The sequence below is a fragment of the Solanum dulcamara genome, chromosome 4, assembly GCF_947179165.1.
Source record: "Solanum dulcamara chromosome 4, daSolDulc1.2, whole genome shotgun sequence".
NCBI lineage: Eukaryota > Viridiplantae > Streptophyta > Magnoliopsida > Solanales > Solanaceae > Solanum > Solanum dulcamara.
The window spans coordinates 22,608,495-22,680,583 of record NC_077240.1 but is presented as its reverse complement, the minus strand read 5'-3'; the positions used below and the strand labels follow the sequence as shown (position 1 = coordinate 22,680,583).

General features: G+C 33.7%; 4 protein-coding genes and 1 pseudogene across 14 annotated transcripts; 1 reads left to right on the top strand and 4 right to left on the bottom strand.

Moving 5' to 3' along the window:
* Positions 1-1,025: 1,025 nt before the first annotated feature.
* Positions 1,026-10,350, bottom strand: LOC129886968 (nuclear transcription factor Y subunit A-7-like). Of its 2 annotated transcripts, none has more exons than XM_055961888.1 (6): positions 10,102-10,350; positions 8,344-8,572; positions 5,613-5,719; positions 5,398-5,460; positions 4,717-4,881; positions 1,026-1,813 (listed from the first exon to the last, which is right to left on the bottom strand). In XM_055961888.1, exons 2-6 carry the CDS (start codon positions 8,543-8,545, stop codon positions 1,439-1,441), a joined length of 912 nt encoding a protein of 303 aa, XP_055817863.1. In that variant the 5' UTR covers positions 8,546-8,572; positions 10,102-10,350; the 3' UTR covers positions 1,026-1,438. The 2 variants fall into 2 exon arrangements, with proteins under 2 accessions (XP_055817863.1, XP_055817864.1); XM_055961889.1 differs by having other exon boundaries at positions 8,344-8,512; positions 10,102-10,335.
* A 9,861-nt stretch (positions 10,351-20,211) lies between these two features.
* LOC129886964 (mediator of RNA polymerase II transcription subunit 27-like) lies at positions 20,212-49,185 on the bottom strand. Of its 5 annotated transcripts, XM_055961879.1 has the most exons (5): positions 27,438-27,538; positions 27,090-27,201; positions 25,619-25,797; positions 21,910-23,039; positions 20,212-21,789 (listed from the first exon to the last, which is right to left on the bottom strand). In XM_055961879.1, the coding sequence occupies exon 5, from the start codon at positions 21,724-21,726 to the stop codon at positions 20,479-20,481; it is 1,248 nt and encodes a 415-aa protein (XP_055817854.1). In that variant the 5' UTR covers positions 21,727-21,789; positions 21,910-23,039; positions 25,619-25,797; positions 27,090-27,201; positions 27,438-27,538; the 3' UTR covers positions 20,212-20,478. The 5 variants fall into 5 exon arrangements, with proteins under 5 accessions (XP_055817854.1, XP_055817853.1, XP_055817852.1 ...); XM_055961878.1 differs by lacking the exon at positions 21,910-23,039; XM_055961877.1 differs by lacking the exon at positions 25,619-25,797.
* Positions 42,168-50,933, bottom strand: LOC129886965 (mediator of RNA polymerase II transcription subunit 27-like). Of its 5 annotated transcripts, none has more exons than XM_055961883.1 (3): positions 50,544-50,932; positions 47,661-47,839; positions 42,168-43,859 (listed from the first exon to the last, which is right to left on the bottom strand). In XM_055961883.1, the coding sequence occupies exon 3, from the start codon at positions 43,794-43,796 to the stop codon at positions 42,549-42,551; it is 1,248 nt and encodes a 415-aa protein (XP_055817858.1). In that variant the 5' UTR covers positions 43,797-43,859; positions 47,661-47,839; positions 50,544-50,932; the 3' UTR covers positions 42,168-42,548. The 5 variants fall into 5 exon arrangements, with proteins under 5 accessions (XP_055817858.1, XP_055817859.1, XP_055817860.1 ...); XM_055961884.1 differs by lacking the exon at positions 50,544-50,932 and adding an exon at positions 49,131-49,186; XM_055961885.1 differs by lacking the exon at positions 47,661-47,839 and having other exon boundaries at positions 50,544-50,933.
* Positions 50,934-56,844: 5,911 nt separating this feature from the next.
* On the top strand, positions 56,845-58,920 carry LOC129886967 (mediator of RNA polymerase II transcription subunit 27-like; annotated as a pseudogene). Its single transcript, XR_008766275.1, has 2 exons — positions 56,845-57,228; positions 57,349-58,920. The product of XR_008766275.1 is annotated as a mediator of RNA polymerase II transcription subunit 27-like (transcript).
* A 6,584-nt stretch (positions 58,921-65,504) lies between these two features.
* LOC129884108 (zinc finger BED domain-containing protein RICESLEEPER 1-like) lies at positions 65,505-67,546 on the bottom strand. Its single transcript, XM_055958467.1, has 5 exons — positions 66,956-67,546; positions 66,302-66,841; positions 66,175-66,250; positions 65,639-66,054; positions 65,505-65,567 (listed from the first exon to the last, which is right to left on the bottom strand). Exons 1-5 carry the CDS (start codon positions 67,544-67,546, stop codon positions 65,505-65,507), a joined length of 1,686 nt encoding a protein of 561 aa, XP_055814442.1.
* Between the last annotated feature and the right edge of the window lie 4,543 nt (positions 67,547-72,089).

Here is a 72,089-nt window from a genome sequence, read left to right as displayed (position 1 = left end):
TCTTTTTACCCCACACAATGTACACCCGCGTATTCTAAATCCCACTTGTGGGATTACACTAGTACGTTATTATTGTTATATAATAAAAATAAAATATTATAAGACAACCATTACATTAAGCTCTGCCATTGAGCCATATAATAATGGGACAATTTTAAATATATACAATAAACTAATTAGTTTATAACAAATATAATCATGTTTTATTTACATAAAAATAGCCAAAAATCATAAAAAAAATATACGGTGACTATACAATATATCTTGTCAAAAGTCATAGAAAGTATACATTGACTATACAATATAGATTACTTATACATGAGATATACACTGAATATACATTAAGATACATTCTATACATAAAATATACACTGAGTATACATGAATAAACATCGAATGGCCCTTTTTTGATAATTAAAATGACCGAATGGTCATCTACTGTAATTATCCCTACAATAAATCGTGCTAAAAAAATATTTCTATTATTTATTTTATTATGTCATCGGGTAATAAAATTTTATGTTAATAAAAGGTGGATCTTATTTTATTTTTAATTTTAATTTTTAATATACTTTAAGAATATTAGACAAATATTAATCTGAATTTTCTTCTCTGCAGTTGAAGTTTAACTACTTGAGCAGACTTTAATTCTTTTTGCACAAACAATTGCAAAATTACTCATTTTTCATCATAGCAACATTTGGCATGTGCAAGATAATTTTATTTCTATCCATAAAAGACTACACAAGTAATTGAGAAAAGAAATCACCTACATGACTAATGACTTGTTTTCTTCTAACTATATATATATATATATGAGAAGGTAATACAAATGGTGGAATACATTATCCTAAAATTAATTAATACCCCTAAACAAATGCACAATAAAACAATCTTACATTTTATCCCGAGATTATTATCTCTCGTCCCTCGCATGAAACGACCCCTTAAGAGTAATAGATAAAATGACATAATCATTCAGTGATGAAAAAGTGTTCAATGGTCGAGAGGATTGCAGATCCTCATTGGAAAATCAAGCAAACAGCAGAAAAGCAACTTCATAGTATGTCAGTTTTACAAACCCATCCAACAAATAGCCACACACATTCAAGATGCTGCAGTATTTTGTAGTATCAGATTCCAAACTGCTTCTAGTCCTACATTCGACATATATTTTTCTTTATTTACATAAAGGGTGAGGGGAAAGACAAATAAATGGCGAATTTGTAGCATCTCGCCATATGATCTTTTCTTCCTCATCACCGCTCATATAGTACAAGTAACCAAGCCAAGAATGAATTGCCTGAGCATAGCCCCATGCCACAGTGAAGTTACCTCGCATGTACGTTCAGCATTGCCTGCATGAACGATGCAAGAATTGGACCCATGTCATGAGAAAATGCTGGGCTGACCCCTCCATCAAGTGGAGAGTAGCTTCTTAATTGCTGGATGCTGCCCCCCGAGAAGCCTGATTGACCAGCAGGCTCCAGCTTCCACGACCGTAGTGGCCATTCCCTTGCTCACTTCCAGTGCTCTGGGCAAAATATACAGATGAACCATGGCCATTGCCAGTTGAGAAACTGTGGCTGTGTCCTTTGTGCATATCTTGAACTGTAGGTCCTTCCTTTCCCCCTTGATCAGAACTCACGGAACCTGACGAGTTGCCAGAGTGAGTTGGAATGGTTGCCCCATATTTTTTAGTCTCCTCTCGTGTACAGTCCATGTCATTCAGCTTTTTAGTATTCAGAAAACGGCCTCCAGATCCCCTAGCCCTTCTCATAGCGTGTTGATGCCGAGATTCATGCAAATAGGGCTAACAAATACAAACAAAACAATGTAAGTTTAATCAACAATCCTTCCACAAAACAAGTGACGACATATCATAGGAACTACACGCCAAATGCAGCAATCTGCATACAGAATTGTTGATCTAATGTTATTCTCAGTGTATATAAGAGAGTAGTGCTAATAATAGCCACCTTTTGCACAGCATCAGAAGGACTTTCACACATACAAGTTATTTCTGCACTTGATAAGGGTAAACCAAGTCAAGAATACATCTTAATTCCTCCTCTCACAGTATATGAAAAAACTATAAGAATGATACTGATCCTTTTGTAGAGAAAATCTTGGAGACTTTTGCCCGCTGATATTGAATTCAATAAAGCAAGATATAACAAATCAGAACACAAAAATTTGCCTTTAGAAGACCCTATTACTACATTTATAAATCATACAGAGAACTGAAGTCTGACACCTGAAAACATAGCAAACCTGAGGCAACATAACATATAAATCTCGAACTCTGTGTGTGTCGCTGCTAATTGTGTCAGAGTAATTTACAAGTCTAGGTTGACCTTCCAAGGGAAACGAAAAAAAGGCATATAACAAGTAGTGCTTATCTGGCATGCTTGAAGTATGTCAAGCACATACTGGATGGTTAAACAATGAAGGAACAATATTACTCCGACACGATTGACAATGTGTTGTTGGCTATGGGGTCATGACAAACACAGAAACCTTAAGAAATCCCCATGCTACATAGCAAAATTATAAACAAAAATCATTAGAAACGGAACATGGAACTGATTTTAGAAGTACTAGAAAAGAGCATAGAATACGTCAACAGCCAGTTAAATTTGTCAAGTAAATCTCATTTAGACACTCGAACTACGACCTATTCCAATTGAGCACCTAAACATATGATAAAATGTTCCTATTAGACACTTCAAGCTCAAATTTTGGAGAAGTTGCTGCGTGTATTGTCAAGCTCAAATTTTGGAAAAGTTACCTGCATGTATTCTCAAGTGTTTATTACATAGATAAGTTAATCACTTAAATAAATCACCTCCTTTGATTATATGCTTTAGCCTCAACAAGACAAAAAACCTTAGGCATGTTGCAATTGAGGTTGATGTGTATAATTAAAGAAGGTGACGTATTTTATGTGGTTAACTTAACTACCTAATAGACGCTTGAAAATGCATGCAAAAATATTCATAAAATTTGAACCGAAAGTGTCTTAATAGGAAACACTTCATCATAGTGCTCAACTGGAACAAACTGTAGCTTGAGTGTCTAAATGAAATTTGTTGGCAACTTTAAGGAGATGTCGATGTATTAAGCCTTGTTAATATTAAGCAGAGCTTAGAGTCGCACACTGATGTGGTTATGGAAGGTAGCTATATATTGAAAGCTTGTCACAAGTCCTGAGAAGACTTAATATGTTATCTATCTCTGCCCTTCTTTCTTCTTTTTCTACGTTGTCTGCACCGACGTCATAAAATATGGGACAACTAACATAATCAAGGAAGCTATTCTACATAAAACTGACAGAACCCAGTTAGACATTGTTCTAAATAGATGATTGTTCGATAATGTAAATTAACATAATTAGTTCTGCAAGAGTTCCAGTAATCTCTCTCATTTCGTTAACAGAATTAGTTCTGCAAGAGTTCCGGAAATCTCTCTCATTTAGTCTCCCTTCCTTAGTTACCTTGTAGAACATCAGTTGGAAAAGATATTGTAAAATGTACAGAACAGAGCTCCCTCAACCACACACTAAATCACCAGATATTCTAGCACCACATGTTTCCATTAAGGTTTATCATCAAATTTGCCTTATTATAAAGGCTAATATCATTCACATTCACAGGGTAAACCCGACCTTGAAACTAACTGAGCTCTTCAAATGGAACCAAAAGGCAGGATAACTTTAACACTATAAAAGCATCCGCATTTCAATTCTACTTCCAATGATACAAGGAAAACAAAGTTATAGAAGCTTCACTCCATATGATATGAGCTGAAACTAATAAAGCTAGAAGAGTCTCTATGCAGGAAAACAAGGTGCTTATCTCTAACATGAATATTCATGATTGTCCGAAAAAACACAAATTCATAGTATAAACCAGCATCTTTATCATATGTTCTAAAGCAGATAGCACATTTACATATAACGTAAGCAACCCATTTCATCATAACTTGACTAGTTTTGCGCAACCCTCCTTTTATCTGGGTTTTGAACCAGCAATGTAAGCTTTAGACCGACAATCTCTTAAACTCCATGTGAATTTAGCCAAGAGTTCAAACCAAAAAAATATGATTATAGTGAAGAAGAAAACACAATGAAAACAAAAGAGCTGTATAGGTGATACTAACCGGCGGTATTATGACAGAGTTGCACTGGGACACTTACATTAGGCCCACGTTCTGCCAGTAATCTTTTTCCTTTGTCTACGGGTTTGTATTGTATGTCAGTGTCGGTAGAGAACCTCTAGTTTTAAGAGGAAAAAACTTGATTCGTCTTACAAGACAAAATACTAGGTAATGAAATGAAAAGGGTCCAAATAAAGTGAAATGGACACTAAAGATTCCTATAGAAAACCCTAACTGTTCATGATTGAGGCATAGTAGTTCTTACTGCTATTAGTGACCCATTTCAAGCTTTACATTCCTAATAGAGCCTCATCTTCTTAGCATTAGACTGCATTACTTAGTTAGCATTAACTGTTCAACTTTTCAAAAGAGACTGGAACAATATTAGTTACTAAGCCAATTATGAAGCAATATTAGGCATGTCTTCTGATTATAACTTCATACATTTACTAATACCAATAATCAAGTGATATGAAGAATATGTCCAAAATAAGATAATTCAACTCCTCATTAGGAAAAAAAGATTGGGGGTAAAGCGCTTCCCTATACTGATTATACCTTTCTCGCTTTAATGGCTTTCCTTTCAAGCTCTGCTTTAGCTCTTATCTGTCTTCGCCTTAAAATTCCATGGTACTGTTTTGCATTCACGTAGACCGGCTCCTCTTCCATGTCAAGAAGCAAAGGCATTCGAGCATGATGAATTTCAAATAAGTGAGGATGTACCTGACAACAGACGACATTTTTAGGTAATGTTTTGCTTTAACTATAATTTGCCTTCAGATATAGCTGCAATTCAGGTGTGGAATATTACAGAGTTAGCAGTGCAGAAGCTAAAAGCTAAAGGCTAATACCATGTACAAATGCATACAACTCCGCCGCTCAATGAGGGTGAGAATTAAATGCAATTTACTATATACAAACATAGCATTGAGTTACAACCAAACAAGTCTCTTGAATAAACGTAACCATTTGATAACAACAAAACATGATTAGCAGATACACATGGCAGCGGTCCATTACTAACATATCCCCTCACATCCAGAAAAAAATAAAAACAAAGCACTCATTTCTACTTGACAAAGATACTGTTCCTTCTCACTAGTATAAACAACAAAGTGAGAGAACACAAACATAACACTAGCACTGACTACATAAACAAACAAGAAAGAGCAGAATTCAAAATTGATGGCATATAACTATCGGTATCTGCAAAAAGACGCTAGAGAGATTTGTTCTTACAGGTGCCCCATAAGTCATCATTCCCCCATACTGCATATCTGGATATGGATATGACGCCAACATCTGCAACAATACGTTACTGCATAAATCTTTCAAAATGTAGTAGACAGCCAATCAAAGAAGGGAACCGTCAATTTGACTTCAACTAATGACAAGCAGCCAGATGTAATTGTGTGCATCAGTTATGGACAGAGAGGGAAGACGAAATAACTTACAGCTGAATGACCTGTGAGTTCCTTCTGCTGCTCGGCCATGATGGCAGAAGTTGCGGGTGAAAAATGATTGAGGTGCTGCTTGTATTGCTCGTTATTTCCATCTGATCCTGAAAATATAAATCAAATCACTGATAAAATGCCACACGCAAATCAAGGTTTGGAAAAAGTAAAAGCAAGATAAACATTGTTAGTACGTGGAGTCATAAGAAACAATAAATAGGTAAATAAAGGCAAAGAGATAAACATTGAGAGACAGAGTATGGGTAAATAAATAAAGGTTCAGATTGAATAGAATCGAAAGGAATTCACAGAAGAGAGGCAAGACCTTACACCACATTTGGCAGTGTATAAGATACTTCATGACATTTATTGGCAATCAATCACCTATACCTCAATCTCAAACTAGTTGAGGTCAACTATACAAATCCTCTGTACCCATATTGCTCTATTTAGACCTATTTGATTCCACTACCAAATAGTTCATCAGTAGGAGTTCCCTAAATCCACTGGGTATCTAGGGGGGGCTCCGGGTTCACGTGAACCTATGCTCCCCTCTCTAGATTATGTATAGTAATGTTATATTTTTGCAAAAATACTTAAAATATATATGTGTGTGTGGACCTAAACTTAAAAGTATCATATAATGCAATGGTTATTAGGTACAACTCTCTAAGTGAGGTAAGGAGTTCAAATCTTATGTCTATCTTGTCTTCTTTTCTAGAATTGGGTGCACTCCTCTTAAGTGGTTATTGGTGTCACTTCTTGTATTTTTATTTTTATTTTTCATTCTTTCTTTATTTGGTTTATTCTTTCAAAATTTCCAAATCTGACACATTAACATTCATATTTTTCTTTTGTCACCTCAATATTTTATATAGTCAAATCAAATGTGTAGCTATGGTATATGCAAAGATTGTACATGTTATTTGGTGGAAAAAAATTAAAGGATTTTTTAGAAGGTTGCCATAGAAGAGGATTTCCCCACACCCCACTTAGGTGGGATTACACTGGGTGTGTTGTTGTTGTTGTAGCATAGAAGGGATTGCATTGCCAGGAGTGTTCTATTGTTATTTGATGCTTGTTCTGTTGTAGTTTCATGTATTTCTCTGTACCATATTGGTACTTTATAACTAGAACTTGACCTTATTGGAAAATTACCAAGAGTGTCGCTTGTATTTACAATGTCAGAAACTAGGATTTTGTTAGTGTCATGTCCTTTTTAGTTTCTTGCTTCATTGAGTGATAGGTTTCTTAGCTTATTTGTACTCCTATACCTTGTCTGTAGAAATAGAAGAAATCCTCCCTAGGAAGTGTGCTTCATGTATTTCTCAGGTAAGGGCATAGAGATTTGGCTTGTTAGTAGTCCCCTTTTTTGGATAGTGGGTTGTCTTAGCTGCAGATTTCTCTTGTATATCCTACTTTGGTGATGATAACATTGTTTAATTACCAAAGAAAAAAAAGGCAAAGTCTTAAACATTCAGTATTCAAATCTAAATACATCATCTCAATATTCAGATGTCTATTCAAATTAAGACATCTTAATCTTAAAAAGCAAACGCCCCTAAGTCCCCATACTAGTTGGAACTGTTGCTGTGAGGAAAATTACTCTTGATCTGGTGGTAGTAACTGATGCTGTTTGCAGCACAAGTGAATGGCCTTACATAAGTTCTTTTTTTCATAAATAAGGAAAAAAAACTAAACAAGTTCTTGTTTTTATATAAATAAGAAGAAAGAAAAAACCTACACAAGTTTTCTCGAACAAAATCCCCCTTGTGCCTAAATTTGAACCTCTCTACTCAGTTTGACAGCTCAAGTAGAACCCTCATTTGACTTCCATTTACAAACAAGTTATGCAAACATTACAATTGTTCAAAGTCATAACTGAACTTCCGCTCCAATCTCCTCTTCTTCTTGTTTTGATAACTGAGAAATCCTCGATGCCAGGGGCACACGATTCAAAACTCAATGGGTAATGGTGCACTCCTCTACACTTCTCTGATTAAATACTAGGCATATGTTTGCAGTACGATTCAACCCCATAACACATCATCCATTGCGCTCTTACCACTAGAGTAAAGTTCTAGAGGGAATCAAGGTCTCAAGAATATCAACCCTTAATTGCATTTGTTGGGACCAAAGTCATGTCCAGAACCCCTCATAGAGTTGCACAAAGTCAGTTGGTTTCTTAGCAGGGGGGAAATGTCATCCACTAAGTTGTTTAGGACCTCATCATCTCTATGGCTATCCCATAGCAATTCTATTAGGTCTATCACCATTTACATAAAACTCAGACTGCTTACGAGACTATTGGTTCAGCACCATAAGATTACCAAGTTAGTTCTGAAACGAAAACATTCAGGCAAAGCACAATTTATAGAAACTCGACTAATTGTTTCTTTATTCACTATCATAATATCTGGACTACAGAAAAATATAAGAATATGTAAAGAGGTGGACAATAGTTGCAGAAACACACTCGAGTTCGACCAGTTCTAGCTCAAGCTGCAAGTAATCAGCTAAATTTGGTCGCATCACATAGATTTCTGTTCTTCATTATCAAAATAACGTACATTTCAGTGAAAAGAAGACTTCATTTCTAGTTTGGTAACTTGTTTTCACCCTTTTTCTGGAATTATCATCAGAAGCCAGCAGTGTTATTAATACATAAATAGATACAGGTAGAAACTAAGGGATGAAACATTCACGTTGTTGTATGTAATGTGGAAAATACCAGATTCCATGGCTAGAGCCTTTGTTTCTTTTCCCTCATTGCCACCTTCAGATTTCCCCTGGGTAACGGCATTCTCACTTGGCAAAGGCATAGTATTATCACCATAACCCTGCCACCATGGTTGCATTTGGGTAGTTGATTGTGAGGTAATTCGCAGCCCAGTCTCCAGCTGCCGTCCATCATGTTTAGCAATAGTAGGCATATTAGACTTTCCCCAAGTAATTACGATCTACTCAAAAAATTACAGTATAGACTGTTAGTAGGAACAGTTGATATCTCACAAAGCTGAATAATAGAAGTAATCCAACTTGGACAGACATCAAAACTCATCTTTTGGTGTCATGCTGAGTTAAAGACAAATATCTCAAGCAACTACATGCTATTTGAAACTTTGTCAACCAACTACGTTCAGGTACTTGCTTTTCTTAAAGATTTTTACAACGTGAACAAAGTGTTGAAGCATTTGCCAATTCTGGATATGATTTATCTCGGACTAATGCATTATCAAGTATGCACCAATGCATAAAGAAGGTTCTCTAGGACTGCATCCCCAATAAACAAGTTTTGCCATTTTTTTCACCTTAAACTTGTACATTGTCCACAGCTTCCATATCCTGCTATAAACCCATAAAGGGAACTGGAACGTATACTGAGCTGTGGTCTAATGACATGAGAAGAGAAGATTACTTCTTTTATATCTAGACCATCACATACATCATTTTTCTCTTTTAATAAGATTTACTCCTGGGTAAGAGGGCAAATAGAGCTTTTCTCGTTCGTAAGGAATACGGCTTCGGAGATCCAATAAAATGGAATTCCCCTTATGTGACATCTGAATCCTCCTTGCCTTTTTTTTAAGCAACTAGTTTTTCAAGTGAGCAGCTTGGTAGGCAAGCTATCTACTGCATTGTAAGTGAATGGTATTAGTTAAGTGGAATCAAGATGACAAACTGCACAATCCCAGGGGAACCAGATAATGCAGATAAGGCATCAGAAAAGCTAAAAGCACATATCAGATCCACAAATAGGAAAGCTCATCTTTTTTCTTTTTATCCTTTGGTTCCAGAGTATTTCTGGTAGTTATCACTTATCGGCTTCGAGGTTTCAATCATGTCATATATTGTATTTTCGAACTACGGTCCATTAACAGATTTTAGAGAGGTTAAGAAAGGATCTCATTACTATACCTGTAATTAGAAATCAGTTACAATTACCACACCTCAAACAAATGATGATACACAAGCAAAAAATGAATGTATCTAACTCAGTGAAGCTGAGACATCACCAAAGCAATGCAGATTTACAACTTAAACGCAGAACTTCCCAGCACAAAACAAAGATTTACATGATCCCTACAATTCCTCAACTCAAATGTTCCAGCACTCATTGGTTTAACATTAACCCTTACTAAGCATTAGAATACACCACTAAAATTACCAAGAAAAAAAAAAACCAATAGTCAAACAAACACCAAGAATGCATAAACCAACCATTTTGCTCAAAAACCAAACAACCAGACACATCCAATTTCCATAAACCAGACTTCCCCTAATCATACTTCTTCCATACAAAATTCAAACTTTTTACACATCAGACCTTAAAAAGGCAAGAACTTTACCAATACCAAGATTGGTCAGACAAAAGATCCAGCACCAATTAAAAAGTGACCCAATTTAGAAACCCCAATTGGGTATTTCAAGAAAATATGGGAATTTGAAATTTGAAAATTGAAAACTACAACACAAAATAGAAACTTGCCTTTCTTTTTCTGAGGATGACAGCAGTTCAAGAAAAACTCACAAATTTAGCTTGTGTCTATTACATATACATACATATGCTTAAGCTAAAACAGGAAAATTCTTTACTAAAGATTCTCAAGATTATACATGCATCTAAATATGGAAGTAGATATTTATGCCTAATTAATTTTATTTATTGTAAAAGTGGTGGGAGTGGGGAAGGTGAGGGATTTCCTTGTGCTCTTCTTTGTGGGGTTTTTGTATTTGGAATTTTATGTATTGGTCACGCCAAAGTCGCTCTCCCTGTCTCTGTTAAGGAAAAACTTTTTTATAGGAGTAGCTAATCCTTGATTATTAACATTTTAATTATGTCGTTGTGTGATTAAATGACTAGAATGCCCTTGAGGATAAACTGAAATACCTAACACCCCTTTTTTGGAATTTATTGGACTGGTTATTATTTTTTGGAAAATAGAAAAGGTATTTAAGGACCACTTACCAAACTTGAGGTTGAGGTAAAGTAATTCATGCTTTTTTTTCTTTGGTTGTAATGATAATTATGCTTCTTTATTTTTTCTAGCTAAATTTGCATAAGAATCCAACTCAAAGCTCTTTTTCAAATAACAAAAAAAGTTAGGATTTTCATAGTGATATTTGATTACAATAATATTGTACTCGATAAAATTCTATAAGTGTAATTTAAGAAGGATAGAATATACGCATATCATACCTCTATTTAGTGGAGGTAAAAAGTTATTTTCAAAGGATCTTTGACTCGAATTCAAAGATATGAAAAAGAGAAAACGATAGTGATATGTTTTTATTTGATTCACGATGAAAAAGAAAATGCACACAATAATAACTCAACGTAATAAGAAAATAATAATTTTTTGCTAAATTATATCAAGTAAAGGTTAAGATGGATGCAATGAAAGCTAAATTTTATTATTTTGTAATTCAATTTATGAAATTTGATATTGAGGATTATGGATGCAATGAAAGCTAAATTTTAAAACGGAAAAGGGTCAAAAATACCTTTGAACTATAGGAAAAGATTTTAAAATATCCTTCATCCATCTTTTGATCTAAAAATATCCTTATACTCATCTTTTTGGTCCAAAAATACCCTTTCATCCACCTTTTTAACTAACTTTAACCCCTTGAAACTAGCAACCCTCTTTTTATTTTTTATTTTTTAAAAGTATTTATCATGTGTCATTTTCTTATTGGATGAAATAAAAATACCACCTCCACTAATTTTTTTCATAACTTATCTAAGCCAAAAAATAATATACTTCTTCAAGACCCCATTTTTTTTTAAATAAATCTAATAGTTTTTTATTGCTATAGCTTTTTCTTCTTATTTTTTTTATAAAGTTTGTTTTGGGATCATAAAGAGGGCTATTGTTTTGATTTGGATAAATTATGGGAAAAAATATTTTAAAAATACTTTTTTTATTTGCTGTAGTTTTTTTAAAATTTTTTAGCTTTTTATGGTCATCAAGCTTTGTCTATTGTTTTGGTTTGGATAAATTATGAAAAAAAAAAAAAAAACTTATTTAAAAAATCTTTTAGTTATACGTATTATTACAAGGTAGTTTTACAATAACTATCTAAAAACCTATCTTGTAATAGAAAAAAATTATTTATTTATTTTTAACTATCTTGTAATAACTAATTTATTTTAAAATATTTTTTTACTATCTTGTAATAACTAAAAAATAATTTAGTTATACGTATAACTAAAAAAAATTGGTTATTTTATTTATACGTATTGTAAAAAAATTAATATTATTAAACAGTAAAGAAAAATCAAGTCAAGAACTAAAAAAATATCTAGTCTTTTTTTCTGGTTGACCGGATAAAAAAAATCATAGTCTTGTTTATTAATGTAGCTTTTTAAAAAAAATGGAGGGGGGAGGGGGGGTCTTGAAGAGGTGTATTATTTTTGGCTTAGATAAATTATGAAAATAATTTAGTGGAGGTGGAATTGTTATTTCATCGAATAAGAAAATGACACATGATAAATACTTGTAAAAAAATAAAAAAATAAAAAAATGGTTGTTAATTTCAAGGGATAAAGTTAGCCAAAAAGGCGAATGAAAGGGTATTTTTAGACAAAAAAGGTGAATAGAAGTGTATTTTTAAACCAAAAGGTGAATAAAAGATATTTTAAAACTTTTTTCTATAGTTTAGAAATATTTTTGGCCCTTTTTCCGTTTTAAAATTTTGTAATTCAATTTATGAAATTTGATATTAAGGATTTTAATTCAATGAGGAATGATGATTTAATTTACTTCAAAGATAACGTAAACAAGATATTTTTTTAAAAATTTAGACACGACTCATATGTAATAACTTCTATTAATATTTGGTGGTTTCCATTGAAAAAAATTTCTTCAGTTTAAATATAATTGAGGCATTTTTAAACTTTTCATTTTTCACGTTCAATTTTCTTTTGTTAACAAGCAAATATTTATTTATTTTTACAATTTTAAAATCATTCTATTATAAAAAAAAAATAAAAAAAAAATAGAAAGAATAAGGAGATTCCAAGACGTCTTTTTCTCTTCTTTTTTTTTCCATATATGATACTTCCCTAATAAAATTGTCAACGGAACGTGTTTGTGACTTTTGAGTGCATCACTTATCTTGCAAATATAAATTAAGATTATTTCGAACCATTTTTTTCGTTCTTGAAAAAGTCAAAATCCACTTATGAATAATTAGTATAAGATAGACCAATAGAATCATACTTTCCATAAAACATATTACTCCAAATAGAATCTATGTACTTCGTTTATTAAATAAATATTTACGAATCTATTACAAGGTGAAAAAAAAATTGATTAAGAAAAACACTCTTCCTTTTTTTACCATTTTTGTTTTAACTTGTATTATCCATTAGCCGCCCTCCAATATAAAATTTGTCCACTAAAATCTAAAATGACAGTCATAAACAATCACGAGAAAGCAAAAAATAGGTGATTTTTTTTTTAAAGAGTTCGATTCCTCGTCTGATTATTTCCTTCTCTATTTTCTCTTTTTCTACCTCTAACATTTTAATTAAAATAATAGATGGCTATGAAGAAGCGTTCCTTTTATATTTTTCATGGCGTATGTAATATTTATATCGAAGCTTTAATTACATTTGAATTTGTGCAGTATAAAAATTCATTAAAAAACAAACATTTTTTAATATGATTTTTTTTATATATTTAAGAAGTGTTGAATCTTTATTTATACCAAAAGACTCAAAATTATCCAATGCTTTGTAGTGATCATGTCTATTTATTTTGGCACCCTTTTTTTTTTCCCTTTCAAAAGTGCACGTTGACATTTACTACATATTATATCATGTTATAAAATTAAAATAGCAAATCACATGCTCCCTCAATTCCCACTATATTCATAAAACACTTTTACTGTTTAATTTGGAAGTTAAACTTTAATTTGAATTATTTAGATAACATTTTTTTCCATTATATATTATCCATTAGCCGGCCTCCATAAATTTTTTATTTCTCCACCAAAATTATTATCATAAAACTACAAGGATAAAAGAAGAGATAATTAGATGACTACAAGTCACAATAAAGATGTGTGCACTTTATGTCTCCAATAAATATAATAGCTTTTGTATTTACTCATCTATCTAAAGAAATATACTTTGCTACACTTTATTCGAAAGTACTGCATGTTCCCTCAAACGCACTATCACTTTCATAGCATGTACTGTAGTTAGGTTTTGAAATAGTGTCCAAAAATTATTTCTTCAGAATTTTATTTTTTTTAAAAAAATATGTTGAAAAAATTAATAATCCTTTAATTTTATTTATATTATTATGTTATTCATCCTATGTCTCGTGTTCTTTGAGTTAAGGGTCTATCTTGTGTACAATTTATCCTTTTTATATCGTACTTTATAAGATTTTATTGGATATAATATTATTATTGTTGATTGTGTGTCTAGTGTCCAAATTAAAAAGAGTAAGTATGTACAACATATATTACTCGAGAAATAAATTGACCAATTCCAAAAGCTCGGATCGAATCGATATTGATATACCAATTCGATCCGAGCTCTCTTATTGAGCATTGAGCATTCTCAATATTATGCCTTTAAGAGGACTCGAACCTTCATGCTCTATAGCACGAGATTTTGAGTCTCGCGTGTCTACCATTTCGCCACCAAGACATCTTGAAAGTGAACCGTATTCCATGAATATGATATCTCCATGAATCTAGAAACTTTTGCTTGCATTATATTATTTGGTCTACCTGAATTTCAAAAAATAAATAAAAATCTTTCAATATCAATAGGTTGATTGTTTCGCTCATGTATCTTCCCAAAGAAAAAAAATCTTTTCATTCACATTTTTTTTCACCATAGTTTGAGTTTTGATAATCTTAATTCAAATTTAAATGACGAAATTGTCATGAATATGAACATCTAGTCATTGTTCAGTCAATAAAGTAATTATATATAATGGATGATAAAAGAAACTCAACTTGGCATGTCGACTAGAAATATGATGTTTGGGTGAGTCTCAAGCCAACAATTATATATAAAAAATAAAATATTGACACACTAAAGGAACAAGCTATCTACATACTAAATCCTAAAGTGACAGAAACAATTTTTATGTAGTTACTTGTACATCTCTAGTCTTATCTCTAGTCTTGGGGTGTGTTTCGTGATCCGTGATCCAACTCGTTTCTTTTTTTTCTGGATTAATTTAAAACATTTTCTATCATTCTTTTGTTTCAACGGATTTTTGAAGAAGAAAAAAAGGTTGCAACTTTTCAGAAAAATTGCAAACCTTAAAATTGCAACATTTTCCCAAGTGACACCTTTTCTGAAAAATTACAAACATGCTATATATTTCTGTTGATCCTCAGAATTGTTTCCTACGAAATTTTTTGATAAACAATCTTCTTCTTCTTCTTCTTCTTTTCTGCACTTTCTAAAATCTCGTGTGATATACCGCCTTCGAGTGGTTCCCAGTCATCATAATTTTTTGTCCTGCTATTCTGGTGAGTAAATCATTTTATCCTGGGAGGAAAGATTCCAAAACAACGGGTACGTTGAGGGGAACAATTTCCTTAAGGACACATTTTGCATTCAGTTGGCTCAATTTTTGTTCTTACATAATTTTTTCAAATACTATTTCTATTTTCAGTTTCTGTTCAGTTTCTGCCTTTTATTTTTTAGAGATTATTATTACTGTTTTAATATTTTACAATACAGTATCTAATAGTATTTTCTAAAAAAAGAAAATCTCCATACCGAACACACCCCTAGTCTTAGGCAAATGATGAATCCTTAGTGAGTGATGTTGAAATGGAAAATGAGATTACTTATCTACACAAAAAGCCATCACTCACCAAAACCCCTAGGTCCACCTTTAGTTTCAAACAAAAACAAAAATAAAATGGGGTAAGGTTAATCTCGTAACTAAGGCACATCACAAGGGTAAAAAAGTCAAGACAATAATATCATAAGCATGATTAATCAGAGAGAGAATGGTTAATTAATAATTAAAGGACTTTTTGAAAAAGCTTTTTAAGTCGACCTTTCAACGTGTCAGGCCAATAATGAGCTGAGCTTGTTTTGTGGGGTCCACCATTTGGTGCTTTGACGCGTGGTTCACTCCAGGAAAAACAACAATTATTTGTGCTGGTGAGAGGGATTTTAGCACACTAATAAATGATGTACTGGGTTGAGGTTTCGAGTTTGAGACTTTAAATATAAAAAAATTCTTAGTAAAAAGCGTTATTCTTCACAATTGATCCTACCCAATATAAGTTAAAATAATTGAATTTTAATGTGGATGTCAAATATTCGCCGTTTGTTGACGGCACTTTGTCCTGGTCCTAGGTAACAACGGGAGTCACATGAGTGGCACGTGACAGCAGGCGGCTTTAAGTGTTTTTGAGTTGACTCAAAGGACACGTGGGTGGGACAATGGAATTTTGAAGAAACCGCACACCTCATCGTCTAATAATTTATTGCGTCATTTCCTAATAAGCTGCTTTACAAAATTATACTCACTCAATTTTATTTTATGTGATACTATTTGACTTGATATGATATTTAAAAAAATAAAAAAAATTAAAATTTATGATTAAAAATAATTTTTAGATATTTGTTTAGTTGTAAATCATTTCATTAAGAATAAAAAAATTAAAAATATTTTTTTAAACAAATTAAATAGGAAAAGATGTCACCTGAAATGGGACAGAACTGTTGCTACACAGAGTTGCATGACTGTTTTTTACTTATACGAAATAATTTAATTATTTATTGATACTTAGGTAATGTTTGAATGATTTTTTTAATTATAAAAATAGTTAATAAGTGATTTGATGCATGTAGTAAAATAAAAATTAAATGATCATCCGTGAAATAATATATTAGAAAAATAAATTAAAGGGGATGATTTTTTTGGACTCCGCTCTTTCCTTTTCCTTTTCTACTTTTAAAATTTGACATTTTTTATATTTGTTCTAATAAATTTATTATAGTATTCTATTAAATTAATTAGACATTGGATCTCGTGCTTATTAATTATTTTTTTTATGATTTGTAAAAATATTAAATTATTAATTGATTTACAGTACTTTTTACATAATTTTTAGATAATATATGTTACTTATTTTGTCTCAATATATATGGTATTGATAAAATTTCGAGAGTCAACCAAATTTTATATGTCTTTTAAATATTTTAAATTTTCAATTATTATGATTTATAATACTTTTTACGTCATTTTCAAATAAAATATGTTACTTCCTCTATCTCAATTTATATGACACTAATAAATTTAGAGATTCAATCGAATTTTTATTTCATTTAAATTTTTAGGTTGTTAATTATCGTGATTTATAATATTTTTTAGTCATTTCAAATAATACATATTACTTTCTTTGTCCCAATTTATGTGGCACCGATAGAATTTCAAAAGTAAATCGAGTTTTTTTATAAATATTTTAAATTGTTAATTATTATAATTTATAATACTTTTTATGTAAATATTAAATATATATAACATACTGAAAAATAAAAATAAAAAAAAGTAAATTAAAACGGAAAGAGTATAAAATGACTACTGCCCCTATCTAGGAAGCAGGCATGTTTGACAACCACCTACCTGCTTCCTAGACTCTTAGTAATAGTAGTAAGTAAAGTAATATTAGAATTAATTATCATTTTTTGTCTTCATTTGATTTTTTGTGTATAATAGTGCGTATATATAGAAATTTTTTTATAAGGTTTTTAGATATTTAAGTTGTTAATTATTAGGAGTTATAATATTTGTTATGTAATTTTTAGATAGTATATGTTATTTTTTTTTGTTTCAACTTATGTGACATAAATAAATTTTTGAGAGTAAATCAAATATTTTATATGTGTTTTTAATATCTTAAATTATTAATTATTGTGATTTATAATACTTTATATACTTAATTTTAAAATAAATAATAGTAACAAAACTAAGTAGAGATGAAGGTGGAGTCCATCTCTTAGGAAGAATAAAGTAAAGATGTAGTACACTTTTTGTCCATAAAGGAAAAGGTATAAACAATGTAACATTGAGTACAAGATAATTGAAGCATTCAATTATAAAATGAAAATGTTGAAATGACAAAACTACCCTTCAATTCAAAGTTAATTCCAAGAAGCACACATGTTGATCATCCCATATGATTCTAAGTTTTGAGTTTCTAAATGAAATTTCGTCAATTTCATCAGTTCTGAAATGTGAAAATTGGTATAGAAAGTTGTCTGAATCAGATTTAGAGTTGATATGTGGATTGTGCTTCTTCACACTTCTAAATAAAAGTAATATATTATTTATATAATATAGATACACCATATATATTTATGGGGTCATTTAACTGGAAAAAAATTGATACACGGTACATCTAAGTAAGGTTCCAAATAAATTTGTGCGCGTTAATTATGTTTATGGTGAAAATTGAAATGCAAAGGATAGGATATGTAAAAGAAATTGGATTTTGAGCTTAACCCATTTTCAAAAATTAGTTTATAAGTTGAGAATTAATGTTTAAATTTACATAAGGAAATCAATTATTCATTTCATATTTGATGTGGAATATTTAATATTTTTTGCATGCGCAAACATTATTAATTGAAACACGAATAATATGATTATATGGGAATCCAACATCAGCAAACAAAGAAGATAGGTCTTATCATATAAAAAAATAAATTTTGATTTAGCTTAATCTCAAAGTTAACTCATAAATTGAGAGTTGTTCATATCTTTATATAAAAAAATCAATTACTCATCTCATATCCAATGTGAAATTCATAACACGATATGATGTTTTGGAATAACATTAATCACTAGTTCTCCACAAAATAAGCGAGTCGAGACATACTTCATCGATCGATGCATGCATTTTTCACGAGGACATTTTGTTTAATTTCATATAGTTTTTAAAAAAAATTGACCCTTTTCCATATAAATTATTACGGGGCACATTATGCAAAATGGCAAACACAAGGTTCACTTACTATTTTTTAGCCCAATTATTTAAGGGAAAAGAATATTTGTATTTTAAAAAAGGAAATTATTTACAGGAAGTTATTCCTTTTTTTTTTAATTGCTAATTTGCGTTTTAATGAATTCAAAGTATATAGAAAAGTAGATATATATATCAAATAGTGTTTCGGTAAAAAGATCATTTGATTGTTGTTTGATAGTATCAAAGTATATATATAGATAGATAGATACTATTGGAATATATATCAAAGATGTGGCCGGTTTCCCATCGCGTCAGCCTTTTCCCAATGTGCGGAGCCCCGACGAGGAAGGTGTTAGTGCTTTATCATTGGGTCATGGATCTAATTCGGATAAATAATTTAGATTGAGTTCGATTTAAGTAAATACATTTCCTAATTAGTCCAATTTGTGTAATTTTCCCATTATTTAATTTGCCTAAAATGGTCATTTGGCCCTAATTTTTCCCAAAAAAAAGGGTCGATTGCGTCTTCTTCTTCGTTTTCCTCTTATGTTGCTGATACTTCTCCTACTTCCTCCTCTTTCTTCTTCTTCTCCTTCTTCTGCTGCTGCTCCTGCTTCGTCCTTCTTCTTCTCCTCCTCCTGTTGCGTCTATATTATCAGACAAAATTACAAAACTAATCAGAAAAGAGTTTCGACAGTTACTGAACTGAATCAGCAGTGGTAAGAAATGAGTGCTTGTCGGAATGCCATCTAAAGTGAGAAATCTGCTCCTGGTGCAAAATGTTGGTGGGCTACAACGGCAAGAAAAATCCGATGATTTGGGACAGAAGAGTTTAAGATGGTTTTGAATAGATTTTGAGTTGATAGGAATTGAATAATCAATATATACGTCATTGTATATGTAATTTATATTGTATGGTTTAATAAGCTATATATTTTTATAATTTTTTTTATGTAAAGTAATTACTTTGTATATATTTGAAAGTAGTTCGAATGGAAAGTGGAAAATGCTTAAATCTGAAGTGTCATTTTGTGCTTGGACAAGAGACAATTTTTATAAGAAAACTAATGAAACATAGGACTCTTTAAATCTCAAAGAATCAAATAGGACTTAAAAGTCTAGCACAGAAGATAATAATACTTGTTATTCATTTTTTCTAGAAAAGACTCACATGTGTCGTTGAACTTTGAGAAAAGGCTTATTCATTTCATTCTCTAAAAGTTTGACTCATTTATGACATTTTTATTTTAAAAAAAGTTAATCTATACCATTATTTATAAACTAAAAACATTTTTCATTTTGCAAAACTATTTTGTACACACGGTCAATTATGATTCAGTCATGTCATTAACTAAATTATTTTTTAAAATGAAAAAAGTTCAAATATGCCATCGAACTTTGAGAGAAGGTCAGAAGGATTATTTATGCCATCCGTTAAAAATTTGACTCATTTATGCTATTTCAATTAATAAATAATGGCATGAATGAGCCTTTTCTCAAATGAAAATGACATAAATGAACCAAACTTTTAACATATGATATAAATAAGCTTTTTCTCAAAATTCAATGGCATATTTGAGTCTTTCATCTTTTTAAATTCATCCTAAAAAGGGTAAAAACAATGGTCTTTAGATTTTCATTTCATGAATCAAAGCAGGGGCCTATTTCTATTTTTGTTGAACAGAGCCTCTAAATATGAGGTTTCTTAGTACAATCTTCAAGATCAAGCATGATAAGGAGGAAACGATTACGAATTTAAATGCAAGAAACCGAAAGTACAAAAGCTGGTTGCTACCTATCTGGTTGGGAAAGAGGTCCAAAATGTTGAAAGCCTATCTATAGATTTGGAATTTCTTTGTACAATACAATGTTTTTGTTCAGGTGTCAGAAAGTTGATTTTCTATGCTTCCTCAGAAAAGCAATCGATATGAAAGCCCTGTGTAGAATCCACACTTTGGTCCTCTTTTGAGGCAGACTTTGACAAGAAGTTTCCAGCACAAAATTTTCGGTAAGGGTGATTAACCGGAGGCAATAGCACAGCAGATTCTTTGTCCATTGATAGTAGACGGCTGCACTTGCTGCAAACTTTCGAGAACAAAGTCTGGTAGCTGCAAACCCAGAACAGCAAAGAAAGCAAGGCTGTCTTGGGACCGACACCTGTAAAATGCTGTAAAGCCATAGCAGCATGCTCTGTGATGTGCCTAAATGCATGATGAACTGAAAATCCCCTCGCATGTACATAGCTACCACCCTCATCTGGTGAGAAGAATGCTACAGCATCAGGATCCAAGGAACCAGCAGGGGAAACTGATACTATGGCTCTAAAAACAGAAGGAATCAACAATTCGATTATGGCAACCTTGTCTGGAACAACATCATCAGATGATCCTTGTCTTAATGTTCTCGTGCTTTGGAAAGTATTCTCTTTCGATATTTCAATAGAATTTTCACTGGTCGAAGAGGGCAATGAGGTAGCTCGCATCAACCAATCCAAACGCTGGTAAGAGAAAGTTATTACATTTGGAACCTCCTTTTTCAGATGAGTCAAAACTTCAGACACTGTTTTCAGTTCACAAGTTTCTTCTTGATCACTTGATGGAGGACCACAAAGTTTCTTTGTCACACCCTCCTTACCACAATTGGTATCAAGGTGGGGGAAAAATCGTCTTTTCTGATCATTAAAGGCCTTGAGAGCTAACCTGGTCCTATCAACTGCAGATGCACCAGCCTGACCAGCAAGTTGTCTCTTCCATGCATATGCAACAACAGCACCGTCAGGACAAATCAAGGGCATGTGGAGGCCCCATGAATTACTTCGTAATCGAAGGGAATCATTGAGAACACCAGAATCTTCTAACTGCCTTCCAACAGAACGAAGGTCTCGAAGGTGTTGTCTCATGGAAGCTTCTTCTTTGAGGATAAGATGCAAAGGTTCAGAAGAGTGTGGTCGCTGAGCCGCCACAAATAGGGCTTCCAGGAGCCGATCTCCGCCGATTCTAATATCAGCTATGAGTCGACTCGCCTGCCCCAGCCGCTCCAGTGCCATTGCCACCTGCTTCGGCGGCGCATCTCCACTCGCCTCGTTGGACTCTGCGGCTGAAGCTCCTGGTACCGCCGCCGTGTGAGTTGGTAGTGTTGGTTGCTGCATTTAGGCAGGTCTGAACCTTGGGAGGTTTTACTGTTGGCAATTATGCTCCGTGGATGAGGTGTTCTATTTTCATTTTTTGGAAAAAAGGAGAACTGAGTGAGGGCCAACCTTAACCGATAACCATAAAAGCCAGCTCAAAAACTACAATTAATCATATCATATTTCAAAAATTTTAATGGTCACCTCAACAATCTCATTTTGTCATCAACAAGCTTCAAACATGCAATTCATGTCTGATATCGTGCTTCAGAGCTAAAATTCTAATTAAGAACCCCATAAAACTAGGAACAAGAACATAAAGTAGCGAAGGAAAACAAAAATGAACCACAGCCTCAAGCTAAGAGGATGTGCGAGTGATTGTAGCCTCCTTTTCCACTTTGAAGGAGGAGACTGTTCATCACTCAACTTTATAGGACAACTTGATACAGCAAACAATCACTACATATTTTCTGTAATCTTTTTTGTCCAATTGTACGGTACGAACAATATACCCTGGAATGGGTTGTCAACCAATTTTTACAGCTATTGCATATTCCAAAAGATAACTGTGGCAGCATGTCAAGAGGATGTCCGAGTAATTGTAGCCTCCTTTCCCACCTAAAGAAGGAGACTGTTCATCACTCATATGCTGTAGGACAACAGGATACAACAGTCACTTGGTATTTTTGCATTCCTTTTTGTCCAATTGCATTGGATGAATAAAAGACCCACAAATTGGAAAAGAGATGAATTTCTACAGCTATTCCATATTCCACAAAATTATACAGCAGCAAGCTAAAAGGATGTACGAGTGATTGTAGCCTCCTTTTCCACTTTGAAGAAGGAAAACATTCATCACTCAAATGTTGTAGGACAATGGGATATAACAAACAATCACTCAATATTTTCTGTAATCATTTTTGTCCAGACTATAGAGGTTTTGACGTGATCTATCCATCTTGATAACCAATCACAGCAAAGTTTGTGAAGTGCATCTATTGTTTACGTTAGACAGGGAATGGATTTCCCTCGTCTAACAAAAAAGGCAGGGATGGGGGATGGGGAATGGCAATAATGAATTTGAAGTTTCAATGCTTTCAGATTCAGGAAAGTCTTTAATGTTGACAGAAAATATATAGCTTCTACTTCTGAAGATTGATAGATATACTCCATCACATTGCCGTTCTATAAAACCTATACAGCCAACTTCTTCCATGAAGGGCAGATAACGTGCCATATACAATTATCCTTTTCACCCCATCCGTTTTTTTTATCAAGCCTTTTCACCCCATCCTATTGCTCTTTGTGGAAGATTATCTTCAAAAGTTGGAAAACTGCAGTGCAAAAATAAAAGCCGAGGTGTCTTCAATTATGTAGATTGAAAATATTACAACTTTTTATGAAAGTTCTCCTATATTTAATGATAAACCAGGAAACTATTCAGTTGACCAAATAAAACATGGTAATTATTGGAAAATAGTTCAAGTCCCAAAATGGAAGCCAAAAGCCCAAAACCAACAACCCAGTGCAAATCTGAAAAACTATAACATTCATGTCAAAATAGTTGTGAAACAAATAAAACAAGAAAACGACTGTGGACAACCAAAGCAGAAAATACATTAGAAGAGATAGAAACCTAAGTTTCTGGGAGGACGAAACAACTATAAAGAAAAGTAGAAAGAGAAAAATATTCACAGAATACTAGAAATAATCACAATAGAAAACACTCATATTATCATTTCCAACATAACAAAGAAACACGTCAGCCTTTCTAATGGACGACTTTCAGGACAATTACTCTATTAAAAAATACCTCCAATTCCTGCTATAGAATCAACTCTTCCCATCTAATACAACTGTAGTTCTATCTCTAGTCTACCAAAAATTCATACCTTCCAACAATACAACTCCCAGTCATCAAATCACTCATTCTCTTTCCAGACAGTGAATGCTAATTGTTAGCTATATAGAAGGCAAGGGATGAGATGATGTGTAATGGTTCCTCGGGTTTGAGGTCAAAAGCATAAATGATTAGAGCTTAGAGCCTCAGAGCCAAAAGTAAGGGAGTATGAATCATCACAATATGTAGGATACCAAGGAGAAACAAACTAATAGTTTATTGGTTGCATATCTTATTGATGTCTAAAATTTAAGCAAACCTAAAAAAAATAATCAAACTTCCCTCAACCACATGAAGGAACTCTTGGGGTAGAAAATGATCATAGATTAGTAGGTTCCATAAAGATAACTGAATAGAGATGTAGGGTTATCGTAGCCTACATTCTCGTGAGAAGGAGAAAGTAGGGGACTTAGAATCACCACGACATATAGGATACCAAGGAGGAACAAACTAATAGGTTGTTGTTTGCATGTCTTCTTGGTGTCCAGCGTTTAAAGAAAATAAAAGGCATTGAAGCTTCCTTGAACCACATGAAGGGTGTAAGTCTTGGGGTAAGGAGCAAAATAGAGGCAACAAGTTTAGTTTATCATAGACAAGTAGCGTCTGTAAAGATAACTGAATAAAGATGTAGGGTTATCGTATGTAGGATACCAAGGAGAAACAAACTAATAGGTTGTTGTTTGCATGTCATCTTGGTGCCCAACGTTTAAAAAATATAAAAAGCCATCAAACTTTCTGATCCATAAGAAGGACATAACTTGATGTCAAGAGTAGAAAATCGAAAATGGCTATAAAATTGTATAGAGGTGTTTTCTCAAATGCACCTCGAGATCAGCCCAGTTAATGTCTATCACTAGAGTGTGCAGCCAAAAGAGATTGATTCTCATGCAATGTATTATTTTATTTTTTGGGGGGGGGCGGGAGGGGGGAGAATTGAGCTGTTCAAGTAGGAGGAGGCCACCGGTCATTAGCTTATACAATAATTACCAATTCAAGTTGAAAAATGTATATGGCAAGACAACCTTCTTACTCATTCTAGGCAACAAGAAGGGGAAAATGAATCAGCTCGGATACTTGTTATGTCAGCAGGAGGAAACAAATGAGTTATTAAATGCTTATGCAATTATTCACTAATGCTCAAGAACTTGCAAGGATTTAGCCAACTTTCTTGTGAATTCCTCTTCAACCCATGATCAAACAACCAAAAAAAAAAGCCTACTAAAGCCAATTTTAACTTAATAGTTCTACTGTGATTCTAGCGTAAGACACTTACATTGTTTTCCAGCACGGGAACAAATGAGAAAGAAAGATCCTACATTGTTTTCCATCTTACACTCAATGGTATGAAGATCAACCTCATTTTACACTCAATCGTATGAAGATCAATCTTTTCCGCTCCAAAACAATACAAAATAATAACCGTTGTTACTGTACTCTCTAGATGTCCGCTTTCTAACACAACAGCGTGCAAAGCAAGGGTCATGAGGGAATTAAAACGGACTTTGGGACTTGAAAACAAAATGCAGAAGGGCAACAATAAAAGTTTCAATGAGGATGCCTGAGAGAGAATGTCAATGTCGAGAGAAAATGTAAGCAACTTGCTGGAATAGCCAAGGATGGATAAAAGAGGAAGGCACTGAAAGGAAAGGTGTAATCTTTCAACACCTAATCTAGAAATGGATTGCAACCAATGGCTAAATCCACTAGAAAATCCTCCCCGCAGATTAAAGCAACAGATCATCTCAATGTGAGCCACTCTATCACCGGAATAGAATACTAAACACTGGTTTAATACTTTCATGAATCTGACTTTTTCTTGATAATAAGGGCAACAAGTGTGTCTATTCATGAATTTGTATTTCTCTTTTTGATATGGAGTGTTAAGCAAAACCCTGCTCTACCACCCTTGAGTATTTAGCATAGAATTCAAGCAGAAGAGAACAAGGAAACATAGAAAGTGCAATAGGCAGATTCAAAATCACACATTTTGTGAGTAATAAATAGAGTTGGTACCTTGTGCTTGTACATGTAGATAAGGAAGAGAGTTTAACTGTTTTCTAGCTTCATCTGGGTCTGGATCTGGAGGATGAAGGCGATGAAATCGACTTAGCTCTGGGTTAGGGTTTGAGAAGGAGAGCGGCTTTGTTTGGGTCAATACTCCAATTACAGTTATTCTACCATGCCTATATTACCTGCGAGACCCTTAAATAATTATTGATTTTATCGATATTTTTTATTTATAATAATACATAACAATAGTATAATGAAGGTACATCTACCATCGCAACTAGGATCTAAAAGACTGGCGGTAGTCCGCGCGGTCATCCAGATCTTGCTTGAAACTATATCCTTATCTTTTAATATAAAGATAAAATTAAATGTGTATGATTTTATTTAGGTTTTGACTGTATGGAAACTTTCACCTGGGCAAGGGGCATGTGACACTTCCAATACATACTTTTATTAATCCGACAATAGCAGTTGTAACAGTGTGAATAAATTGCCCATTTTTCTCCTGTTAACGGGGACTTACACCACCACTACTTGTTAGGCTAGATTAATAAAGTAGTGCCGGAATCGACTGTACCACCATCTCAGAACCAAGTCATAAACTATGATAAAATCTTACATTATTTAATCGATTCTGGGTCTTTCATAATACATATGTTATCTAACTTAACTACCTGGCATAGATATGAAATATGGTTTAGCCGGACATAGTCACGGCTGGATTATAAAGAAAATAAAAAGTAAAAAGTAGAGAAAGCGTACCTTGCTCAGAAGGCTATCCAAACTTCAGACGATTTTATTTATATTGATATCTTACAATATAAGGAGGAATTACAATAGAGAGAAGGAGGAGGAATGAGAAAAGTAGGAGAGGAGAGAGAAGGGGGATTTCTGAACCAAGTGTAAGTCTTCTTGACTATAAGTCTCAAAAAACCAAGTGTTAAACTTGTGCCACTTAGGTTGGATAAACTTGTACCGTTCAAAAATCCCCCTTCTCTCTCCTATCCTACTTCTCTCATCCCTCCTCCTTCTCTCTATTGTAATTCCTCTTTATATTGTAAGATATCAATATAAATAAAACCCTATGAAGTTTGGATAGCCTTCTGGGCAAGGTACGCTTTCTACTACTTTTTACTTTTTAATTTCTTCATAATCCAGCCGTGACTATGTCGGGCTAAATCATATTTCATATCTATGCCAGGTAGTTAAGTTAGATAAAACCTTCAACCTGATACTGACATAGGAACAACAGCAAAACATTAAAGTTCAGTTCTTGACAAATTACTACAAACATTTCAACCTGATACTGACATAGAGTACAATGTAATGGAACACCAGAGACAAATTAACTGCCCAAAATACCAAACCCATATTGAAAACTGACAAGAAATGATATCATCACACCAATCTGAACAACAATTGTGCAAAAACAAGGTAAAGGTCGAGTCTTTATTTGTTACTTTCATGAACTAACCTTAACATCACCTTCTGGATCCATTGTCAGTCTACTTGGATGTAAACAATGGATTTATAGCAGCCTCAGCCCGATTGGTCGCCAACCAACATGCCCAAATTACAGATCAGATCTATAAAATTAAAAGTAAAAACAATCTATTTAGCTCCTTGTTCAGTTAGAAAGAGAATTCATTCAAGAAGAACAATCACAAGCATTTTGATTAAAGTAAAACCCCAGTCAAAACTAACTCATCCTACTGAAAACCCCACAAATCAAAACCTATCCTTGTTCTTATCTCATCAAATTTGCCTCATCAGAAAGTTAAAATTCATCAACATTTCCCAAAAAAAAACAGGGAAAAGGTACCTCAAGATCCGATAAATCAAGTAACCCAACCCCAGATCCTTGGATCCACTATATAAAATTAGATAAAAAAGAGAGAGACCCAGCAATTACGCTCTCCTTAATATATGTAAGGGCGTAGGACCCTCTAAAAAAATATTAAGGGTGTATTTGTTACGAAAAAAGATATTTTTTAATTTTTTCATATTTAATTTACTTAAATGTTTTGAAAAATATTTTTTAAATAAAATTATTTTCTTTTAATTTTTAAAAAAGTGAGTTCCACACAAAAAATAAAGGTGGAAAAAAATCAAAACTTTTCTTAAATCAGAAAAAAAAATCAAAACTTTCATTAAACCTCACCATCTGAAATGAGTTTAGACATGAGATCCAAATTTCGACTCTGATTCCAACTCCCACCTCAATCCAAGACCCGAATGTTGACCTCTCGACCTCGATTCAGGACCATTCATTTTTTTAAGAAAAATAAATTAGAAAAACATGAAAATATTTTTCTTCATACCAAACACACCCTAGAAGAAAAAAAAGAATACGAAATAAGCTTGTAATCGAAGTACATATTTCTATACATAATAGGAGCAATGGATATCTCACGACCCCAAATCGGATCGTGAGTGGCACCTACACTCCGATGGGAGAACCAAAACTACACCCCAAATTAGTTATAACACAAAAGTAGGCATAAAAGATACAAAAACAGTTTTTATATAAGTTTTAAGCTGAGTTTCGATAAACTCGGGAAATAAATTCAAACACAAGCATAATATGGTCAAAACATGCAGAAATCAACCCCCTAAAACCTTAGTCATTGTACCAAAACTACTAGATGGTAAGTATAAGAGTAAGGGGATACAACCCCAAAAACTAATTCTAAAATAAAGTCTAAAAGGTCTAAGTTTGATTTGACTAAGATCCTAGAAGAATCCACAGAATCCTGAAAGAGTTGGCTCACCCTTGAATTCGAATGATCACTGGTCTCATAGCTGAGTTTTGTCAGCAGGTGCCTGAAGATGCCCTTTACTCAACAACGAAAAAACAAGTGCAGTATTAGTACACATAAATAACCGTGTACTGATAGGATCACGCAGTCAACCCAGTAAATAAAACATGCACAAGTAACTACAACATAGTAAAAACAAGCATATATGGACACAAATTACCAATTATCATTCCATAAGCATTACACAGTTTCACAGTGTCAATCTCAATATAACAGTCTACAATAGTCATCTCATGGGATCCATACTCACACTGTTAGTTTGTACCGCGTGAGGTACCTGATCTAATATATGTCGAAATGTGATACTTGATCCAATATGTGTTGAAATGTGACACCTGATCTAATGTTACTATCACAGTCACAATTACAATCCACAACGACTAGTTCACATACTTGCACAATCAAGTAACAGGTTCATTGCATGCAATTGATCACAGTAGTCATTTCATTAAGTCAATTACATTTTTTCCTAGTCTCATGCATGCAGGCAATACTATCAATTGTAGTTTAACAGGCACACATAACACAAATAGGAAATAAACCATCACCTACCTCAAAATCAAGCCTTGAAACTCTAAAGAACCGAAGCTCTCCCTTTACGAAGTCTCTTGGCTTGTTCTTGGTATAAACTCCAACAACAAATAAAAGAATCAGCGAATCATTTGTCTACAATTTTCGAGTTATATCAAAATCATAACCTTTGGTCACTTTCATGATCATCTCCCCCTAACTAGGGCTTTTCCCACCATTAAATTCAAACCAAGAAACCTTCCCTAAGATATTTACCATGGATTCTAGGTTTTAAGAATCAAAATACAACTTAGGTGAACAATTAACTTACCTTTAGCATGGAAATTGGTAGAAACTGAAGGAATATCATCCTAGGTCGCTTTTAGTCTCACAAGAATGAAGTGGGAGAAATAAAAATAATTTTGGGTCTTTTCTCTAATTAAATTCGCGACTGTCCCATCATGGCTTTACTTACCCCACCATGGCAAAAATAATTACGCCATAGTGGGTTGTATGGAGACAAAAACTCATGATTTGCATTCCAAACCTCCATTTTGCAACACACCCTCAAATCATGACGTTCTAAAATCAACCCTTAATGCCAAGATCAATTACAGAAGTTTTACTTGTCTGAATTCGATTCTGTAAAACCATATAGACTCCTTAATATCTGGTAACAACCTAAGCTATCAAACTCATAATTTAATCACCCATCCATTATCGAATTACCCCAGACTTCACCTGACTCCATTTTTATCCAAGTCTGGCATAGGCTCAAATTTTCCAAGTTACTACTCATAAGTTTTTTTGCCTAAATTCCTTTCCCATTGGCTTATCCATAATGATAAAAACAGATCGTTACAAGATAATATGTGTATGGGTAATACGGATATCCATATTATCCAATGATTTACCCATGTTTATTCATATTAAATATGAATCGGACCAAATATTTTATTCATTTTTGAATGACTCATTTTTTACCAATTCATATTCGACTCGATCTGCTCGTTTACCTATGAGTCGTATGTTTGATGTGATTATATCATTCTTTATTTTGAAAGAATCTGATTTTTATGTATTAGTGTATTGTGGCACAGGTGACTATAATCACTTTATTTGTAAATGCAATATCGTGTTATTACAATCACAATCTTCTTCAAGAAAATATTTGTGCTTCCTCTCAGCCACCCCATTTTGCTGAGGAGTATGAACACAATTTCTATAGTGAATGATCCCCAAATCATTAAATAAATTTTGTATATGACTACTAATGAAATCTTCCCCATTACTTGTCCTAACACCTTTAACTGTGGTATTAAATTGAATAACCACCATTCTAAAAAACTGCTTAAAAGTTAACAACACATCACTTTTGAATTTCAACAAGAAAATCCACACAATTCTAGAATAGTTATAAACAATGGTAAGAAAAAACTTATTTCCATCAAATGTTGGTGTATTATAAGGACCCCATACATCCAAATGCAACAAAGTAAATACTTCAGTAGATCTATTATTACTGCTAGAGAAAGGAGGTTTAGTATGTCTAGCTAGTGAACAAATTTCATAGTTACTCAAAGTTGATTTACAAGCATCAACAGTATAGCCAAGCATGTCTTTTATTGACACTACAGAGGCGTGTGTCAATCTTCTATGACATAGAATGATATTTTCCTTGTCACCATGTGCACTAAGACTCTTAACATTTTCATTGTTTCTACCTTAATATTTAGAAGAACTTTGCTGAACAAAAAGATAAAGGGCATCCTCCTCCTTACTAATCCCCTTCAGTTTACCATTGGAAAAGTCCTGAAATAGACAAAATCTAGGATAAAAAGATACAAAATAATTCAGTTCTTCGGTAACCTTTGATACAAACAAAACGTTATAGTAAAAGTATGGTGCAAACAAAACATCATGCAACTCTCATGTGTCTATAAGTTTATAACATCTGATGTGAGTTACCAAAGTCGCATCTCCATTTGGTAAATATATCTTCGTGGTTTGATCAGTCTTAATATCTTTCACATCATATAAAACATCTAATTTGGATGCTATGTGGCTAGTTGCACCACTATCCATTGATGGAGGGAATGTCACCACTAAGTATTTTCAGAATTTGGCCATGCTTATCACCAGTTACTTGAGGAGCTTTTGGTAGATCTTTTGAAATCAAGTGATCGATGCTTGTGTCTCTTGGTCCTAAGTGCATTGATGGAGATGAGTTGTCAGCTTGCACATTATAAGCAGTGTTACCAGATCCCTTCTTCTTGAATTTCCAATTAGGTGGATAACCATGGAGCCTGTAACAATCATCTGTTACATGACCCTGTAGCTTGCAATAGTCACTTTTTTATCCTAATTCTTCTTACCTTTATGATAGTTTTGTGAGATGATGCTTTTATTATAACGACAAGACATTTTTTTTCTGTTTCATGACCACCAAAATCAGCAATATCATCTCAATTCATAGATTGATAATTCATTCTTTTCGCTATCATAAGAGCAGCCAAATTTGTATCATCACCTCTCATTAACGAAGATGCTTTAGATCTCTGACTCTCCCTCTCAACAAGCATAGCATATGCCTTGTTGATGTTAGGGGTAGGTTCAACCATCAAAATTTGACTTCTCGATTGATCATAGGTCTTGTACAAGTCCATTAAAAATTGCATCAGCTTTTATCTCTTCATATGTAAGGAGAATTTCTTAGAAGTAGGGAAGTGACAAGGTGGAGGTACAATACTAGCAAATTCATCCCATAAATTCCATAGCTTAGAAAATTGCTAAAAATGTTGTCATTACCTTGCATAGCTTTATGTAATTGATAAATCTGCGAAGCATTTACCTCATCAAAATGCTCTCGAAGATCTTCTCAAACTACTTTTGCACTCTTTGCATAGACGATGCCTGTGTGCAAGTCTTGAGTAGCGGAGCTCATGATCCATCCCTGAGCAATTGCATTGCACCGATTCTATTGATGCCCTAATTTAACTCCAAAATCCTCAATTTTCCAGCTGTCATAATCGATTCACAACTTGTTCTTTCCAAGCAATTGAATGAGTATAGACCTGCTCCATATGAAGTAATTATCGGATCATGTTAACTACATCACAATAATGAGAGCATCGGTGGTATCGGAAGTGTTGACACCCAATTTTGACCATCCACAACGCAAATTAGCTATCGAGTTTCTTTGAATTCGAACATTTTGAAATAATTAGCTTTTAAAAAAATAAAATAAAATAATATATGTATATATATATATATATATATTCATATTATTCTTAACTATTTTTATCTTTATATAAATTTTAGTATAACATACATATTTCTATATAACTATATCTTTGATTACTATTTATGTGATTATTCAAAAATTATCTCAAAAGATTTTATTTTTTACTAAATAAATTTTAGTTAGGTTAGTTTAAATATGGTTTGTATTTTTGAAATTTTTAGTTTTTTTTAAAAATAAAAATAAATAAATAAAAAATATCTTTTCTTTTTTCTCTTTCCATTATCAAACAACTATCCCTCTCTCTACACTCTCTTCTTCACTATCTCTCTCTCTCTCTACACTCTCTTCTTCACTATCTCTCTCTCTCTCTACACTCTCTTCTTCACTATCTCTCTCTCTCTCTACACTCTCTTCTTCACTATCTCTCTCTCTCTACACTCTCTTCTTCACTATCTCTCTCTCTCTCTCTACACTCTCTTCTTCACTATCTCTCTCTCTCTCTACACTCTCTTCTTCACTATCTCTCTCTCTCTCTACACTCTCTTTTTCACTATCTCTCTCTCTCTCTACACTCTCTTCTTCACTATCTCTCTCTCTCTCTACACTCTCTTCTTCACTATCTCTCTCTCTCTACACTCTCTTCATCTTCTCAAAAAGAAAAAACAAGACAAGTTACCATCCTCACCATTCTCTCCCCTCATCTCTCAATCTCTCTCCTCTTACACACCACCGAATACTTCTCTTCCACTCGTCTCCGGCGAGAGCTCCGACGAACCACGCAGGAAAAGCCACCAAGCCGCCGCTAGACTAACAAGACGAGAGGTCTAAGACGGATCTTTACAAATTCGTCTTGGTATGGTTTCGTTTAACTTTATTTTACTATATATATTGTGTTCTTTTAGATCTAAAAGTTCATTTTTTTTTATTATTGTGTATATGTTGGGTTGATTACATCTTGTGTTTGATGTTCTTGATAAGTTTTTTTGCTTAAAAGATTTAGATCTTTCTCATGTTAGACTCCTTTTACTGATTTTGTTTTCATAACAAATGTTGGGCTGATCAATTACTCTAACCATTATTGTTATTTTCTTGCTTATAAGATTCATATTGTTCACATGTTACTGCATCACTTTAGTTCTTTATTTTTTGCTTCAAATGATTTGATAAACTCGAGATTCAAAGATTTTTGTTCATTCATAATTGATTAAGATTGCAAAGCATATTTATGTTATTTTTGTTTTTGTTGTTGTTGTTGTTGTTGTTGTTGTTGTTGTTGTTGTTCATGTTCATGTTTATGTTCATGTTTATGTTTATGTTCATGTTCATATTTATGTTCTTACACTTTAATTATGTTCATGTTTATATTCTTGTATTTAATTAATGTCTCATTTTCTTACATTTTAATTATGTTCATGTTTATATTCTTGTATTTAATTAAGGTTTCGTGTTCATATTCATGTTCGTACATTTTAATTATGTTCATATTTATATTCTTGTATTTAATTAAGTTTTTTTACGGTGAGATTGTTATTATTTGCTATTGTCTAAATGTATATCTTTTAACTAGGGTATCTATTTGATTAGCTAATTGATAACCGATATTTTATTTTCTTGATTTAGATTTGGGAAATGTTTAATATTTTGCTAATCAGGCATAATTTGTTGATTGAAATATTTGACTGTTAGGAAATAATTATAGTATTTTTTTTACAAAATTTGCTAGCATGTAGTAATTATTTTGGCATTTATCACAATTAATCTTGTCTCCCTTTATTAAATTTGAAATAAAGTTATTACCCCACAACTTTAAATAAAGTTATTACCCTACTACTTTAAATAAAGTTATTTCACCACTACTTTAAATAAAGTTGTTACCCTACTACTTTAAATAAAGTTGTTACCCTACTACTTTAAATAAAGTTATTACCCTACTACTTTAAATAAAGTTATTTCACCACTACTTTAAATAAAGTTATTACCCTACTACTTTAAATAAAGTTAGTACCCACTTCTTTAAAATAAGTTTTAAATAGTTTTTTTTATTATTTGGAGGGATGATTACATGTCTACTACTTATGTAACAGAATTTATTTTGGCCAATGAAAAAATCTCTCCGTCGGGTTTTGAGGCCTCTCCATTTTAAAGACGGAAATTTTAATTTAAGTTTACATTATATATTATATATTACAAGTTGAAATTGGCCGATGAAGAAATTACCGTTGCTTTCCAAGGCCTCCCATGTTCATAAGACGGGTTTTATTTTTGTATTATTATTATTATTATTATTGTTATTATTTTTATTTTTATTATTACTATTCATATTATTTATTATTAACATGTTTACTAAGTATTTCTACAGACGCTGGAGCAAAATTGACTGATATGCAATTTTATGTATATCTGATATACAAGAAAACGGTTGGTTGTATACACTAATATACAGTGTATATACAGTTGTGATATACATCAAAATTGGCCCAAAAGCCCAAAACGCAGGTGGCCCAACAGCTTAGTCCAGACGTACAGAAACTAAGTGTCGGACCATATTTTTATATGTTCGTTACTTATTTTTATTTATTATTTTATTGATTCGATTTGTAATAATTAATTTATTTATGTCGTTCAGGATTTTCTTAGCTATTAATTTTAATTTGTTTTAACCTAATTAGATTCCCCTAAAGATAAACCAATTCATGTTAATTTATTCTTAAAATAATTTTCTATATTTACTTAGTCATTAATAAACTTTTACTTCTTTATATATATATATATATATATATATACATGTATATTATAATCAAATGTTTAAGTTTTATCAATTTTGTTATTTATTTTTTCATTTTTTTTCTAAAAAATAATTTCAAAGTCTTCGTTTCCTTTTAAATTAATATTTTTCAAAGTTAATCAAATAATTTTCAAATCGTTGGATAACCGCATGTTAGCGGCTATTTTAAGTGTTAAAACCTTCTTAAAATAGTAATATGAACCTCGTACCATTTTTTTCTAAATTTTTAAGACTAAAATCTGTTAGAGTCTTTTATATTAAGTTTTCTTAATTTCTTTAAAAAATTAAGTGGCGACTCCTCTTTTACTAAAATTAATTTTTTCTTATAAGGATAAAATTAATTTTACACTTTGTCCATTTTTCGACATAACAGAAAGGGTGCAGGAACAAAGTATGATTGTGATCGAACTTAGCAGCCGTCATTGTTGAATCTTAGCTAAGTTTGAAATTACACAACTCAGCTTTAGTAGGCTTCGTAATCATGGTTGTTAAGCTCTAATACCTTCGAACTTCTTACGAACAATTGCATATCTTTATGAATTTTCATGTCCAAAAAGGATTATTTGACAAGTTAATAATGGATATATGCGATTAACTAAATCAATGAATGGAATTTTCATTTCATCATAAAAACAAGAGTTAAAAAATCAACAAAATATAAAAAAGTTAAATTTCACCTCTTACGGACATAATAGCAAGCATCTTATGTGCATAATCCACTTCAAATTGGTATAAAATTCATTAAAAAAATACAATACATATATAATTACAAAAATTATAGCATGCATGTAAAAATGCTAGAAAGACATTATTAAAAAAGAATAGGGAACCAACATATTACACAATTACATATGATGAAAGTTCAACAATCAAAAAAAATCATATAAAATAATTCTAAAAACAGAGAACTGATATCAAACAAAGTGGAAAAATACATGTAAATCAACGTTTCCATTCATATCAAAAAATTAAGCAAAAAAGAGAGGAAGAAAAACCCATCACAACACAAAATAAAAAGAACCCAAAATATTTAAAAAGTTAACAAAAATAAAAGAGAGAAGAAAACCCATCAGAGAAAGAGTGAAAAGGCAAGCAGAGGAAGCTGAGAATTGTTCCATCCATCTCTTTTTAGTTGTCATAATAAAGTTTGAAATAATTCTCAAAAAAAAATTAATTAAAAGTATTATTTGACAAATATATATTTTTATTAATTATTTAATTTTTATCTAGTGCCTCTTAATTCTAAAATAATTAATGCTAAAAGCAAAATTTAAAAAATAATTAACTCTTTATTGATTGGTTAAATCAACAACTATTTTAAAACAAGTATTTTCTATATACATAAAAACTAAAAAAAATGGAAGGAGTAAAAAATGCTTACAAAATATATATAAATGGTGAATAATTATTGATTAAAAACATTAAGAAAATATGAAAATACACCACTAAAATCCATATGAAAATACACGTGGACCACCATTCACAATCTAACTCAAATATCAATAGTACCTTTTATAGTGATTTAGTAAGAATTCAATGTAAGCTCAGCATACCAAATGAGAAATAAAAAAATAAATAAAAATAAATAGTAGCCTTTGTCGTACCACCTAAATAGTTGACGAGAAATTTACATAGTATTAAAAATATTTATTATTTATAATAATATTTTTTTTAATTAAATACTTATAATACATATTATCGAGAATAATTTATAAAATACATATAATATAAGTTTTATCATGGATAATACATTTATCACACACTAAAATACACATATAATACATTGCGTCAATTTCTTACTAAATATGCACAATATATTTTAAAACACTTATAGTACTTTTATATTGCATGCATAATTTACTTTTTAAATTATAATAAATTTATTATAATATTATTATGTATTATTATAAATAAAAAATATCATTAAAATCGATAATTATTTATTGGTTTGGAATAACTCTAATCCGAGTATTGACCCAAACAAAGCCGCTCTCCTTCTGAAACCCTAACCCGGAGCTAAGTCAATTTCATCGCCTTCATCCTCCAGATCCAGACTCAGATGAAGCTAGAAAACAGTTAAACTCTCTTCCCTATCTACATGTACAAGCACAAGGTACCAACTCTATTTATTACTCACAAAATGTGTGATTTTGAATCTGCCTATTGCACTTTCTATGTTGCCTTGTTCTCTTCTGCTTGAATTCTATGCTAAATACTCAAGGGTGGTAGACCATGGTTTTGCTTAACACTCCATATCAAAAAGAGAAATACAAATTCATGAATAGACACGCTTGTTGCCCTTATTATCAAGAAAAAGTCAGATTCATGAAAGTATTAAACCAGTGTTTAGTATTCTATTCCGGTGATAGAGTGGCTCACATTGAGATGATCTGTTGCTTTAATCTGCGGGGAGGGTTTTCTAGTGGATTTAGCCATTGGTTGCAATCCATTTCTAGATTAGGTGTTGAAAGATTACACCTTTCCTTTCAGTGCCTTCCTCTTTTATCCATCCTTGGCTATTCCAGCAAGTTGCTTACATTTTCTCTTGACATTGACATTCTCTCTCAGGCATCCTCATTGAAACTTTTATTGTTGCCCTTCTGCATTTTGTTTTCAAGTCCCAAAGTCCGTTTTAATTCCCTCATGACCCTTGCTTTGCACGCTGTTGTGTTAGAAAGCGGACATCTAGAGAGTACAGTAACAACGGTTATTATTTTGTATTGTTTTGGAGCGGAAAAGATTGATCTTCATACGATTGAGTGTAAAATGAGGTTGATCTTCATACCATTGAGTGTAAGATGGAAAACAATGTAGGATCTTTCTTTCTCATTTGTTCCCGTGCTGGAAAACAATGTAAGTGTCTTACGCTAGAATCACAGTAGAACTATTAAGTTAAAATTAGCTTTAGTAGGCTTTTTTTTTGGTTGTTTGATCATGGGTTGAAGAGGAATTCACAAGAAAGCTGGCTAAATCCTTGAAAGTTCTTGAGCATTAGTGAATAATTGCATAAGCATTTAATAACTCATTTGTTTCCTCCTGCTGACATAACAAGTATCCGAGCTGATTCATTTTCCCCTTCTTGTTGCCTAGAATGAGTAAGAAGGTTGTCTTGCCATATACATTTTTCAACTTGAATTGGTAATTATTGTATAAGCTAATGACCGGTGGCCTCCTCCTACTTGAACAGCTCAATTCTCCCCCCTCCCGCCCCCCAAAAAAAAAAAATAATACATTGCATGAGAATCAATCTCTTCTGGCTGCACATTCTAGTGATAGACATTAACAAGGCTGATCTCGAGGTGCATTTGAGAAAACACCTCTATACAATTGTATAGCCATTTTTTATTTTCTACTCCAAACAACCTGCTGAAAATTACTACACCAAAATAGGATTTCTAGTCTTTATTTTGCAAGCCTTTATTTATACGAAACGAGGGGTTGTGTGGCTGCTACCAGCAGCACCTACACCCCTTTTAGAACACCTTTAGGCCCTGCAACAAGCCCCCCCCCACACCTGCAGCAGTACACCACAAGCACAACACTTTACTTTGACGACAATTCAACTATAGCGACTCCAATTTAGTTTATTTCGAACGTCAAGCATTTCTATGATGTTTTCACATTTCCATCCACTTAAACAATATATAATACACTTCATAACAACACCATAAACCCCAAATTGAAAGGAAAACCCTTACCTTAACCTAAACTCGTCAAACTCGCCAAAATTATCAAAACGTGGATTCTGGACAGCCTACTGTCTTGTATTGTCACTTAGTTTAGAAGGGGTAATTGAGGGAAACAGGATTTGTGTCCTCAATGAAAGTTATAGACATGTGGCTTAGTGTCGCAAAAATTTTGAATCACCCCTACAACAATTTTGTACAAAACGATATGCCCAAAATACCAACAACAGTCCTTGTAGAATTTTTAAAACGAAATCTAGGCAGCACCTCACCTATACTTTCTCATCTTTTTTCGAGCAGATAAAAGCAGAACTGAGTTTTAGAGGCTAAATAAAAGTTCTATCCCTATGAAATAGATTTTATAAAACATCTTGAATCACTTGAAACTAAGCCTTACACAAGCAGTTATACTCATTTTACTAACAACAGTATCATTCAAAAACGGGTCTGTTAACAAGAACAAAAACCTTTTTTTTCCCTAAAGATAAATTTTATGTTGTTAAACACCGCTATATCACCGTAGAATATCTTAAATAATTAAGTCATGGATCGAAAGCGGAGGCCTTACCTCAAAGCCATGGCTGACATAGCTTTTTTCTCTCTTCCTTAATATTTTTCATCTTTTTTTCTAAGTGTAAAAAGGATGGAAAATGAAGGCTTAATCATAAGACTAAGTATATATAGCCTTCCCTAGGATGTGACATATGGAATCCCCTAGAGGGGACACGTGGCAGCCCCCTAGGGTGCCACCTCACGCCATACAACCAATCATACGTTGTCACGTGGCAGGTGGGGTCCACCCCAAGTAGGGGTCACCTACTTAGTCCAAGTAGGTGTGTCATCTACTTGTCACCTTCTTGCTTCATTTTCGTGAGTTCGTAATCTCGTCTCACTTCAAGAACTTACGTATTCCTTGCTACTTAAGCTCAATGTGTGCTCCAGGAGCTTAATTACGCAAGACGTCCAAATCGGTAGCTTATGCAAGTAGGTCGAGTCATACGACTCATTACTTGGCTTCCGACTCCTTTCAACTTCTTCTAACCCTATTTCCGATCCTCTCTATTATGTAGTATCTCATTCTCCTTTTCTTAGAGTTATTCGATAGCGTTGTAACTAATCAGGGTCACATGGCAACTCTTAAGAAGTTTAAGAAGGCTTTTCGAAGTTCAGAAGTACGGGGCATAACACATACCTTGGAGTCTAAAGGGTTTAAGTTGAGTAGGACCAAGACAGAGTACTTAGAGTGCAAGTTCAGTGAGACACCTCAGGAGGTTGGCACGGAAGTTAGTCTCGGTGCCTAGGCTATCCAAAAGAAAATTAATTTAAGTACCTTGGATATATCATGCAAGGCAGCGGGGAGATTGACGATGATGTCACACATCGTATTAGGGCAGGGTGGATGAAATTGAGGCTTGCTTTCGAAGTTCTATGTGACAAAAAGGTGCCACCAAAACTTAAGGGAAAGTTCTACAAAGTGGTGGTTAGACCGGCTATGTTATATGAGGCGGAGTGTTAGCCAGTTAAGATCTCTCATGTTCAAAGGATGAAGGTTGCTGAGATAAGAATGTTGAGATGGATGTGTGGGCATACTAGAAGCGGCAACATTAGAAATGAGGCTATTCGGGACAAAGTAGGAGTCGCCTCAGTGGAAGACAAGATGAGGGAAATGCGGCTGAGATGGGAATCCAACATCAGCAAACAAAGAAGACACGAATAATATGATTATATGGGAATCCAACATCAGCAAACAAAGAAGATAGGTCTTATCATATAAAAAAAAAAATTGATTTAGCTTAATCTCAAAGTTAACTCATAAATTGAGAGTTTTTCATATCTTTATATAAAAAAATCAATTACTCATCTCATATCCGATGTCAAATTCATAACACGATATGATGTTTTGTAACAACATTAATCACTAGTTCTCCATGAAATAAGCGAGTCGAGACATATTTCATCGATCGATGCATGCATTTTTCAAGAGGACATTTTGTTTAATTTCATATAGTTTTAAAAAAAAATTGACCATTTTCCATATAAATTAAAAAAATTGACCCTTTCCCAATTATTTAAGGGAAAAGAATATTTGTATTTTAAAAAAGGAAATTATTTACAGGAAGTTATTCCTTTTTTTTTAATTGCTAATTTGCGTTTTAATGAATTCAAAGTATATAGAGAAGTAGATATATATATCAAATAGTATTTCGGTAAAAAGATCATTTGATTGTTGTTTGATAGTATCAAAGTATATATATAGATAGATAGATACTATTGGAATATATATCAAAGATGTGGCCGGTTTTCCATCGCGTCAGCCTTTTTCCAATGTGCGGAGCCCCAACGAGGAAGGTGTTAGTGCTTTATCATTGGGTCATGGATCTAATTCGGATAAATAATTTAGATTGAGTCCGATTTAAGTAAATACATATCCTAATTAGTTCAATTTGTGTAATTTTCCCATTATTTAATTTGCCTAAAATGGTCATTTGGCCCTAATTTTTCCAAAAAAAAAGGTCGGTTGCGTCTTCTTCTTCGTTTTCCTCTTATGTTGCTGATACTTCTCCTACTTCCTCCTCTTTCTTCTTCTTCTCCTTCTTCTGCTGATGCTCCTGCTTCGTCCTTCTTCTTCTCCTCCTCCTGTTGCGTCTATATTATCAGACAAAATTACAAAACTAATTAGAAAAGAGTTTCGACAGTTACTGAACTGAATCAACAGTGGTAAGAAATGAGTGCTTGTCGGAATGCCATCTAAAGTGAGAAATCTGCTCCTGGTGCAAAATGTTGGTGGGCTACAACGGCAAGAAAAATCTGATGATTTGGGACAGAAGAGTTTAAGATGGTTTAGAGTAGATTTTGAGTTGATCGAAATTGAATAATCAATATATACGTTATTGTATATGTAATTTATATTGTATGGTTTAATAAGCTATATATTTTTATAATTTTTTTTCTGTAAAGTAATTACTTTGTATATATTTGAAAGTAGTTCGAATGGAAAGTGGAAAATGCTTAAATCTGAAGAGTCATTTTGTGCTTGGACAAGAGACAATTTTTATAAGAAAACTAATGAAACATAGGACTCTTTAAATCTCAAAGAATCAAATAGGACTTAAAAGTCTAGCACAGAAGATAATAATACTTGTTATTCATGTTTCCTAGAAAAACTCACATATGTCGTCGAACTTTGAAAAAAGGCTTATTCATTTCATTCTCTAAAAATTTGACTCATTTATGGCATTTTTATTTGAAAAAAAGTTAATCTATACCATTATTTATAAACTAAAAACATTTTTCATTTTGCAAAACTATTTTGTACACACGGTTAATTATGATTCAGTCACGTCATTAACTAAATTATTTTTTAAAATGAAAAAGGTTCAAATATGCCATCGAACTTTGAGAGAAGAATTATTTATGCCATCCGTTAAAAATTTGACTCATTTATGCTATTTCAATTAATAAATAATGACATGATTGAGCCTTTTCTCAAATAAAAATGACATAAATGAACCAAACTTTAAACATATGATATAAATAAGCTTTTTCTCAAAATTCAATGCACATTTGAGTCTTTCATCTTTTTAAATTCATCCTAAAAAGGGTAAAAACAATGGTCTTTAGATTTTCATTTCATGAATCAAAGCAGGGGCCTATTTCTATTTTTGTTGAACAGAGCCTCTAAATATGAGGTTTCTTAGTACAATCTTCAAGATCAAGCATGATAATGAGGAAACGATTACGAATTTAAATGCAAGAAACCGAAAGTACAAAAGCTGGTTGCTACCTATCTGGTTGGGAAAGAGGTCCAAAATGTTGAAAGCCTATCTATAGATTTGGAATTTCTTTGTACAATACAATGTTTTTGTTCAGGTGTCAGAAAGTTGATTTTCTATGCTTCCTCAGAAAAGCAATCGATATGAAAGCCCTGTGTAGAATCCACACTTTGGTCCTCTTTTGAGGCAGACTTTGACAAGAAGTTTCCAGCACAAAATTTTCGGTAAGGGTGATTAACCGGAGGCAATAGCACAGCAGATTCTTTGTCCATTGATAGTAGACGGCTGCACTTGCTGCAAACTTTCGAGAACAAAGTCTGGTAGCTGCAAACCCAGAACAGCAAAGAAAGCAAGGCTGTCTTGGGACCGACACCTGTAAAATGCTGTAAAGCCATAGCAGCATGCTCTGTGATGTGCCTAAATGCATGATGAACTGAAAATCCCCTCGCATGTACATAGCTACCACCCTCATCTGGTGAGAAGAATGCTACAGCATCAGGATCCAAGGAACCAGCAGGGGAAACTGATACTATGGCTCTAAAAACAGAAGGAATCAACAATTCGATTATGGCAACCTTGTCTGGAACAACATCATCAGATGATCCTTGTCTTAATGTTCTCGTGCTTTGGAAAGTATTCTCTTTCGATATTTCAATAGAATTTTCACTGGTCGAAGAGGGCAATGAGGTAGCTCGCATCAACCAATCCAAACGCTGGTAAGAGAAAGTTATTACATTTGGAACCTCCTTTTTCAGATGAGTCAAAACTTCAGACACTGTTTTCAGTTCACAAGTTTCTTCTTGATCACTTGATGGAGGACCACAAAGTTTCTTTGTCACACCCTCCTTACCACAATTGGTATCAAGGTGGGGGAAAAATCGTCTTTTCTGATCATTAAAGGCCTTGAGAGCTAACCTGGTCCTATCAACTGCAGATGCACCAGCCTGACCAGCAAGTTGTCTCTTCCATGCATATGCAACAACAGCACCGTCAGGACAAATCAAGGGCATGTGGAGGCCCCATGAATTACTTCGTAATCGAAGGGAATCATTGAGAACACCAGAATCTTCTAACTGCCTTCCAACAGAACGAAGGTCTTGAAGGTGTTGTCTCATGGAAGCTTCTTCTTTGAGGATAAGATGCAAAGGTTCAGAAGAGTGTGGTCGCTGAGCCGCCACAAATAGGGCTTCCAGGAGCCGATCTCCGCCGATTCTAATATCAGCTATGAGTCGACTCGCCTGCCCCAGCCGCTCCAGTGCCATTGCCACCTGCTTCGGCGGCGCATCTCCACTCGCCTCGTTGGACTCTGCGGCTGAAGCTCCTGGTACCGCCGCCGTGTGAGTTGGTAGTGTTGGTTGCTGCATTTAGGCAGGTCTGAACCTTGGGAGGTTTTACTGTTGGCAATTATGCTCCGTGGATGAGGTGTTCTATTTTCATTTTTTGGAAAAAAGGAGAACTGAGTGAGGGCCAACCTTAACCGATAACCATAAAAGCCAGCTCAAAAACTACAATTAATCATATCATATTTCAAAAATTTTAATGGTCACCTCAACAATCTCATTTTGTCATCAACAAGCTTCAAACATGCAATTCATGTCTGATATCGTGCTTCAGAGCTAAAATTCTAATTAAGAACCCCATAAAACTAGGAACAAGAACATAAAGTAGCGAAGGAAAACAAAAATGAACCACAGCCTCAAGCTAAGAGGATGTGCGAGTGATTGTAGCCTCCTTTTCCACTTTGAAGGAGGAGACTGTTCATCACTCAACTTTATAGGACAACTTGATACAGCAAACAATCACTACATATTTTCTGTAATCTTTTTTGTCCAATTGTACGGGTACGAACAATATACCCTGGAATGGGTTGTCAACCAATTTTTACAGCTATTGCATATTCCAAAAGATAACTGTAGCAGCATGTCAAGAGGATGTCCGAGTAATTGTAGCCTCCTTTCCCACCTAAAGAAGGAGACTGTTCATCACTCATATGCTGTAGGACAACAGGATACAACAGTCACTTGGTATTTTTGCATTCCTTTTTGTCCAATTGCATTGGATGAATAAAAGACCCACAAATTGGAAAAGAGATGAATTTCTACAGCTATTCCATATTCCACAAAATTATACAGCAGCAAGCTAAAAGGATGTACGAGTGATTGTAGCCTCCTTTTCCACTTTGAAGAAGGAAAACATTCATCACTCAAATGTTGTAGGACAATGGGATATAACAAACAATCACTCAATATTTTCTGTAATCATTTTTGTCCAGACTATAGAGGTTTTGACGTGATCTATCCATCTTGATAACCAATCACAGCAAAGTTTGTGAAGTGCATCTATTGTTTAAGTTAGACAGGGAATGGATTTCCCTCGTCTAACAAAAAAGGCAGGGATGGGGGATGGGGAATGGCAATAATGAATTTGAAGTTTCAATGCTTTCAGATTCAGGAAAGTCTTTAATGTTAAGACAGAAAATATATAGCTTCTACTTCTGAAGATTGATAGATATACTCCATCACATTGCCGTTCTATAAAACCTATACAGCCAACTTCTTCCATGAAGGGCAGATAACGTGCCATATACAATTATCCTTTTCACCCCATCCTATTGCTCTTTGGGGAAGATTATCTTCAAAAGTTGGAAAAGTGCAGTGCAAAAATAAAAGCCGAGGTGTCTTCAATTATGTAGATTGAAATTATTACAACTTTTTATGAAAGTTCTCCTATATTTAATGATAAACCAGGAAACTATTCAGTTGACCAAATAAAACATGGTAATTATTGGAAAATAGTTAAAGTCCCAAAATGGAAGCCAAAAGCCCCAAACCAACAACCCAGTGCAAATCTGAAAAACTATAGCATTCATGTCAAAATAGTTGTGAAACAAATAAAACAAGAAAACGACTGTGAACAACCAAAGCAGAAAATACATTAGAAGAGATAGAAACCTAAGTTTCTGGGAGGACAAAACAACAATAAAGAAAAGCAGAAAGAGAAAAATATTCACAGAATACTAGAAAGCATCACAATAGAAAACATACTCATAGTATCATTTCCAACATAACAAAGAAACACGCAAGCCTTTCTAATGGACGACTTTCAGGACAATTACTCTATTAAAAAATACCTCCAATTCCTGCTATAGAATCAACTCTTCCCATCTAATACAACTGTAGTTCTATCTCTAGTCTACCAAAACTTCATACCTTCCAACAATACAACTCCCTGTCATCAAATCACTCATTCTCTTTCCAGCCAGTGAATGCTAATTGTTAGCAATATAGAAGGCAAGGGATGAGATGATGTGTAATGGTTCCTCGGGTTTGAGGTCAAAAGCATAAATGATTAGAGCTTAGAGCCTCAGAGCCAAAAGTAAGGGAGTATGAATCATCACGATATGTAGGATACCAAGGAGAAACAAACTAATAGTTTATTGGTTGCATATCTTATTGATGTCTAAAATTTAAGCAAACCTAAAAAAAATAATCAAACTTCCCTCAACCACATGAAGGAACTCTTGGGGTAGAAAATGATCATAGATTAGTAGGTTCCATAAAGATAACTGAATAGAGATGTAGGGTTATCGTAGCCTACATTCTCGTGAGAAGGAGAAAGTAGGGGACTTAGAATCACCACGACATATAGGATACCAAGGAGGAACAAACTAATAGGTTGTTGTTTGCATGTCTTCTTGGTGTCCAGCGTTTAAGAAAATAAAAGGCATTGAAGCTTCCTTGAACCACATGAAGGGTGTAAGTCTAGGGGTAAGGAGCAAAATAGAGGCAACAAGTTTAGTTTATCATAGACAAGTAGCGTCTGTAAAGATAACTGAATAAAGATGTAGGGTTATCGTATGTAGGATACCAAGGAGAAACAAACTAATAGGTTGTTGTTTGCATGTCATCTTGGTGCCCAACGTTTAAAAAATATAAAAAGCCATCAAACTTTCTGATCCATAAGAAGGACATAACTTGAGGTCAAGAGTAGAAAATCAAAAATGGCTATAAAATTGTATAGAGGTGTTTTCTCAAATGCACCTCGAGATCAGCCTAGTTAATGTCTATCACTAGAGTGTGCAGCCAAAAGAGATTGATTCTCATGCAATGTATTATTATTTTTTTTTTGGGGGGCGGGAGGGGGGAGAATTGAGCTGTTCAAGTAGGAGGAGGCCACCGGTCATTAGCTTATACAATAATTACCAATTCAAGTTGAAAAATGTATATGGCAAGACAACCTTCTTACTCATTCTAGGCAACAAGAAGGGGAAAATGAATCAGCTCGGATACTTGTTATGTCAGCAGGAGGAAACAAATGAGTTATTAAATGCTTATGCAATTATTCACTAATGCTCAAGAACTTGCAAGGATTTAGCCAGCTTTCTTGTGAATTCCTCTTCAACCCATGATCAAATAACCAAAAAAAAAAGCCTACTAAAGCCAATTTTAACTTAATAGTTCTACTGTGATTCTAGCGTAAGACACTTACATTGTTTTCCAGCACGGGAACAAATGAGAAAGAAAGATCCTACATTGTTTTCCATCTTACACTCAATGGTATGAAGATCAACCTCATTTTACACTCAATCGTATGAAGATCAATCTTTTCCGCTCCAAAACAATACAAAATAATAACCGTTGTTACTGTACTCTCTAGATGTCCGCTTTCTAACACAACAGCGTGCAAAGCAAGGGTCATGAGGGAATTAAAACGGACTTTGGGACTTGAAAACAAAATGCAGAAGGGCAACAATAAAAGTTTCAATGAGGATGCCTGAGAGAGAATGTCAATGTCGAGAGAAAATGTAAGCAACTTGCTGGAATAGCCAAGGATGGATAAAAGAGGAAGGCACTGAAAGGAAAGGTGTAATCTTTCAACACCTAATCTAGAAATGGATTGCAACCAATGGCTAAATCCACTAGAAAACCCTCCCCGCAGATTAAAGCAACAGATCATCTCAATGTGAGCCACTCTATCACCGGAATAGAATACTAAACACTGGTTTAATACTTTCATGAATCTGACTTTTTCTTGATAATAAGGGCAACAAGTGTGTCTATTCATGAATTTGTATTTCTCTTTTTGATATGGAGTGTTAAGCAAAACCCTGCTCTACCACCCTTGAGTATTTAGCATAGAATTCAAGCAGAAGAGAACAAGGAAACATAGAAAGTGCAATAGGCAGATTCAAAATCACACATTTTGTGAGTAATAAATAGAGTTGGTACCTTGTGCTTGTACATGTAGATAAGGAAGAGAGTTTAACTGTTTTCTAGCTTCATCTGGGTCTGGATCTGGAGGATGAAGGCGATGAAATCGACTTAGCTCTGGGTTAGGGTTTGAGAAGGAGAGCGGCTTTGTTTGGGTCAATACTCCGATTACAGTTATTCTACCATGCCTAAATTACCTGCGAGACCCTTAAATAATTATTGATTTTATCGATATTTTTTATTTATAATAATACATAACAATAGTATAATGAAGGTACATCTACCATCGCAACTAGGATCTAAAAGACTGGCGGTAGTCCGCGCGGTCATCCAGATCTTGCTTGAAACTATATCCTTATCTTTTAATATAAAGATAAAATTAAATGTGTATGATTTTGTTTAGGTTTTGACTGTATGGAAACTTTCACCTGAGCAAGGGGCATGTCACACTTCCAATACATACTTTTATTAATCCGGCAATAGCGGTTCTAACAGTGTGAATAAATTGCCCATTTTTCTCCTGTTAACGGGGACTTACACCACCACTACTTGTTAGGCTAGATTAATAAAGTAGTGCCGGAATCGACTGTACCACCATCTCAGAACCAAGTCATAAACTATAATAAAATCTTACATTATTTAATCGAGTCTGGGTCTTTCATAATACATATGTTATCTAACTTAACTACCTGGCATAGATATGAAATATGGTTTAGCCGGACATAGTCACAGCTGGATTATAAAGAAAATAAAAAGTAAAAAGTAGTGAAAGCGTACCTTGCTCAGAAGGCTATCCAAACTTCAGACGATTTTATTTATATTGATATCTTACAATATAAGGAGGAATTACAATAGAGAGAAGGAGGAGGGATGAGAAAAGTAGGAGAGGAGAGAGAAGGGGGATTTCTGAACCAAGTGTAAGTCTTCTTGACTATAAGTCTCAAAAAACCAAGTGTTAAACTTGTGCCACTTAGGTTGGATAAACTTGTGCCGTTCAAAAATCCCCCTTCTCTCTCCTCTCCTACTTCTCTCATCCCTCCTCCTTCTCTCTATTGTAATTCCTCTTTATATTGTAAGATATCAATATAAATAAAACCCTATGAAGTTTGGATAGCCTTTTGGACAAGGTACGCTTTCTACTACTTTTTACTTTTTATTTTCTTTATAATCCAGCCGTGACTATGTCCGGCTAAATCATATTTCATATCTATGCCAGGTAGTTAAGTTAGATAAAACCTTCAACCTGATACTGACATAGGAACAACAGCAAAACATTAAAGTTCAGTTCTTGACAAATTACTACAAACATTTCAACCTGATACTGACATAGAGTACAATGTAATGGAACACCAGAGACAAATTAACTGCCCAAAATACCAAACCCATATTGAAACTGACAAGAAATGATATCATCACACCAATCTGAACAACAATTGTGCAAAAACAAGGTAAAGGTCGAGTCTTTATTTGTTACTTTCATGAACTAACCTTAACATCACCTTCTGGATCCATTGTCAGTCTACTTGGATGTAAACAATGGATTTGATGTAAACAACCTGATACTGACATAGATCACGTCAAAACCTCTATAGTCTGGGCAAAAATGATTACAGAAAATATTGAGTGATTGTTTGTTATATCCCATTGTTCTACAACATTTGAGTGATGAATGTTTTCCTTCTTCAAAGTGGAAAAGGAGGCTACAATCACTCGTACATCCTTTTAGCTTGTTGCTGTATAATTTTGTGGAATATGGAATAGCTGTAGAAATTCTTCTCTTTTCCAATTTGTGGGTCTTTTATTCATCCAATGCAATTGGACAAAAAGGAATGTAAAAATACCAAGTGACTGTTGTATCCTGTTGTCCTACAGCATATGAGTGATGAATAGTCTCCTTCTTTAGGTGGGAAAGGAGGCTACAATTAGGGCTGGACATTCGGTATTTTCAAAGTTTGGGTTCGATAATTCGGTAATCGGTAATTCAAAGTATATACCAAATACCGAACTTTCAAACTTCGGTTCGGTAATTTGGTAATCGGTAAATCAAAATTCGGTTCGGTACGATATTCGGTAATCCCATATTGAAGTCGAAGTCCACACGAAATATGTTACTACATCTTATTTACATTAGCAACAATAAAAGATGTGAAGATTTCATTTAAAAGCATGAGAAAAATTGTAATGTATCAACTTTTAGCTACTGTAATATTCACATTAGCAACAATAATTATTCTATTCTGGAGAAGAGGGGCTTGCCATATAATATAGTCCCACTCTGACAACAGTATTTATTATCATTTCTTCAGCAATAGCAACCTATATAATTTTATTGTTGTGTCGGTAGTGTGAGATTCCCTGCAATCTCCAATTTTATAATCCAGGCAGAAAACAAGCACTCAACTCTCACACTTGTCTTGAAATATCAATCAATTTATCAAATTTCAAGAATATATACCGACATATTACATTTGATAAAGAAAGGGGAACCAAGGTAGTGGAGCGGAAGGAACCAAGGTAGTGGAGCGGAAGGAAGAGTTTATATATAGACAAACAGAAAACACAACAACTTTTAGCAGAGATCACTGTATCAGCTCTTGGTTAAGAAAATGTCAATACAACAAATATGTGAGTCTTGGTTCAGAACACACAAGTCAGTGTGGTATTTTGCTGAGTGAGAAGCAATTCGTATATGGGTTCAGATTTCAGAACACACAAGTCAGAAATCGTGGTGTATAGATATATTTGTCCACTTTTTTCAACTAAACTCAAAAAAGGACAAAAACATCATAATCTATTTGAAATGGAATTTAGGGTACGCGTATTATTTGGGGGAAAAATAGAGACAGAATGTGAAGGAAGACTGGAAGAGGAAGAGGAAGAGAAGAAGCAAGGAGAACTTACCTTCAAGTGAAGCGGATGGCGGCGTGAAGCGGTGAAGGTGAAAGCGGAGTGAAGCAGTGAAGCTGATTGCGGCGTGAAGCGGTGAAGGCGTGAAGCTGAAGGGCTGAGTTGAAAAGTCACTGTGCTGTTACTCTCAACTTGCAATGGATGCAACTTGAAGAACACTTTCATGGGCTTCAGAAGTCCTTGAAGAGGCGTTTCACTGAACTGGAAGACCAAGAGAAGGAGTTTGAGACAAAAATTGTTCAATCTACAGAGATGTTGGAGAAGCCTCAAGCAGCTGTTATTGCTAAAGAGCAAGCTTCACTTCAGAGGCTCCAGGAGAAAAGAGATGCCGCAGTTTCTGCCATTTCTATTGCTCTAGAGAAGCTTAGGAACCCTTGTTCAATTGGGCTTACTGAAATTGGATGTAGTAAATGAAAAACATAGTTAATTGGGCTGTTAAGGACTGGGCTGGACTTCAAGTTAAATTATAGGAATGGGCCTATAGCCCTTTATGTTTAAAAGTCATTCTTTAGGAGCCCAACAGAAATAATTTCGCTGCTATTCGGTAAATACCGAATATCGAACGGGAAAATTATAAATACCGAAATCAAAATCGAAATACCAAAATGTTAAATTTCGGTACCAAATACCGAACCAAAATACCGAAATACCGAAATAGCCATTTCGGTTCCGTAATTCGGTTTGTTAATTCGGTTTTCGGTATTTTATGCCCACCCCTACGAATTTCCCATACAAATAGAGGCACCTATCAAAACAAACAATTAATTATAACAAATATCTAAATTCTAAATAAAAAAATAAAATCTTATTTTTAAAATATTTTCCCAACAAAAATATTAAATTTGTTAATACAGTTAAAAGTCGTATAATAGTCATATAATAACATTTCATTATAATAATTTCATTTTCTCCAACTTTTCATTATATTTTATTTTCTATAACATTCCACTTATACAACGATGAAACTCGCTGTAGCATTTCATTTTTTGTAAAATTAACTTACTATAATAGTCATACTCAAATATTGTATAATAAAAATTTATAAAAAATATATTATATGAAAAATAAAATATTAAAATATTTATTGTAATAATCATTAATGTCATGCATAGAACAGTAAACTTCAAGAATATTTAAAAAGAAAAAAATATTATATTGAAATGGTAAGGCCAGTGATGTTTGCTTTTGTACATTCATTTATTTATTCTGCTTTTTTAAAAAATATGTATATTTTAAAAAGAATGTGTCCTTTTTTTGATAATTTTTAAATTTCAAATTTTAAGATGATATGTTATCACAAGATAAAAAAATATTTTGACAGATGAAATAGTTTTTTCTCCTTTTTAGATTTAGAGAAGATTTCGGCAATCACCTTTTCCCCGAGAAAATATCCTAAAAAAAATAAGTAAGCGAATTTTCCATACAAATAGAGGCACCTATCAAAACAAACAATTAATTATAACAAATATCCAAATTCTAATTAAAAAAATAAAATCTTGTTTTTAAAATATTTTCCCAACAAAAATATTAAATTTGTTAATGCAGTTAAAAGTCGTATAATAGTCATATAATAACATTTCATTATAATAATTTCATTTTCTCCAATTTTTCGTTATATTTTATTTTCTATAACATTCCACACAACGATGAAACTCACTGTAGCATTTCATTTTTTGTAAAATTAACTTACTATAATAGTTATACTCAAATATTGTATAATAAAATTTTAAAAAATATATATAATATGAAAATTAAACTATTAAAATATTTATTGTAATAATCATTAATGTCATGCATCGAATAGTAAACTTCAAGAATATTTAAAAAGAAAAAATATTATACTGAAATGGTAAGGTTAGTGATGTTTGCTTTTGTACATTCATTTGTTTATTCTGCTTTTTAAAAAAAAATCTATTTTAAAAAGAATGTGTCCTTCTTTTTTTGGTAATTTTTAAAGTTCAAATTTTCAGATGATATGTTATCACAAGATAAAAAAATATTTTGATATATTTTTAATTTAAAATCATAAAATTTTTAAGCCTTTTATTTTTCTTAAATTTTATGTGAAGTTAAAATAGGATAAATAAATTAAATTAAAATGAAGAGAATATTAATTTGGTTGAAAAAAATTGATTCTTTTTATTTTGCACAATAAAATGGAATAAATAGTTGTATTGGAAATAGAGGTTGGATGCAATGAAATATGTGGCACATGCATGTTGACCAAGTGCTTCCTGCTTTCTAGCTCTCTTTTTTAAGTACTTCTATTCTATATTAATAGAATTTTTGAGGAGTTTTTCATTGTTCAAAATAATTGAATTATTCAAAGGTCAAGATAGATGTTTGAAGCTTTTTTCATATTTTTCTTTTCATTTATTGAAGTTTTATATTTTTTAGGAGACAAATCACATTACTTGCAAAGTTATATTTATAATTTTACAAAGGGCAATAGTGGAAAGTATGGTTCAAATTATGTCCTTGAATATTTTTTCTTAATATGTGTGCATTGTCTTACAGATTCAATTAATATGGAATAGAGGGAGTAGTAATTAATGGCGCTCTTCTCTATGTAGTGATTCTTTGGAGGTGAGTTAGATTTAATGGATTTTCATAATTGGATGGGTCGGGTTTTAATATTTGAGTCGGGGAGAATATTAAAGAGAAAATTAGTATAACATACAACAATTTCATACACTTGGAGGCTACTTACATTTTATTCCGAAAGTTTTTTCAATTACAAAACTTTAATTTTTTCATTGCTCTCGGATACATTCATTGGTTGTCCGTTACATTGCAAATAATAGATTACTTAGTAGGAGGGATGTATCTGAAAGGGGATATGAATGTATCCGAGAGGGATAAGAATGTATTCGGGAGAGGATTTTTGTAAAAAAAAAATTAATGGTAGAGAATATTAGAGATTATGATATCTTAAATTGTGTATTTATGTAATTTGTCCAAAAAATTAGCCTTTTGCTTTACGTAAAAATTGGCCCAATTTTAAAAATTATTAAAATTGGTCAAATATTGTTCTTCTTTGTCATGCCCAAAGTCTACTCCAAGGCGTGGCCGGCACTCAGAAACCGTTGTTGGTTTCCAAGTGAACCCTTGGCCTGCTGGCTAACTTACTATGCGAAAGACTTACTCATAATAGTACAACTCAGATGGACACAACAAATATAATAAACTCAGCTTCTCAAAATAATATATAAATACTTTAATCATATAAGTAATGAAATGTAACTCAAAGTCTAATCATAACTCAATGAATGAAATTAAATAACTTTAAGTCTGTCTAACTAGTCTATGAATCTTGTAACTATGACTTTGAAATGGGTACTAGGACAGGCCCATGGTTACCTCAAAATGTAATGCTAAAACTGAAATAAAAGATGAAAATAAAGATTCCAGAGCACCTCTGAATGCAAAGAGGTCCCACCATAAGCCGGACGGGAAATAATCTCAGCAATACGCATGTTGATGATCTCTAAGATGTGTGTCTGCATCATTAAACGATGTAGGTCAAATGACGCCAGTACATTGAATATATGAGTATGTAATATAGCCGAAGCAAAATAAATGAAAGGAAAAATTGCAACAAATAAAATGTACTCAACTGGATGTAGATAGATAAAGAAATAAAATCAGTTACCTTTATCAAATACTTACTCATCTATGAACTCAATAATATAAAGTAATATAGTAAAAATATTTTTTAACCTCCTTGGGAGATTCTCTAACTGACAACAATCACTATGATATATGTGATGATATTGCGTCTCGCCCATGCTGCCAGAACCGTCCTATACCTTGCTAGGGTATAAGATCTCTCAACTAAGTGGATCCACTAAGTACTATAAGGAAGTCATCTAAAAAGTATGAATCGTTTACCCATGTTGGATACATGGTTTATAAGGACTATGAATTGTTTGAACTCGTTTCCATATCGGTGCTCGATACTACTCCCAATAATTATATACTCATAATCTATAAATACATTCTCTTTCTCAATTGAAGTAATTACTCAAAAGATCCTCTTAAAGGAGATATAACTTTGAAATATCTCTAAACTTATAAACTATTTAGAAATCAAAGTTTCTCTTTCTTCAATGTAAAAAGTGACACATTTGGGAATACTTAGTTCCCTTATGCTCTTGCCCAATTCATATTTAAAAACTCTTTCTCAAAACTCATTTTTTTTTCTCCTCAAAAATCAATTTAAAGACAAAATTTACTTTTAAATAGACTTCTCAATAATAACTCAATGAATACTCAAATAACAGGGTTCATACTAAAAAATAAACATGAACAATCAACTCAAGAATCTCAAATGCACAATATATAGCAACTCAATAATTGGGGATAAAATGATACTAGTCATCCCAAGAATACTCAAAACTAAGGACAAAACCCTAGATTACTCTTTTACAGAATTTAGATAGATGTATGGTATGAGGATGAACTCAATCCATCACTATGATTATCTTTACATATCTGGAATGACGATTAACTGAGCGTAAATCAAAGTCTTGGCTTGAAATTCTTGAGCCCCAAATCCTCTTCTCCCTAATCTTTTTTCTCAAAAGTTCTAAGTGTTAATGAGAGGGAAAAACTCTATTGGGTATGATAAGGGACTGATTTTTATTCCAAAATATATTGGGTTTAGTTTGGAAAAAATGAGAAAAGACCAAACTAACCCTCATTAGAATACTAGACCCGTGAAGCTCACCACGACCCGTGGTAATGGTTGTGATAAAGAGGGTCGACTGGGCTAGGAGGGATTGACTCCCACGAAGGCCACCACAGTCCGTGAAGTACTCTACGGTCTGTGGAGCTTGTCGTGGTTTTCTCCCATATAAGGGATCTTGGGGGTCAAGGTCCACTGAACACTTTCACAGCCTTGGAGACTTTCACGGCTCATGGAGGATTTTGTGAAGATGGGGAAAAACTTGGCTCCTGAAGGCTGCCTTCCACGGGGCACTATACAGACCGTATAACCCTCAACGAACTGTATAGGTGCCCGTGAAGGTGGGGTCTCTAAGTTTTAAAAAGGGAGAAGTTCACGGATCATCTCTATGACTTTTGAAAGCCACCACGGTCCTTGAAGGTGTTTATGGAACTTCCCTTGGAAAATTTCCACTTGGCCTCAACTCCACGGGATCCTTTTACGGCTCGTGGTGATCACCACGACCCGTGGACAGGGCTCGTGAAACCCTTTGACCTGCAATTTCATTCCTTCGGGTCTTTTCAAAGTTAATTTAGTCCAGGAACTTCAGGGGTGTTACATTCTTCCTTTCAATTTCACCATTGATGGTTGCTCTGATACTTTTCTTTGTCCTTTCAATTTCGCCATTAATGCTTGTATTTTCTTCTTCTTCTTCTTCATCGTCGTTATTCTTTTTTAAAAAAATTCAACGTACTAAAAACATGAATTATTTCGAGCAAATTACATATGAAAAGACTCGAAGCATTGAGAGGATTTCATATCTAAATTTGGGGACTATTTAGAGGTGATTTTGAGTTGATCTAGATTGAATTCGTCAGTGTATACTGCATGTATAGTTAATCTATATTTAGTTTTTTTAGTGTATCATAATGTATGGTCAATATATAGCTCATGTATAGGTACGCTATATTGTATAGTCAATGTATACTTTCTATGACTTTTGACAAACTATAGTGTATAATCAATATATACTTCCAATGACTTTTTTTATTGTACGTTATATATAAAAACATTCATTTTTTATTGTACAACATTGATGCATACACTATATGTCATATATACACGTTTATACATAACTATACAATATTGATACATTATATAATCTATTTTGTATAATGTATATGTATTGTATAAACAATGCATATAGATATAGATATACATTTTTAATATATAGATATACATCATATATATATACACACACACATTACATGTACAACAACTATTTTTGTTGAAATTTTTTTTGTCACAAGAATGGAAGAGGTAGAAATTTGCTCCATCACGTTGTTTTCATTTTTTATATGAGAAATACCTTGGGAGGCATGTATATAGTAGCGATACTCACTACAAAAAATGCAGCTTTACCCCCAGGGTTTTCTCCCATTTAGCCATGGTTCTCGCGTGGCTAAACCTCATATTTTTAGCTATTTTTATGTAAAAAATATGATTATAATTATTATAAACTAATTATTTTGTTGTGCATATATATATATATATGAAATTGTCCCTATATTAAATAGGAAGTAGAATTTTAATTTTAAATAGATATATACGCCTACAATTACTCGGACATCCTCTTGACATGCTGCTACAGTTATCTTTTGGAATATGCAATAGCTGTAAAAATTGGTTGACAACCCATTCCAGGGTATATTGTTCGTACCGTACAATTGGACAAAAAAGATTACAGAAAATATGTAGTGATTGTTTGCTGTATCAAGTTGTCCTATAAAGTTGAGTGATGAACAGTCTCCTCCTTCAAAGTGGAAAAGGAGGCTACAATCACTCGCACATCCTCTTAGCTTGAGGCTGTGGTTCATTTTTGTTTTCCTTCGCTACTTTATGTTCTTGTTCCTAGTTTTATGGGGTTCTTAATTAGAATTTTAGCTCTGAAGCACGATATCAGACATGAATTGCATGTTTGAAGCTTGTTGATGACAAAATGAGATTGTTGAGGTGACCATTAAATTTTTTGAAATATGATATGATTAATTGTAGTTTTTGAGCTGGCTTTTATGGTTATCGGTTAAGGTTGGCCCTCACTCAGTTCTCCTTTTTTCCAAAAAATGAAAATAGAACACCTCATCCACGGAGCATAATTGCCAACAGTAAAACCTCCCAAGGTTCAGACCTGCCTAAATGCAGCAACCAACACTACCAACTCACACGGCGGCGGTACCAGGAGCTTCAGCCGCAGAGTCCAACGAGGCGAGTGGAGATGCGCCGCCGAAGCAGGTGGCAATGGCACTGGAGCGGCTGGGGCAGGCGAGTCGACTCATAGCTGATATTAGAATCGGCGGAGATCGGCTCCTGGAAGCCCTATTTGTGGCGGCTCAGCGACCACACTCTTCTGAACCTTTGCATCTTATCCTCAAAGAAGAAGCTTCCATGAGACAACACCTTCAAGACCTTCGTTCTGTTGGAAGGCAGTTAGAAGATTCTAGTGTTCTCAATGATTCCCTTCGATTACGAAGTAATTCATGGGGCCTCCACATGCCCTTGATTTGTCCTGACGGTGCTGTTGTTGCATATGCATGGAAGAGACAACTTGCTGGTCAGGCTGGTGCATCTGCAGTTGATAGGACCAGGTTAGCTCTCAAGGCCTTTAATGATCAGAAAAGACGATTTTCCCCCACCTTGATACCAATTGTGGTAAGGAGGGTGTGACAAAGAAACTTTGTGGTCCTCCATCAAGTGATCAAGAAGAAACTTGTGAACTGAAAACAGTGTCTGAAGTTTTGACTCATCTGAAAAAGGAGGTTCCAAATGTAATAACTTTCTCTTACCAGCGTTTGGATTGGTTGATGCGAGCTACCTCGTTGCCCTCTTCGACCAGTGAAAATTCTATTGAAATATCGAAAGAGAATACTTTCCAAAGCACGAGAACATTAAGACAAGGATCATCTGATGATGTTGTTCCAGACAAGGATGCCATAATCGAATTGTTGATTCCTTCTGTTTTTAGAGCCATAGTATCAGTTTCCCCTGCTGGTTCCTTGGATCCTGATGCTGTAGCGTTCTTCTCGCCAGATGAGGGTGGTAGCTATGTACATGCGAGGGGATTTTCAGTTCATCATGTATTTAGGCACATCACAGAGCATGCTGCTATGGCTTTACAGCATTTTACAGGTGTCGGTACCAAGACAGCCTTGCTTTCTTTGCTGTTCTGGGTTTGCAGCTACCAGACTTTGTTCTCGAAAGTTTGCAGCAAGTGCAGCCGTCTACTATCAATGGACAAAGAATCTGCTGTGCTATTGCCTCCGGTTAATCACCCTTACCGAAATTTTTATGCTGGAAACTTCTTGTCAAAGTCTGCCTCAAAAGAGGACCAAAGTGTGGATTCTACACAGGGCTTTCATATCGACTGCTTTTCTGAGGAAGCATAGAAAATCAACTTTCTGACACCTGAACAAAAACATTGTATTGTACAAAGAAATTCCAAATCTATAGATAGGCTTTCAACATTTTGGACCTCTTTCCCAACCAGATAGGTAGCAACCAGTTTTTGTACTTTCGGTTTCTTGCATTTAAATTCGTAATCGTTTCCTCATTATCATGCTTGATCTTGAAGATTGTACTAAGAAACCTCATATTTAGAGGCTCTGTTCAACAAAAATAGAAATAGGCCGCTGCTTTGATTCATGAAATGAAAATCTAAAGACCATTGTTTTTACCCTTTTTAGGATGAATTTAAAAAGATGAAAGACTCAAATATGCCTTGAGAAAAAACTTATTTATATCATATAAAGTTTGGCTCATTTATGCCATTTTCATTTGAAAAAAAACTCATTCATGCCATTATTTATTAATTGAAATAGCATAAATGAGCCAAATTTTTAACGGATGACATAAATAATCCTTCTCTCAAAGTTCGATGGCTTATTTGAACCTTTTTCATTTTAAAAAATAATTTAGTTAATGACATGACTGAATCATAATTGACCGTGTGAACAAAATAGTTTTGCAAAATGAAAAATGTTTTTAGTTTATAAATAATGGTATAGATTAACTTTTTTTCAAATAAAAATGCCATAAATGAGTCAAACTTTTAGAGAATGAAATGAATAAGCCTTTTCTCAAAGTTCGACAACACATGTGAGTCTTTTCTAGAAAAAATGAATAACAAGTATTATTATCTTCGACTTTTAAGTCCTATTTGATTTTTTGAGATTTAAAGAGTCCTATGTTTCATTAGTTTTCTTATAAAAATTGTCTCTTGTCCAAGCACAAAATGACACTTCAGATTTAAGCATTTTCCACTTTCCATTCGAACTACTTTCAAATATATACAAAGTAATTACTTTACATAAAAAAAATTATAAAAATATATAGCTTATTAAACCATACAATATAAATTACATATACAATGACGTATATATTGATTATTCAATTCCGATCAACTCAAAATCTATTCAAAACCATCTTAAACTCTTCTGTCCCAAATCATCGAATTTTTCTTGCCGTTGTAGCCCACCAACATTTCGCACCAGGAGCAGATTTCTCACTTTAGATGGCATTCCGACAAGCACTCATTTCTTACCACTGCTGATTCAGTCAGTGACTGTCGAAACTCTTTTCTGATTAGTTTTGTAATTTTGTCTGATAATATAGACGCAAAAGGAGGAGGAGAAGAAGAAGGACGAAGCAGGAGCAGCAACAGAAGAAGGTGAAGAAGAAGAAAGAGGAGAAGTAGCAGCAACATAAGAGAAAAATGAAGAAGAAGACGCAACCGACCTTTTTTTTTTGGAAAAATTAGGGCCAAATGACCATTTTAGGCAAATTAAATAATGGGAAAATTACACAAATTGGACTAATTAGGAAATGTATTTACTTAAATCGGACTCAATCTAAATTATTTATCCGAATTAGATCCATGACCCAATGATAAAGCACTAACACCTTCCTCGTTGGGGCTCCGTACATTGGGAAAAGGCTGACGCGATGGGAAACCGGCCACATCTTTGATATATATTCCAATAGTATCTATCTATATATATATATATACTTTGATACTATCAAACAACAATCAAATAATCTTTTTACCGAAATACTATTTGATATATATATATCTACTTCTCTATATACTTTGAATTCATTAAAACGCAAATTAGCAATTAAAAAAAAGGAATAACTTCCTGTAAATAATTTCTTTTTTTAAAATACAAATATTCTTTTCCCTTAAATAATTGGGAAAGGGTCAATTTTTTTAATTTATATGGAAAAGGGTCAAAAAAAATTTAAAAACTATATGAAATTAAACAAAATGTCCTCGTGAAAAATGCATGCATCGATCGATGAAGTATGTCTCGACTCGCTTATTTCGTGGAGAACTAGTGATTAATGTTATTACAAAACATCATATCGTGTTATGAATTTGACATCGGATATGAGATGAGTAATTGATTTTTTTATATAAAGATATGAACAACTCCGAATTAGATACACAACTCAAACTATTTACCCGTCTGCCCCTTGTTCTATGCACTGAACCATTGCTTCTTCATCTTTGATTTATATTCCAATAGTGTATATATATATATATATATATATATATATATATATAAATGGTCTTTTCACTGAAACAACAATAACCCCGTGAAATTCCACAACATGGGGTCTGGGAGAGTAAAGTGTACGCAGACCTTACTCCTATCAAGGTAGGACAACTGTTTTCGAAAGACCCCGACTCAATAAAAGCATAAAAAGAGGTCAGATAAGGCTAAACAGTTCAAAACGATATGAGAAAGTAAATAACGAAAGCAACACAAATAATATAGAGTAAATAAAGTAGAGAAAGTAATAAATAATAACAGAAATCCGAACACGAGAAATTATAGTGCACTAATGCGCCTACTAATAAGAAAGAATCACGAGACTATGTACTAGCCTTCTATCCTAATGTGGGTCCTCCACACCCTCCTATCTAAGGTCATATCCTCAGTAAGTTGTAACTGTGCCATGTCCTATCTAATCACCTCTCCCAAATATTTCTTCGGCCTACCCCTACCTCTTTTAAAACCATCAATGGCCAATCTCTCACACCTCCGCACTAGGATGATCTGTGTCTCTTCTCTTCACATGCCCAAATCATCTCAGTCGCATTTCCCTTATCTTGTCTTCCACTGAGGCGACTCCTACTTTGTCCCGAATAGCCTCATTTCTAATCCTGTCGCTTCTAGTATGCCCACATATCCATCTCAACATTTTTCTCTCAGCAACCTTCATCCTTTGAACGTGAGAGATCTTAACTGGCTAACCCTCCGGCTCATATAACATAGTCGGTCTAACCACCACTTTGTAGAACTTTCCCTTAAGTTTTGGTGGCACCTTTTTGTCACATAGCACTTCGAAAGCAAGCCTCAATTTCATCTACCCTGCCCTAATACGATGTGTGACATCATCGTCAATCTTCCCGCTGCCTTGCATGATAGATCCAAGTTACTTAAAATTACTTTTCTTTTGGATAGCCTAGGCACCGAGACTAACTTCCGTGCCAACCTCCTGAGGTATCTCACTGAACTTGCACTCTAAGTACTCTGTCTTGGTCCTACTCAGCTTAAACCCTTTAGACTCCAAGGTATGTGTTATGCCCCGTACTTCTGAACTTCGGAAAGCCTTCTTAAACTTCTTAAGAGTTGCCATGTGACCCTGATTAGTTACAACGCTATCAAATAACTCTAAGGAAAGGAGAATGAGATACTCCATAATAGAGAGGATCAAAAATAGGGTTAGAAGAAGTTGAAAGGAGTCGGAAGCCAAGTAATGAGTCGTAGGACTTGACCTACTTGCATAAGCTACCGATTTGGACATCTTGCATAATTAAGCTCCTGGAGCACACATTGAGCTTAAGTAGCAAGGAATACGTAGGCTCTTGAAGTGAGACGAGATTACGAACTCACAAAAATGAAGCAAGCAGGTGACAAGTAGGTGACACACCTACTTGGACTAAGTAGGTGACCCACCTACTTGGGGTGGACCCCACGCTGCCATGTGGCAGCGTATGATTGGTTGTATGGCGTGAAGTGGCACCCTAGGGGGATGCCACGTGTCCCCTTAGGGGATGCCACATGTCACATCCTAGGGAAGGCTATATATACTTAGTCTTATGACTAAGCCTTCATTTTCCATCCTTTTTACACTTAGAAAAAAAGATGAGAAACATTGAGGAAGAGAGAAAAGAGCTATGGCAGCCATGACTTTGAGGTAAGGCCTCCATTTTCGATCCATAAATTAATTATTTAAGGTATCCTACGGTGATATAGCGGTGTTTAACAACATAAAATTTATCGTTAGGAAAAAGAAGAGGTTTTTGTTCTTGTTAACAGACCCGTTTTTTAATGATACTACTGTTAGTAAAATGAGTATAACTCCTTGTATAAGGCTTAGTTTCAAGTGATTCAAGATATTTTGGAAAGATATTTCATAGGGATATAATTTTTATTTAGCCTCTAAAACCCAGTTTTGCTTTTATCTGCTCGAAAAAGGATGAGGAAGTATAGTTGAGGTGCTGCCCAGATTTCGTTTTAAATATTCTACAAGGACTGTTGTTGGTATTTTGGGCATATAGTTTTGTACAAAATTGTTGAAGGGGTGATTCAAAATTATTTGCGACCCTAAGACACATGTCTATAACTTTCATTGAGGACACAAATCCTGTTTCCCTCAATTACCCCTTCTAAACTATGCGACAATACAAGACAGTAGGCTGTCCAGAATCCACGTTTTGATAATTTTGGCGAGTTTGATGAGTTTAGGTTAAGGTAAGGGTTTTACTTTCAATGTGGGGTTTATGGTGTTGTTATGAAGTGTATTATATGTTGTTTAAGTGGCTGGAAATGTGAAAACATCATTGAAATGCTTGACGTTCGAAATAAACTAAATTGGAGTCGCTATAGTTGAATTGTCGTCAAAGTAAAGTGTTGTGCTTGTGGTGTACTGCTGCAGCTGTGGGGGGGATTTTTGTAGGGACTAAAGGTGTTCTAAAAGGGGTGTAGGTGCTTCTGGTAGCAGCCACACAACCCCTCATTTCGTATAAATAAAGGCTTGCAAAATAAAGACTAGAAACCATATTTTGGTGTAGTAATTTTCAGCAGGTTGTTTGGAGCTTATGTTGTGTGATGTCGCCATGTTTTATGTGTATATATGCTGCAGGGTGTTATTGTTGGTTGGATGTAGTGATTAGGGATGTAATTGAAAATTCGGATAGGGCACTTTATAGAGGAGGTGCTGCCTAATTTTCGTTAACGCCTTAACTAATTAAAGAACTAATCGAGGAGACGAATAAGGAAATAGGTTCCATGAATACTAAGGTGCAACTGAGGGCACTGAAAAGTTAAGGTTGTTTATACTCACATTTCTTCCATGTTAAATAGGTTCGGAGGACGACGACGTGGGCATGATTGAGAGAAGTCCATACGAGGTATGTGAAGCTTTCTTTTGGCATGTTTTGGCATAAGTATGTAAAGCTTATCTTCTTTTCTTTTGGCATGTCTTAGCCATAAGTGGTTGGTATATGTAATGTGGAGATAGTCCTATTCTTAGAATCCCGAGCATGATTCATTAATCTTATTCACTTCTTGATGATAGAACTCCCGCGATGGTTGAGTTATGGTCTTGTAAGCCTTTTACGTGATAAAAAGTAATACACGTGAAGCTTGTCTCTTCTTTCCTTTGGAATGTCTTAAATGTAAGTGGATTGAGGTATGATATGAGTGTAAAGACAGTTTCAGTTGTAAGTCTCGAGTATAACTCGTGACTCGGATTCACTCCTAAACGCTAAGGGTCTTAAAGTAGTTGAACTACGACCCTCGAGCCTTCTATAGGCTGAATAGTGATGGAATGTGTAAGCTCCTATACCTAAGGGCTCTTGAACATACTTTATAGTGATACCTGAGGGATGTTTGACATGTTACCAAGTCTTACATGCACGTATATGCATTGTTATGTGATATGTGGATCGAGCCATCGTTCCTCGGCATTATTATATGATATGCATGTATACGAGTTGGGCTTTCATTCTTCGGCACTAATATATGAGATATACGGACTGGGCTGTCATTCCTCAGCATTAATACACAATATATGGATCGGGCCGTCGTACCTCAGTATTATTAGGGGTGGGCATTCGGTATTCGGTTCGGTATTTTCAAAATTTAGATTCGATAATTCGGTAATCGGTAATTCAAAATATATACCAAATACCGAACTTTCAAACTTCGGTTCGGTAATTCGGTAATCGGTAAATAAAAATTCGGTTCGGTACGGTATTCGGTAATACCCAAATTTCTGCATCTTATAAGATCAACACAAATACAAGCACTTTTTTTTACAAGATAAATAGCCACAAACCATCTTAAAATAAAACCTAAAACTAAAAGGCAACAACAGGCAACAACAACAAAGTGCTTCAGCCTTCAGCTGCAACACACAACAACTAACAACAATACAACATAAGCTGCAACAATACACCAAGCAGCAGCACACTACAACACCTGCAGCAGCTCCCTACACACACTACAACACCAAGCAGCAGCAAACTACAACACCTGCAGGCTGCAGGCTGCACTGCAGCAACAATAAGCCAACCAGCAGCAACAATAAGCTGCAACACACTCAAGCATCTCCCTACACACACTACAACCAGCAGCAACAACACCTGCAGCAGCTCCCTACACTACAACCAGCAGCAACAACACCTGCAGCAGCTCCCTACACACACTACAACCAGCAGCAACAACAAACTACAACACCTGCAGGCTGCAGGCTGCACTACAGCAACAATAAGCCAACCAGCAGGCAACAGCAACAATAAGCTGCAACACTACAACCAGCAGGCACAATAAGCTGCAACAATAAGCTGCAACAGCATACAACATGCAACAACAACAACAAAATAATTCAGCTGCAACACACAACAACAACAAACAACATAAGCTGCAACACTACCTGCAGCAGCAGCACACTACACACAATAACAACAACACCTGAAGCAGCTCCAAAATCAGAAGTCAGAAACAGTAGCAACAGAGGAAATAGAGTCCAAAATTTGCTTTTACTGTTTTTCAGCTTGAACAATGCAAGTCAATATCATCCATAGCTAAAAAGAATTTAAAATGTGTCAATAATTAAACAAAGTAAAAAAATATAAAAATAAAATACCAAAACTGAAAAACATACCAAGTTCAAGTTTCATAAGGTCATTAAAATCTTCTTCAACATTTATGGGATAAGGTTCATTTCGACGCCAATCTTGAAGACAAATAACAACTTGCACCAATTTCGGAGTCAAAGAACTCCTAAATGAATCAAGAATACGGCCTCCGGTGCTAAAGGCACATTCCGATGCCACACTAGAAATTGGAATTGCCAACACATCACGAGCCATCTCAGAAAGAATTTTATATCTAGGAGAATGAACTTTCCACCACGACAAGATATCAAAATTATCGTCATCATCAGTCGGCTCTAGTTCTTCACTAAGATACCTTTCCAACTCTGACTTACTACCCAAACCTGTACCATCTAGTTTGTTCCTCTTCATTTGGATCCTATTTCTTACTTTTGTTGATTTTGTGCTAGTGTTAGAGATAGATGAATCCGATGTCTGACCCGATAAATCAGAGAGAGTAGATGGGCGTCGAGATACATTAGAGAATTTTGCTACATACTCTTCAAACATAGATTTCATGTAAGTCACCATTTCATCTTTTATTTCACTCCCCTTTTCATCTCCAAACATATCCTCAAGTGCGTCGCCAACATACTCAAGTTTGTTACGAGGATCTAAGATAGAGGCAATAAAAAGCACTTTATTCATTTTTTCAGGAGCACCCCAATACTTGACAAACTTTTCTTTCATTTTTTCTCCCATTTTTGCCAAAGAAGGATCATTGTCTTCCATACACTCTCTTAAATGATTGTGAAGCTCAACTATATCTTCAAAGTGACCAGCAGAAGTGACGTAGAGTGAACCTGAAACCTTTTCAGTTAGATCATAAAATCTTTTAAGAAATATTACCATATTACTTACCTTTTGCCAATCATCACTTTCAAGTACACCTGAAACACTTCCATCTTCACAAACATGATTAGCAAGATAAGTTGACAATCCACCATCTTCGAGATCAAAGTAATCAAATGCACTCTCAAAATGTTGTGCGGCATCCAACATCAAGTAGGTCGAATTCCACCGGGTTGAAACATCTAAACATAATGACTTCTTACTGTCTATATTTTTTAGTTCACAACATTCCTTAAATTTTCTAATCCTTGCGGGAGATTGTCTAACATATTTCACCATTTGCCTAACACGTTTGATCGATGGACCAACTTCTTTCATGCCATCTTGCACAATAAGATTCAAAATGTGAGCCATACATCTCACGTGAAGATGGTTACCACATTTCATGTTAGATCCCCAATTAACCATTTGTTTGTGTAACTCTTTCACCATGACATCATTAGAAGAAGCATTATCTACAGTTATAGTGATTATTTTCTCCAATTTCCAATCAAGCAAACACTTACTAATCCAACGGGCCATTTCGTCACCCTTATGACTAGTAACAACCTGAAAGTTTAAAATTCGTTTATGCAAAAGCCAATCACTATCAATAAAGTCTACTGTCAAATACATATAATTTATTCTTTGAATAGATGTCCATGTGTCTGTGGTTAGACAAACTCTCGGTGATGTTTCTTTCAAATACTTCATAAACTTTTGTCTCTCTTCACCAAAAACTTGATAACAATCCCTAGTCACTGTTCTACGGGAGGGAACTCGAAATAAAGGTTGGGTTTTTTTCATAAAATTCTTAAAACCTTCCTTTTCAACAAAACGAAAAGGAAGTTCATCAAGGATTAACATCTCAACTAAAGCCCTCCGAGATGCCTCTTGATCAAAAGTCCAAATTGCCCCATCACACATTTCACCTTCTAAGGGAAAGTTTAAATTTGATTGTTTGTACTTGGAATTGAAATTGTTAACCTTATTTGGATTTTTAGGACAAGTTTTCAAATGTTTATTGAGTCCACTTGTTCCATTTTTAGTTGAATCAGCTAAGAGAACTTTACCACAATACCTGCACTTAGCTTTATTAATTCCATCTTCTAAGAGCTTCTCATAATGCGGCCAAGCAGCAGATCTTGATTCTATAGCTTTTCTCTTCACCATCAATGCATGTTGTTGAACTTCCATTGTTGAATCAAGAGACTCGGTAAGAGCCAAAGGTGTGCTTCCAATGACATTGGTCGTTCGACTTGTTTCATCTTCCATCTAAACATTGAAGAGAATACAAATGTTATAAGACAATAATTAACAATCATTTTCATTTGAAAGAAAGGAAGCAAGAAACTAAGAGCTGATACAGTGAGTTGGTTACTACTTTTTCCAATTCATTTCAAATCACAAACTTCACTTATAGTATATAGAAAATGAAACCTTCTCAATCTTAAGACATAAATTAACAATCATTCAAAAAACACAAAAAATATGCAGAATCACAAAAATAAAATAAAAAATTCACATTCCCATATACAAAAATTAAGAATAGTTATTAGAAGGAGGGATGGGATGACTTACAGTTAGGAGGCAAGTATTATGTCTTGTGTGAGTCTTGGTTCAAAAAATGTCAATACAACAAATATGTGAGTCTTGGTTCAAAAAATGTCAATACAACAAATATGTGATTCTTGGGGTATCTCATGTTTGGTCAAAGCATATTATCTCAGATAACTTTAAATATGCCGGACAATTCAATTGCTTCAAGAGTTGCAGTATGGACCACTGTATGTATGCTCTCTATTTTGCCCCCCACCCACCCACAAAATGAATCTAATTTTCCTATCATTCATTTTTATATATATTTTTCTCTACTATGCAGGTTATCAACCCATTCACGAAGTATCCTCTTTCACTGTCAATTGTTGACATTTCTTTTTTCCTGGAATATTAGTTTAACACTTTAGATTGCTTGAGTTGACAAAAATAGATAATTATGCATATCCTATGGTTTAACTTAAAGTTCACACTTGCACAGATATGCGTTGTTGATGAATCCCTTAGGAAGAAGCATAGAGGAATTGCTGCATTATTTTGGGGGAAAATAGAGACAGAATGTGAAGGAAGACTGGAAGAGGAAGAGGAAGAGAAGAAGCAAAGAGAACTTACCTTCAACTGAAGCGGTGAAGGTGAAAGCGGCGTGAAGCTGATGGCGGCGTGACGGCGCGGTGAAGTTGAAGGGCTGAAGGCGACGTGAAGGCACGGTGAAAATGAAGGGCTGAAGGCGGCGTGAAGGGCAGAAGCAGAAGTGCAGAACTTCAATACTCAATAGTAGTGTATAGCCCTTTATGTTTAAAAATTAAAAGAAATTTTTAGGTTATGTTGAAGACAATTGGGCTGGATTAAATTATAGGGTATGTTGAAGACAATTGGGCTGGATTAAATTATAGGAATGGGCCTATAGCCCTTTATGTTTAAAAATTAAAAGGAATTTTTAGGAGGCCCAACAGAAATAATTCGGTATTCGGTAAATCCCGAATACCGAACGGGATAATTAATAAATATCGAAACCGAAACCGAAATACCGAAATTTAATATTCCGGTACCGAATACCGGACTCAAGTATCGAATACCGAATACCGAAATACCGAAATAGCCGGTTCGGTTCGGTAATTCGGTTTTTGGTATTTTATGCCCACCCCTAAGTATTATCATGGGATATATGGATCGGGCCGTCGTTCCTCGGCATTATTACACGATATGTAGATCGAGCCGTCGTTCCTCGACATGTGCTCTCTCTATATATGGATCGGGCTGTACGTTCCATAGTGCTAATAATATGCATATGTCTATCATGATAGATGATGTATTTGTAATACCGAGTTCCCGAGCGGGCTAGATATAGTACGTGATACAGGTATACATGACTTTATTTGGTGAGGTGTAGGTACAGTACCCTATTAAATGCTATACTTGATTTCTTGCATCCCTGTTTCAGTTGTTATCTCAGTAATGTATGCTTATATACTCAGTACATGTATCGTACTGACCCCCCTTTCTTCGGGGGGCTGCGTTTCATGCCCGCAGGTACAGATGTTTAGTTCAGAGATCCGCCAGCTCCGAATTTCCGCTCACCTATGATTGGAGGTGCTCCACTATTTCGGAGCCTAGTTTTTTTGTACTGGTCCTTCGGTGTATATATGTATTTATTTATTCAGGGGTACGGCGGGGGCCCTGTCCCGCCATATGTTACCGTACTATTCTTAGAGGTCTGTAGACATGTATGTATAGGTTGTTCATGAGTTTATTTCAGTTGTGCCTATATGGCACGTTGCGAATATTTTACGTTATGGCAGCCTTGTCGGCTTGCATTCTCTTTCATGATACGATACGAATGAAGGAGGCTACATGAACATGAAAACGTTTTGACCTATTGGGGTTTTGGGGTGTTTTATCACATTACCCGTAGTTCAATTTTGTTATATTTGAAAGTTACGTATACAGGGGTCTAGGTCAGACTCCAGTTACGGCCTATGGGGTTGGGTCGTGACAGAAGTGGTATCAAAGCAGTTCGTACTTGGATTATCTTCAGACCGTGTCTAGTAAAGTTTTGTTTATCGGTGTGTTGCGCGCCACATCTATAAACAAGAGGCTACAGGGCATTTAAGATGTTTCCTTTCTTTCATATCTAAGATCATGCTATAGATCCGAGTCATAGAAAATCTCCTTATACTAACCTCTGGTTTCAACAGAAGGACAACATTGATAGAAGGAGGTGACTGACGATATCAGAAGTTACACAGCACGCAGGTAAGCAAGGCACGAAAGATAGGTGCCAGGTAAGGTATTGAAATATGATTGACATGTAAAGTTGAAAGTTGAAAGGAAAAGTAGACGGAAAGTCTAAACAGGTACAGTTAGAGTTGGACATATGAGGTAAGTCCATCAGTTTATACTATTGTTGATATTTGGCGCCCTGTGAGGATACGATATGACGTGATATAATACGTATATATGTATCTGTTATACCCCATTTTAACTCGAGGTCAAACGGTGTACAACATATTGATGATTCCTAAATTATTTAATTTTAAGGAGTCGCCACCTAATTATTTTTAAGGTAAATTAGGATACCTAAATAATTAACTTATTCAATGCTAAAAATGATCTCCGATTAGTGGTCTACTTAGCTTATGAGATTCTAGATAAGGGTTCTAGTTATCCTAAAGGGAAGGGGTTAGGCATTCTTCAAGATTCGTTAAAAACGATTACCGGCCAAACTTAGGTTAAATGATTAAAATTATAAAAAGGTTGCTCAAAAAGTTTTGAAAACAAAGCTTAGTAACTAAGTGAGTGTTTAAATGCGATATATATATATTTTTATAACTAAGCCTTAAAGAAAAATATTGATTTCTTTTATCATGATGAACCATTTTAATTAAAGTTTTCACAAATCTAAATATCCATATAATGTTAGCTATTGCATTAGTGAGAACACAACGACAATAATAATAATAATAATATGATAAATAATAATAATAATAATAATAGAAATAATAATATTAATAACAGCAGTAAATAATAATAATAATAATAATAATGATAATAATAATAATGATGATAGTAACACTAAATAATACTAATAACGATAATAATAATAATAATAATAAAAATAAAAATACTAATGATGATAATGATAACGAATTTAATACTAATAATACTAATAAAGATAACGATAATAATATTAATAATAATAATAGTAAAATAAAATACTACGAATAATAATAGTAACGATAATAATAATAATAACAGTAAATGAAAATACTACTACTACTATTAGTACTACTACTACTAATAATAATAATAATGAAGAAAATAATAATAATAATAATAATAGTAGATAGAAATACTACTAATACTAATGATAATAATAATAATAATAATAATAATAATAATAATAATAATAATAATAATACTAACAGTAAAATAAAATACGACTACAACTCATAACAACAACAACAACAATAATAGTAATAATAATAATGGTAAATAAACTATACTAGTATAATAATGATAACAAAAATAATAATAATAATAATAATAATAATAATAATAATAATAATAAGTAAATAATAATAATAATAATAATAATAATAATAATAATAATGATAAATAGTGATAACAACAACAATAATAATAATAGCAATAATAATAATAATAATAATAATAATAATAATCATAATAATAATAATATGATAACGGTAAATATAATAGCAATAATACGAATAATAATAAATAGATAATAATAACAATAGCAATAATAATAATAAGAATAAGAATAATAACAATAAGCATAATAAATAATAACGTTAATAACAAATAACAATAACATATAATAATAATAAAGTAATAACAATAATAATAATAACAAAAATACTAACAATGATAGTAGTAATAGTGAATAAAAAAACATTGTTACTATTAATAATAATAATGACAAAAATAATAATAATAATAATAATAATAATAGTAATGAAATGATGATAGTAATATTAACGAAGTAATAATAATAGTAAAAAAAATAGCTATTAATAATAATGACGAAAATGATAATAATAATAATGCAAATAATAATAATAATAATAATAACGAAAATGATAATAATAATAATAATAATAATAGTACTACTAATAATATTAATAACGAAAATAATAATACATATAATAACATAATAATAATAATGGTAACATTAATAATAATAGCAGTAAAAAAAAATGTACTAATAATAATGATAATAATAATTACGAAAATATTAATA

Bases quoted from the DNA above. Each gene is read 5' to 3' on its own strand.
- LOC129886964 (XM_055961882.1), bottom strand. From the start codon at position 21,726: ATGCAGCAACCAACACTACCAACTCACACGGCGGCGGTACCAGGAGCT.
- LOC129884108 (XM_055958467.1), bottom strand. From the start codon at position 67,546: ATGGAAGATGAAACAAGTCGAACGACCAATGTCATTGGAAGCACACCT. The intron at 66,251-66,301 runs GTAAGTAATATG...CTAACTGAAAAG, and splicing joins AAAGTGATGATTGGCAAAAG to GTTTCAGGTTCACTCTACGT. The intron at 66,055-66,174 runs GTATGGAAGACA...CCTCTATCTTAG, and splicing joins TCACAATCATTTAAGAGAGT to ATCCTCGTAACAAACTTGAG.
- LOC129886965 (XM_055961885.1), bottom strand. From the start codon at position 43,796: ATGCAGCAACCAACACTACCAACTCACACGGCGGCGGTACCAGGAGCT.
- LOC129886968 (XM_055961888.1), bottom strand. From the start codon at position 8,545: ATGCCTACTATTGCTAAACATGATGGACGGCAGCTGGAGACTGGGCTG. The intron at 5,720-8,343 runs GTATTTTCCACA...TTATATTTTCAG, and splicing joins GGCTCTAGCCATGGAATCTG to GATCAGATGGAAATAACGAG. The intron at 1,814-4,716 runs GTATAATCAGTA...TGTATTTGTTAG, and splicing joins AAGCCATTAAAGCGAGAAAG to CCCTATTTGCATGAATCTCG.